This window comes from Balaenoptera physalus (assembly GCF_965194825.1).
Source record: "Balaenoptera physalus genome assembly, chromosome: 16".
NCBI lineage: Eukaryota > Metazoa > Chordata > Mammalia > Artiodactyla > Balaenopteridae > Balaenoptera > Balaenoptera physalus.
This window is the reverse complement of record NC_138898.1, coordinates 28609328-28666977: the sequence shown is the minus strand read 5'-3', so window position 1 is coordinate 28666977 and position 57650 is coordinate 28609328. Positions and strand designations below refer to the sequence as shown.

Sequence of the window (57650 nt, the reverse complement as noted above, 5' to 3'; positions counted from 1 at the left end):
GTTAAGAAAATTCATTGTCAGCAGACCTGCTCTGAAAGAACTGTTAAAGAAAATTCTTCAGACAGAAGGGAAATTATATTACAAGGAAACTTAGAACATCAGGAAGGAAATAAGGACAATAAAAATGGTAAATATTTGGGTAAATTTAATAGACTGTCCTCCTCTTGAATTCTTTAAAATATGTTTGACAGTTGAAAGCAAAAATCATAACACTGTCTGATGAGGTTTCAGTGTAGGTAGATGTAATATATAAGACAATTTTGATTACAATATAAAGCAGGAAGTATAAAGGAACTTATATGGTACAAGGTTTCTACACTCCACTTGAAGTGGTAAAATACTGATTCTAAGTAGACTGTGAAAAGTTAAGTATTTATTTTGTAATCCTTAAAGAAACCATTTAAAAATATCTATAACAAAAGATATAGTAAAAAACAACAGATAAATTAAAATGGAATTCTAAAAAAAAAGTTCAAATATTCCAAAAGAAGGCAAGAAAGGAGGAAACAGAGGAATGAAAAATAGAGGAAACAAACAATAAAATGGTAGATCTAAATCCAAACATGTCAATATTTACATTAAATGTATAAACACATCAATTAAACAGAGATTTTCAGGATGGATAAAAAATGACTTAATTAGATGCTTTCTACAAGAAACTCACTTTAAATATAATGATATAGGTAAGCTAAAAGTAAAAGATGGGGAAAGATATACCATAATACGAATTAAAGGAGAGCTGGGATGGCTTAATATGAGAAAGTGTAGACTTCAAAGCAAAGAAAATTACCAGAGATAAAGAGAATCATTATATAAAAATAAAAGGGTCACTTCACAAGGAAGACATAATAATTGTAAATAATTGTAGAAGAGCTTCAAAATACATGAAGCAAAACTTGCCAGAACTGAAAGAAGAAATAGACTCACAATTATAGTTGCAGACATGAACACTCCTTTCTCTGTAATCAATAGAACTAGTAGACAGAAAATAAGCCATGATATAGAAGAACTGAATAGCACTAACAACCAACTAGGTTCAGTTGACATTTATAGAACATTCCACCTAACAACTGCAGAATATATTCAAGTGCCATCCATCAAGACAGACCTTACACTAGGTCATAAAACAAACCTTAATAAATTTAAAAGAATCAAAATCATTTAAAGTATGTTCTCTGACCATAATGAATTAGAGTAGAAATAATTGCAGAAAGGTAACAGGAAACTCTCCCTTGAAAATTAAACAACATACTTCTAAACAATCCACAGGTCAAAGTGGAAGTCTCAAGGGAAATTAGAAAATATTTTGAACTGAACAAAAATGAAAATACAACATGTCAAAATTTGTGCAATGCAGCTAAAGCAGTGCTTGGAGGGAAATATATAGCATTAACTGTTTAAAGAAGGTCTCAAATCAATTAAACTTCCACCTTAATAAAACTAAAAAATAAGAGCAAAATAAACTCAAAGCAAGCTGCAGGAAGGAAATAATAAATATCACACCAGAAATCAATGGAATTGAAAAAGAAAAGCAAAGGAGAAAATCAATGAAACCAAAAGCTGGTTCTTTGAAAAGACCAATACAATTAATAAATCTCTAATATGATTTAAAAGAGAGAAGATACAAGTTAACAATACATGGAATGAAAGAGGGGTTATTACTATGGACCCTGCAGACATTAAAAGGATAATTAGGGAACACTCTAAACAACTCTACACACATAATCACCAATTTAGATGAGATGGAACAATTCCTTGAAAACCACAAACTACTAAAACTCACCCAAAATGAAATAGATAACTGCATAGCCTTACAACTATTTTAAAAGTTGAATTCATAGTTTAAAACATTCCAAAATATAAATCTCCAGATCAGATGGTTTCATGGGTGAATTCTACCAAACACTTAAAGAAGAAATAGTACCAGCTCTACACAGTCTTTTCACAGAAAAATAAAATAGGAGGAAACACTTTCCAAGTTATTTTTATGAGGTCAGTACTTCCCTGATACCAAGATCAGAAAAAGGCAGTACAAGAAAAGACAAATACAGACCGATATCCCTCATGAACACAGAAGCAAAAATCCTAAACAAAATACTAGAAAATCTATCTGAAAAGATGATCAACATCAGTAGTTATTAGGAAAATGCAAGTCAAAACCACGAGATATTACTTTATACTCACTAGGATAGCTATAATCAAAAAAGGGGCAATAGCAAGTGTTGGTAAAGATATAGAGAAATTGGAACTCTCATATATTGTTGGTGGAAATTTAAACTGGCACAGGTACTTTGGAAAACAGCTTGACAATTCCTTAAAAAGTTAAACATAGAATTATCATATGACCTAGCAATTCCACCCCTACATATACATCCAGGAAAGATGAAAGCATGTATACACAAAAAATTATAAACTATTGTTCACAGCAACATTATTCATTATAGTCAAAAAAATGGAAACAGCTCATATGTCTACCAACAGATGAATGGATAAACAAAATGCATATCCATATAATGGAATATTAATTTGGCCATTAAAAGGAATGAGGTACAGATACATTTTACAACATAAATAAACATTATGCTAAGTGAAAAAAAGCAAGAAACAAAAAGCCATACATTATACGAGTGACAGAAAGTGGATTACTTGTTGCCAGGAGTTGTGGGGAAGGAGGGAGTGAAGAGTCATTGTTTATGAGTATGGGGTTGCTTTTTGAATGATTAAAATGTTCTAAAATGAGATAATGGTATTGGTTGCATAATACTGTGAATATATGAAAAACCATGAATTTAACACTTTATAAAAAGGTTTTTTTAGCACTTTAAAACTTTTATTGTATGTGAATTATATCTCAATAAAGCTGTTAAACTATATTAGCAAATTGAATCCAATGATACATAAAAGAAATACTATACCATGACCAAGTAGAGTTTATTCTGGAAATGTAAAGCTGGTTAAAAATTCAAAACTTGGTTGGTGGGCTTCCCTGGCGGTGCAGTGGTTAAGAATCTGCCTGCCAATGCAGGGGACATGGGTTCGAGTGCCGGCCCAGGAAGATCCCATATGCCATGGAGCAACAAAGCCCACACACCACAACTACTGAGCCTGCGCTCTAGGGCCCACGAGCAACAACTACTGAGCCTGCATGCCACAACTACTGAAGCCCGCGGGCCTAGAGCCTGGGCTCTGCAACACGAGAAACCACGACAATGAGAAGTCTGTGCACTGTAACGAAGAGTAGCCCCCGCTTGCCACAACTGGAGAAAGCCCGCGCACAACAACGAAGACCCAACACAGCCAAAAAAAAAAAAAAACACTTGGTTGGTGTAATATTTAATAGTATAGAGAAAAACCTCAGGATCTAATCAATTCAGAAAAAGCATTTAAAAAAAAAAAAAGGAAAAGCATTTAACAAATTTCAACATCCACTCATATAAAAAAAATAGAAAACCGTACTCCGTCTTGTGAGAGCACCAGAATCACAACTAACTGCTGAACAGTCATTGACAGGAAGACACTGGAAATCACCAAAAAAGATCCCTGCATCCAAGGACAAAGGAGGAGCCACAATGAGATGGTAGGAGGGGCGCAATCACAATAAAATCAATTCCCATAACTGCTGGGTGGGTGACTCAAAAACTGGAGAACACGTATACTACAGAAGTCCACCCACTGGAGTGAAGGTTCTGAGCCCCACGTCAGGCTTCCCAACCTGGGTGTCCAGCAACGGGAGGAAGAATTCCTAGAGGATCAGATTTTGAAGGCTACTGGGATTTGCTTGCAGGACTTTGACAGGACTGGGGGAAACAGAGACTCCACTCTTGGAAGACACACACAAAGTAGTGTGTGCATTGGGACCCAGGGGAAGGAGCAGTAACCCCATAGGAGACTGAACCAGACCTACCTGCTAGTGTCGGAAGGTCTCCTGCAGAGGCAGGGGGTGGCTGTGGCTCACTGTTAGGACAAGGACACTGGCAGCAGAACTTCTGGGAAGTACTCCTTGGCGTGAGCCCTCCCAGAGTCCGCCATTAGCTCCACCAAAGAGCCCAGGTAGGCTTCAGTGTTGGGTTGCCTCAGGCCAAACAACCAACAGGGAGGGAACCCAGCCCTACCCACCAGCAGACAAGCGGATTAAAGTTTTACTGAGCTCCGCCCACCAGAGCAACACCCAGCTCTACCCACAACCAGTCCATCCCATCAGGAAACTTGCACAAGCCTCTTAGATAGCCTCATCCACCAGAGGGCAGACAGCAGAACCAAGAAGAACTACAATACTGCAGACTGTGGAACAAAAACCACATTCACAGAAAGATAGACAAGATGAAAAGGCAGAGGGCTATGTACCAGATGAAGGAAGAAGATAAAACCCCAGAAAAACAACTAAATGAAGTGGAGATAGGCAACCTTCCAGAAAAACAATTCAGAATAATGATAGTGAAGATGATCCAGGACCTCGGAAAAACAATGGAGGCAAAGATCGAGAAGATGCAAGAAATGTTTAAGAAAGACCTAGAAGAACTAAAGAACAAACACCTAGTAGAATTAAAGAACAAACAGACAGAGATGAACAATACAATAACTGTAATGAAAAACAGACTAGAAGGAAGCAACAGCAGAATAACTGAGGCAGAAGAACGGATAAGTGACCTGGAAGACAGAATGGTGGAATTCACTGTCGTGGAAGAGAATAAAGAAAAAAGAATGAAAAGAAATGAAGACAGCCTAAGGGACCTCTGGGACAACATTAAATGCAACAACATTCGCCTTATAGGGGTCCCAGAAGGAGAAGAGAGAGAGAAAGGACCGGAGAAAATATTTGAAGAGATTATAGTCAAAAATATCCCTAACATGGGAAAGGAAATAGCCACCAAAGTCCAGGAAGCTCAGAGAGTCCCAGGCAGGAGAAACCCAAGGAGAAACACGCCAAGACATATAGTAATCAAATTGACAAAAATTAAAGACAAAGAAAACTTATTGAAAGCAGCAAGGGAAAAATGACAAATAACATACAAGGGAACTCCCATAAGGTTAACAGCTGATTTCTCAGCAGAAACGCTACAAGCCAGAAGGGAGTGGCATGATATATTTAAAGTGATGAAAGGGAAGAACCTACAACCAAAATTACTCTACACAGCAAGGATCTCATTCAGATTTGATGGAGAAATCAAAAGCTTTACAGACAAGCAAAAGCTAAGAGAATTCAGCACCACCAAACCAGCTCTACAAAAAATGCTAAAGGAACTTCAAGTGGAAAACACAAGAGAAGAAAAGGACCCACAAAAACAAACCCATAACAATTAAGAAAATGGTAATAGGAACATACATATCGATAATTACCTTAAACGTGAATAGATTAAATGCTCCAAAAAAAAGACACAGGCTCCCTGAATGGATACAAAAACAAGACCCGTATATATGCTGTCTACAAGAGATCCACTTCAGACCTAGGGAAACAAACACACTGAAAGTGAGGGGATGGAAAAAGATATTCCATGCAAATGGAAATCAAAAGAAAGCTGGAGTAGCAATACTCATATAAGATAAAATAGACTTTAAAATAAAGAATGTTACAAGAGACAAGGAAGGACACTACGTATTGATCAAGGGATCAATCCAAGAAGAAGATATAACAATTATAAATATATATGCACCCAACATAGGAGCACCTCAATACATAAGGCAACTGCTAACAGCTGTAAAAGAGGAAATCGACAGTAACACAATAATAGTGGGGGACTTTAACACCTCACTTACATCAATGGACAGATCATCCAAACAGAAAATATATAAGGAAACACAAGCTTTAAATGACACAATAGACCAGATAGATTTAATTGACATTTATAGGACATTCCATCCAAAAACAGCAGATTACACTTTCTTCTCAAGTGCACACGGAACATTCTCCAGGATAGATTACGTCTTGGGTCACAAATCAAGCCTCTGTAAATTTAAGAAAATTGAAATCATATCAAGCATCATTTCTGACTACAGCACTATGAGATTAGAAATCAATTACAGGGAAAAAACCGTAAAAACCACAAACACATGGAGGAAAAACAATACATTACTACATAACCAAGAGATCACTGAAGAAATAAAAAAATACCTAGAGACAAATGACAACAAAAACACAATGATCCGAAACCTATAGGATGCAGCAAAAGCAGTTCTAAGAGGGAAGTTTATAGCAATAGAAGCCTACCTGAAGAAACAAGAAACATCTCAAATAAACAATCTAACCTTACGCCTAAAGGAACAAGAGAAAGAAGAACAAACTAAACCCAAAGTTAGTAGAAGGAAAGAAATCATAAAGATCAGATCAGAAATAAATGAAATAGAAACAAAGAAAACAATAGCAAAGATCAATAAAACTAAAAGCTGTTTCTTTGAGAAGATAAACAAAATTGATCAACCATTAGCCAGACTCATCAAGAAAAAGAGGGAGAGGACTCAAATCAATAAAATTAGAAATGAAAAAGGAGAAGTTACAACAGACACCACAGAAATACAAAGCATCCTAAGAGACTACTACTAGCAACTCTATGCCAATAAATTGGACAACTTGGAAGAAACAGACAAATTCTTAGAAAGGTAAAACCCTCCAAGACTGAACCAGGAAGAAATAGAAAATGTGAACAGGCCAATAACAAGTAATGAAGTTGAAACTGTGATTAAAAATCTTCCAACAAACAAAAGTCCATCACCAAATGACTTCACAGGTGAAATCTATCAAACATTTAGAGAGGAGCTAACACCCATCCTTCTCAAACTCTTCCAAAAAATTGCAGAGGAAGGAACACTCCCAAACTCATTCTATGAGGCCAACATCACCTGATACCAAAACCAGAAAAAGATACTACAAAAAAAGAAAATTACAGACCAATATCACTGATGAATATAGATGCAAGAATCCCCAACAAAATACTAGCACACAGAATCCAACAACAAATTAAAAGGATCATACACCATGACCAAGTGGGATTTATCCCAGAGATGCAAGGATTCTTCAATACACGCAAATCAATCAATGTGATACACCATATTAACAAATTGAAGAATAAAAACCATATGATCATCTCAATAGATGCAGAAAAAGCTTTTGACAAAATTCAACACCGATTTATGATAAAAACTCTCCAGAAAGTGGGCATAGAGGGAACCTACCTCAACATAATAAAGGCCATATATGACAAACCCACAGCAAACATCATTCTCAATGGTGAAAAATTGAAAGCATTTCCTCTAAGATCAGGAACAAAACAAGGATGTCCTCTCTCACCACTATTATTCAACATAGTTTTGGAAGTCTTAGCCACGACAATCAGAGAAGAAAAAGAAATAAAAGGAATACAAATTGGAAAAGAAGAAGTAAAACTGTCATTGTTTGCAGATGACATGATACTATACGTAAAGAATCCTAAAGATGCCACCAGAAAACTACTAGAGCTAATGAATGATTTTGGTAAAGGTGCAGGATACAAAATTAATGCACAGAAATCTCTTGCATTCCTATACACTAATGATGAGAAATCTGAAAGAGAAATTAAGGAAACACTCCCATTTACCACTGCAACAAAAAGAATAAACTACATAGGCATAAACTTACCTAAGGAGACAAAAGACCTGTATGCAGAAAACTATAAGACACTGATGATAGAAATTAAAGATGATACAAACAGATGGAGGGATATACCATGTTGTTGGATTGGAAGAATCAATATTGTGAAAATGACTATACTACCCAAAGCAATCTACAGATTCAATGCAATCCCTACCAAATTACCAATGGCATTTTTTACAGAACTAGAACAAAAAGTCTTAAAATTTGTATGGAGACACAAAAGACCCCGAATAGACAAAGCAGTCTTGAGGGAAAAAAACGGAGCTGGAGGAATCAGACTCCCTGACTTCAGACTATACTGCAAAGCTACAGTAATCAAGACAATATGGTACTGGTACAAAAACAGAAATATAGATCAATGGAACAGGATAGAAAGCCCAGAGATAAACCCACGCACCTATGGTCAACTAATCTATTACAAAGGAGGCAAGAATATACAATGGAGAAAATACAGTCTCTTCAATAAGTGGTGCTGGGACAACTGGACAGCTAAATGTAAAAGAATGAAATTAGAACACTCCCTAACACCATACACAAAAATAAACTCCAAATGGATTAAAGACCTAAATGTAAGACCAGACACTATAAAACTCTTAGAGGAAAACATAGGAAGAACACTCTTTGACATAAATCACAGCAAGATCTTTTTTGATCCACCTCCTAGAGTAATGGAAATAAAAACAAAAATAAACAAATGGGACCTAATGAAACTTAAAAGCTTTTGCAAAGCAAAGGAAACTACAAAGAAGATGAAAAGACAGCCCTCAGAATGGGAGAAAATATTTGCAAACGAATCAATGAACAAAGGATTAATTTCCAACATATATAAACAGCTCGTGCAGCTGAATATTTAAAAAAAAAACCCAATCCAAAAATGGGAAGAAGACCTAAATGGACATTTCTCCAAAGAAGACATACAGATGGCCAAGAAGAACACGAAAAGCTGCTCAACGTCACTAATTATTAGAGAACTGCAAATCAAAACTACAATGAGGTATCACCTCACACCAGTTAGAATGGGCATCATCAGAAAATCTACAAAAAACAAATGCTGGAGAGGGTGTGGAGAAAAGGGAACACTCTTCAACTGTTGGTGGGAATGTAAATTGAAACAGCCACTATGGAGAATAATATGGAGGTTCCTTAAAAAACTAAAAATAGAATTACCATATGACCCAGCAATCCCAATACTGGGCATATACCCAGAGAAAACCATAATTTCAAAAGACACATGCACCCCAATGTTCATTGCAGCACTATTTACAAAACCAGGTCATGGAAGCAACCTAAATGCACATCGACAGACGAATGGATAAAAAGATGTGGTACATGTATACAATGGAATATTACTCCGCCATAAAAAGGAATGTAATTGGGTCATTTGTGGAAACGTGGATGGACCTAGAGACTGTCATACAGAGTGAAGTAAGGCAGAAAGAGAAAAACAAATATCGTATATTAACGCATATATGTGGAACCTAGAAAAATGGTACAGATGAACCAGGTGGCAGGGCAGAAAGAGAGACACAGATATAGAGAACAAACATATGGACACCAATGGGGGAAAGTGGCAGGGCAGGAGGGTAGTGGTGGTGTGATGAATTGGGAGATTGGAGATTACTGACATGTATACAGTAATATGTGTAAAATGAGTAACTAATAAGAACTTGCTGTATAAAAAAATTAATAAAATTCCAAAATTAAAAAAAAAAAACTACAATGAGGTATCACCTCAGACCAGTCAGAATGGCCACCATCAAAAAATCTACAAACAATAAATGCTGGAGACGGTGTGGAGAAAAGGGAACACTCTTGCACTGTTGGTGGGAATGTAAGCTGGTGCAGCCACTATGGAAAACAGTATGGAGGTTCCTCAGAAAACTAAAAATAGAATTACCATATGACCCAGCAATCCCACTACTGGGCATATACCCTGAGAAAACCATAATTCAAAAAGAGTCATGTACCACAATGTTCACTGCAGCTCTATTTACAATAGCCAGGACATGGAAGCAACCTAAGTGTCCATCGACAGATGAATGGATAAAGAAGTTGGGGAATATATATACAATGGAATACTACTCAGCCATAAAAAGAAATGAAATTGAGTTATTTGTAGTGAGGTGGATGGACCTAGAGTCTGTCATACAGAGTGAAGTAAGTCAGAAAGAGAAAAACAAGTACTGTTTGCTAACACATATATATGGAATCTAAAAAAAAAAAATTGTTTATGAAGATCCTAGGGGCAGGACAGGAATAAAGATGCAGACGTAGAGAATGGACTTGAGGACACGGGGAGGAGGAAGGGTAAGCTGGGACGAAGTGAGAGAGTGACATGGACTTATATATACTACCAAATGTAAAATAGATAGCTAGTGGGAAGCAGCAGCATAGCACAGGGAGATCAGCTTGGTGCTTTGTGACCACCTAGAGGGGTGGGATAGGGAGGGTGGGAGGGAGATGCAAGAGGGAGGGTATATGGGTATATATGTATATGTATAGCTGATTCACTTTGTTATAAAGCAGAAACTAACACACCATTGTAAAGCAGTTATATTCCAATAAAGATGTTAAAAAAACAAACAAACAAACCAACAAAAAAATCTACAAACAATAAATGCTGGAGAGCGTGTGAAGAAAAGGGAACCCACATGCACTGTTGGTGGAAATGTAAATTGATACAGCCACTATGGAGAACAGTATGGCGGTTCCTTAAAAAAGTAAAAATAGAAATACCATATGACCCAGCAATCCCTCTTCTGGGCATATACCCAGAGAAAACCATAATTCAAAGACACATGCGTCCCAATGTTCATTGCAGCACTATTTACAATAGGCAGGACATGGAAGCAACCTAAATGTCCATCAACAGAGGAATGGATAAAGAAGATGGAATATTACTCAGCCATAAAAAGGAACGAAATTGGGTCGTTTGTAGAGACATGGATGGATCTAGAGATTGTCATACAGAGTGAAGAAAGTCAGAAAGAGAAAAACAAGTATCGTATATTAACACATATATGTGGAATCTGAAAAAAATGGTATAGACCTTATTTACAAAGCAGAAATAGAGACATGGATGTAGAGAACAAACGTATGGATACCAAGGGGAAAGGAGGAGGTGGGATGAATTGGGAGATTGGGATTGACATATATACACTACTGATACTATGTGTAAAATAGATAGCTAATGAGAACCTACTGTATAGCACAGAGAACTCTACTCAGTGCTCTGTGGTGACCTAAATGAGAAGGAAATCCAAAAAAGAGGGGATATAAGTATACGTATAGCTAATTCACTTTGCTGTACAGTATAAACTAACACAATATTGTAAAGCAACTATACTTCTATTATAAAAACAAAAATAAAAAACATGCACTTACCATATGACCCAGGCCTAGATATTTACCTTAGAGAATTAGGAACTTATATTCACACAAAAACTATACACAGGTATATGTAGCATCTCTATTTATAATTGTCAAAAGCTGGAAACAACTTAAATGTCCTTCAGGGGGTAAATGGATAAATAAATGGTGGTATATCCAGACAACAGAACACTACTCAGCAATACATAGGATTGAACCACTGACGCTTGCTACAATTTGTACTAAGCTCAAAGACACACCCAGTGAAAGAAGCCAGTCTCAAAAAGGTAACATACTATGTAATTCCATTTGTATGACATTCTTAAAAAGATAAAACTATAGTCATGTAGAAGAGTACTTGCCAGGAGTTAGAATGGGGGAAGGGTGTGACTACTAAGGGATAGTACAACGTAGTTTTTGGTATCCTAGTTGTGGTGGTGGTTACAGGAATCTATACATGTAAAATTCATAGAACTGTGCACCAAAATTAAAAAGTCAATTTTTTCTGTGTGTTGATTAAAAATTAAGGGAAATTTTTAAAAAGGCAATTTTGACATTTAAAACTTATAGTTAATACATTCAAAGGGGCCATTTAGAATTTAGTCTGTAGCATAATTCCAGATACAATAGTATTTTAGACAGTCCCACAGGCTTCATTTTACAGCACACTACGGAGCTCACAGACCATTACATGAAAATTTCTTAACTTAAACTTTAACTAAGAAAAAAGAAAAAGAATGGTTTTAATGTCAAAAATGCTCAGTAAACACCACATAAAGAACATTTATTTTAGTGACCTTTTCTTGAATTGTAACTGCAGACAACATGCTGAATAAGTGTCCGTTAATTTCTTTAATGTTAAGAAGCAGTTTTGCTGATACATAAATAATGGTCATAATAATCATTAAATAGTATATAAACAGGTTGAATGATCTATTATTAGACTAAAGCCACTCAGATAATTAAAAACTAAGATGAATTTTATAACTCTTCAATTAAGATATTAGATTAAAAGCCAGGGCACATCAAATCAAGAATGATATGCATTAGAATCAAATAAATTATTGTCTGTGGGGAAATAAGAAAGTGTTAATTATTAATTAATCCCATAAAATTTAAGTAAATAATCCAATTTTTTAAAAATCCTTGAATGTTTCTTGAAGGCATATAGTATTTTAAAAATGTATTCTAAATGCAACATTCAAGTCAGGGAAATGGTAAATGATATGCATTCAAGTCAACTAAGTTAAAATATTACTTAGCTATAATTAAGTATTTCTGTAAGCATATAGGTTTCCAATTCTAGCTATGATTATTCTGAGCTTACAAAGAGGAAATAGGAGATCAGCCTATCTATGAAATGGATCAGACCTTCAGCTGCTTCCAGACAGCTTTGGCATTAAACTGAACAATCTATAAAGAAATTCCAATGGCAACATAAATCTGCATGTTCTGGATTTCCTTCACATTTTATGGAACATTGGTCCCACTGTAGCTATAATATCTGCATAGGGAGCACTCTGGCTCAGCTCAATAGCTCGCTGTTTTTTTAGGACAAGAAAGCTATAAAATTTGGCTGCAGCTTGTTTTCGGTCATTATTTCTGCAGAGCTTCATCAGACTAAAGTACTGCATTCCCATCTTGTTGGATTCCTGGGAAAACAATTATAAAAGAAGAAAGGAAAGGGAAACAAGATGATTAGAAATAAAGCAGGCTGTGGATGCATAATGAACAACAAAATATTGATATTTTTGATAAGTGACTGTGAAATTCTTAAATGGAGAAATGCAAATGACTCATTAGGAAACATAAAAAACATCATAGGTCATTGAGCACAGCTTGGTTTATTGAGAAAATACATGCAAAAGAACTGTAAAGTGTTACACAAATTTCTAATGTGTTATACAAATGTTAGGTCTTTTTAAAAATTGATGTTAATATAAATGGCTCCTGGAGAAAGTGTAAATTAATTTAGACTTGCAGGCAGAAAAAAGTCCACAGGACCTTGGGAATCTTCAAAATCAATGAAAATTATCAGCCTATCAGGCTTGTTTTCTTTAAAGGTACTGCAGGATGGGGGTGACTAAACAACTCTAGTGGTAAATGTAATGGCAGGGGAATATGACTAAATACATCTCCCAGTTTCTTTGCACAGATGAAAAAGATGTTGGATTCACTATAGGACACCTGTGAATCTACTAGAAAAAACTGAGGTACAATAAAGTATTTAATTAGACTATGTACTTGGAATCAGATTTCTAGAACAGGAGTATTGTTTTTTAGTTAGAAATACTGTGGTGAATACTGGTCAGTATCCCTGTGAGTATTGTACTAATTTGATAGCTGTGAAGCATTTTTTTTTTTTTAAATAACATATACAAGGGTTTTTTTGTTTTGGTTTGGTTTGTTATTTTGCCAGTCCATAACATTTAACAAATTAATAAGTTAAATAATTTATCATACTTTATCTCAACCAAAGGAGCAGCCCAGTGTCAGCAACCTTTCAGAGATGGCATGTCAAGCCTTCATTTATCCCCCGCTCTTGAGGAGACAAAATGTGGATCGGGTGGCTTTTTCCCCAGGGAGAGATCAGGGACAGCCTTCTCAATTTCAAGAATCCTTTTGAAAAACACCCTGAGAGGATTATTCTGTTTCCTTCAGAAACTCCTCTAAAATGAAGGTAAAGGAATAAAGGAAGGAGAGAAATACAAAGTGGAAGACTATCAGACTTAGAGAAAGCCGAACCCTACATGCCAGCAGAGAGGAAAGCCAGCAAAAAGCAAGCCAACTTGAGATACAGAAATTTGACCCTGTTTGAGGAAAAGTCTTTTAGAAACTTACTTGGAGAACAAGGATTTTTGAGGAATGCACTAACCATTCTGCCTCTAGACTGAGTTTCTTGCTGGCTGTTCTAATCTATAGATCCCAGACTTGAACTGCAACATCCAATTGGATTTTCAGCCTCCAGCCAGCCCTGCTCACTTCTGACTGGCCAGACCCTACAATCTGAATTGGCTTGAGCCAATTCCTTAATCTACCTTGTTGCTACTGCTTCTCATGACTAATAGGGATTTTGTACAATTCAGTGGTTTTTGTATACTGACCAAAAAAACTATTTAGTTTGTCTAAAGTCTGAAGTCAAGGGGAGATTCTGTCAGCAAGCAAGGACCTCTCAGTTCAGTCCTGAATGGGCTTTTCCTCTAATTGCAACTCAAAGCTTTACATCTGTCTTCCTGTCCCCATAGAGTTTACTTGCGCCACTAAATGTGTAAATGTGTATAGGCAGAATGTTACTACCCCCAGATTCTCTAGTTATTTAATATATTCTACAACGTCTAATATATCACATCCTTAAGGCCATCCATCCGTTTATCTTTACATTTCAAAAATCTGGACATAAGGCCAGCATATACTTCTGCTCAGTATTTAATGGTGAAATTTAAGTACAATAAAACATGAAAACTGTAAAAAAAAAAAAAAAAAAAAAAAGCATTTCCAGCAGTGACAGCCTCCCCACGATTACGTGCCTCTTGCAAAGGATCTCCTTCATCCCTCTCCGAAAGAGAAGAGGAAACATGAGAAGAAGCACCTGGTCCAGAGCCCCAATTCCTACTCCATGGTTATGAAATGCCCAGGATGCTATAAAATCACCACTATCTCTAGCCATGCACAAACAGTAGCTTTGTGTGTTGGTTGCTCCTTGTTCTCGCCAGCCTACAGGAATAAAAGCAAGGCTTACAGAAGGATGCTCCTTCAGACAGAAGCAGCACTAAAAGCATCCTGAATCAAGATGAGAGGGATACCATCCCTATAAACACACTTGAATAAAACAAAAAACAAAACCCCAAAGTGAAACAAAACCTAGGAAAAGCTCAGGAATTGTAGGCAGCAGTACGTCATAAGCTGGAAATGAGGGGTGAAGCTAAAAACATGAGAGTTCCTTAAAAGGTTACTTGGGAACAGTTAGATCCTCAGGTTTACTCCACCACCTCACAGAACCTGAAGACCACTACTCCCATACCTAGCAGGAAGCAGGAAGTTGTCTTTCTGGAGATATCAACCAGTGAGGTTCTAGACTTGGAATAATAGGCACTGTGGATGGTGGAGGAGAAGTGTTACAGACTGGAGGAATATGGGAAATTCTAATGTCTAAACAGTGAGACTGCCAGCCTCTCCCTTACTCCCTTTGGTTCCTGAACCACGGGCATCATGCTTATATCTCCTAGGCAGCAGATCTGAAGATTAAGCTGGGAAAAGTGAACATTCCAAGGAAAAAAATCCTATAGATAATGATGTGTGTGTGTGTGTGTGTGTGTATTGGGGGGGCACCACCCAATTATCTCACTATAAAGACCACAAGTCTACAAGCCCCATCCATGCTTATCTAACCTCCAATCAGCTTTTTGGTGTCTCACTCTTTAAAAAAATAGAGATCTAAGAGACATTTGGATAAAATTTCTAACATTCAAGAGCAGAAAAGAATGCATTCAAGAGAATCACTGAGGAAACAGACAATACAGGCAGCCAAAGAAAACTATAACCTCTGAAAATTAAGAGAAGATACTGCATCCACAAAAAATGATTAGGATGATATTGAGAGAAAGCATCAGTGATTGCTTGGGGATGGGGGATGGGGACAAGTGGGAGAGATGGAACAAGGGATTATCAAGAGACACAAGGAAACTTCTGGAGGTTGTAGATATGGTCACTATCTTGATTTTGGTGATAGTTTCACAGATATATACATACGTCAAAATTTATCTAACTGTATATCTTAAATAGGTATGGTTTATAGTTGTGTTAATCATACCTCAATAAAGCTGTTAAAATAAATAAATAAAAAGATTAGGATGCTATAAAATAAAAGAATAATTAATAACTAAGAAAAAAGTCCTAGAAAACAAACCAAAAAAAGCAATAAAGATGAAGTTGAAGAAATCTTCTAGAGAGCAGAAAAATAAAAAGACAAAATTAACACAGGGGGTAAAAGATTTTTTAAAAAGTAAAGGTGCAATTCAGGATAGCCAACATCTGACCCATAGGTAGTGCAGAAAAAGAGACTAGATTAACAAGCAGGAAATCCAAGACATACAAAACAATTTCCAATGCAAGAACATGAACTCTCAGAATAAAGAATCTATTACATGTTTAGCACAATAAATGAAAAAGACCCATACCAGAGCACATCATCATGAAATTTCAGGCCACTGGGGATAAAGAAAAGATCTAAGAGCTTCCAGAGAGAAAATAAAGGTCACCTATAAAAGACCACCAACCAAGCGGCATCTGACTTTTCAATAACAACACAGATGCCTAGAAATGTTACAAAACCTTCAAGATCTGAGAGGTATTATTTTCAAACTATGTTCAGATACATCCAATAAAGTTAAAGGTAAAATAAAGACATTTTCAGACTTGTATGTAGGGTCTCTAGCTCCTATGAACTTTTTTTTTAAAATTAATTAATTTATTTATTTATTTATTATTTTTATTTATGGCTGTGTTAGGTCTTTGTTGGTGTGTGCGGGCTTTCTCTAGTTGCGGTGAGCGGGGGCTACTCTTCGTTGTGGTGCGTGGGCTTCTCACTGTGGTGGCTTCTCTTGTTGCGGAGCACGGGCTCTAGGCGTGCGGGCTTCAGTAGCTGTGGCACGCAGGCTCAGTAGTTGCAGCACATAGGCTTCCTTGCTCCGCGGCATGTGGGATCTTCCCAGACCAGGGCTCGAACCCATGTCCCCTGCAGTGGCAGGCAGATTCTTACCCACTGTGCCACCAGGGAAGCCCTATTTTTTTTTAAATTTTATTTTATTTATTTATTTTTTATACAGCAGGTTCTTGTTATCTATTTTACACATATTAGTGTATATATGTCAATCCCAATCTCCCAATTCATACCACCACCCGCCCCCCACCCCCCACCCCCCCGCCACTTTCCCCCCTTGGTGTCCATGTTTGTTCTCTACATCTGGTCTCTATTTCTGCCCTGCAAACCGGTTCATCTGTACCATTTTTCTAGGTTCCACATATATGCGTTAATATACGATATTTGTTTTTCTCTTTCTCACTTACTTCCTCTGTATGACAGTCTCTAGGTCCATCCACGCCTGTACAAATGACCCAATTTTGTTCCTTTTTATGGCTGAGTAATATTCCATTGTATACATGTACCACATCTTTTTATCCATTCGTCTGTCGATGTGCATGTAGGTTGCTTCCATGACCTGGTTTTGTAAATAGTGCTGCAATGAACATTGGGGTGCATGTGTCTTTTTGAATTATGGTTTTCTCTGGGTATATGCCCAGTACTGGGATTGCTGGGTCATATGGTAATTCTATTTTTAGTTTTTTAAGGAACCTCCATACTGTTCTCCATAGTGGCTGTATCAATTTACATTCCCACCAACAGTGCAAGAGGGTTCCCTTTTCTCCACACCCTTTCCAGCATTTGTTTGTAGATTTTCTGATGATGCCCATTCTAACCGGTGTGAGGTGATACCTCATTGTAGTTTTGATTTGCAGTTCTCTAATAATTAGTGATGTTGAGCAGCTTTTCATGTGCTTCTTGGTCATCTGTATGTCTTCTTTGGAGAGATGTCTATTTAGGTCTTCTGCCCATTTTTGGATTGGGTTGTTTGTTTTTTTAATATTCAGCTGCATGAGCTGTTTATATATTTTGGAGATTAATCCTTTGTCCATTGATTCGTTTGCAAATATTTTCTCCCATTCTGAGGGTTGTCTTTTCATCTTGTTTATGGTTTCCTTGCTGTGCAAAAGCTTTGAAGTTTCATTAGGTCCCATTTGTTTATTTTTGTTTTTATTTCCATTACTCTAGGAGGTGGATCAAAAAAGATCTTGCTGTGATTTATGTCAAAGAGTGTTCTTCCTACGTTTTCCTCTAAGAGTTTTTTAGTGTCCGGTCTTACATTTAGGTCTTTAATCCATTTGGAGTTTATTTTTGTGTATGGTGTTAGGGAGTGTTCTGGTCTCATTCTTTTACATGTAGCTGTCCAGTTTTCCCAGAAGCACTTATTGAAGAGACTGTCTTTTCTCCACTGTATATCCTTGCCTCCTTTGTCATAGATTAGTTGACCTCCTATGCACTCTTTGTCTCAGAAAATTATGAGAGGATGTTAACCACCAAAAAAATTCAAGATAAAGATCAAAGCACCAAAAATAGGGGAACTAACATAGGAAAGAGACAAAGGAATTCCCATGTTATGGTAAAGGAATGTCCCAAGACAAAAACTGTGGAGCAGACCTAGAGAGCAACTAGTCTAGATTAGAACAAGAGGAGGATGAGCTCTGGGAAGGATATTTTCAAGAAAAAAAAAAAAGGAGCTGATGAATCAATTGATGTATTTGACCATACTAAAAGGGGTTTTATCTTATTGTCAGAGAGTTTTGAAAAAGAATTAAGGATGGGTATATAGATACTAAGCAAATGGGAAAAATGAGGTCATGTTTAACGCCAAAATAAAAAACCCATAAAGTTGACAAGAAATGTAATTATGCTTATGAAGCCTCAATTTAAACTAATTTTTACATAGTGGTGGCAACTGATGGTTGTCCCTTAATATCCATTCTCTTCTTCCTCCATAGTAGTAGAATTATTAGCTGGTCCCATGGTTGCCAGATAAGGACTACATTTCCCAGCTAGATGTGGCAAGGTGATTAAGTGCTAGTCAGTTAAATGTGAAAAGTGATACATACAATTTCTGGGATGTACCCTTAAAGGAAACTTTGCTGCTGATTGGAATGCAGACATGGTGGATAGTTAGCCATTTTGGATCCCAAGAATAAAGAAAATGAGATAAAGGGAACCTGGGCCTCTGACAACTTTGTGAACATAGCTGCCATACCAGATAGTACTCTACCTGACAGAGAAATAAACTTCTATCTTTTTAAGCCACTGACGTTTTGGCTCTCTGTCACAATCAAACCTGCATCATGACTATTCTAATTATAACACTGTAAGCACTGAATACTGTGCTGAAAATAGACTGGGGTGGGGGAGATATAACTAAGCTAAATTTTCATTTTCTTCTGAAAGAAGTCAACAGATAAAATATAAAGCTGAAATATTAGGAAAGAGCAGTAAGAACATGTAATTAGAAGTATAGATTTAAATACTAAAAGAAACAGTTTATATAGTTTCCTCTGGTAAGCAGAATTTAGGAATAAGGAGGGGTGAGACAAAAGACTTGTGTGTTTCCCTTTCAGCCTTAAGCATAGTACTACTGAACTTTCAAAATTATATACATGTATTATTTTGATAAAAATATAAGTTAAATTTTAAAATTATCTGTTTCATTCTTAAACTGTTATAAATTTAGTTTCACATTGAGAATTAGTTGACAGACTGCTAAACACAAGAATGGGACATAGAATAGATGTCTAGGGACATGAAAATGGGTAAGAATTGATTAGAACATGTAGGCACTAAAAACAAACTCACATTTAGCCTCAGGTATACAGCTTAAAAATCATTTCACTCTAGTGTAATTTGGCCTCAACAAAAACACAATGAAAATTGTTTTATTTTTATTAATATTTAGAAGGTTGAACTCAACATTTTACTTATTTTTAAAAGTAAAAATAGGGTTGACAAACCCTACTGTCTTACCCGCAAGCTATTTAACATCTGACGTATTCTTCGATTCCATCTCTCTGCCTCAATATTTTGTTCATTCCCCAATGACTCCTGTTTGAATAATTGATATAATATTTCATTTAACCAAATTTTACTGAATGTTTACTATTTGCCAACCATAGTGTTAGCTGCCGCAAGAAACACAACTGTAACACTGGGTCCTGCCAAATAAGGAGCTTATAGTCTGATAATTGAGAGAATAAGACTAACATACAAGTATAGCTCAGTCTTTACAGGATTATATCTATACTCCCAGGCTATCTTCTGACAAGGGGTTCCAGAGTTTGAGATTCTGCCATCTCTATTGGTGATGCATCCCAGGCATTGTGCACTTACTTTTAAAAGTAAAGATGACCACTTTTGGCTAGGACTGTCCCAGCTCTGGTCAATCTGAACTCAGATGACGGGAGTAAACAAAAAGCTATAGAAGAACTACCTCGTAAAGGCCTTCATATGAATTTATCTGGTGATATAAAAGCTGTAACAATAACTGATGTTTAGTAGGTTGTGTACAATTGGGTTAGGAATCTTATAAATTTCAAGGGTGCCTTGTCCGAAAAAGATCAACCCACGGCCTTTCATGTTATTTGAATAGATTCAATCTTTTTAGTTTTTAGCCACTTTCAGAAACACCTTAATATTTAAAAATTGTAGAGTTGAAATCCCTTCACAGGAACTCATTCTAAGCCCTTACCAACTAACACCTTATAAGCTGAGAACAGAATTGGGCATAGGAAAGGTGCTGATGAGTCTGATAAAAAAGCAAGCCTACAAAGGGTTGGGGGAGGCAAGTGGCAGTGGCACAGATCTGACCTACTTTATAATTTTCCCAACGCTATCTCTGACCATGAAACCTAACAGCTTCTGTGTCACCCTTATCACAGCTCCACTGTTTGTCAAGCTTTTGTGTATACCTCTGGAGCCCAGACACTTCTTAAAATTGCATTCAATTTCATGGACTCCAAGATGATTTCAGAAAGCTTCAGAATATCCTGTATGATATTTTAAATCTTTTGAGGCTAAGGGGACTGCCAAGTCCCCATTCCTGCTAGCTGTACTGGCTTCCTGGTTCTGCCTATACAGCATCCTTTCTTACATTCCAAAGATACTGATCTGAAAATATGGTCAATTTTATTCTGAAGAGTTTTCTAAATTCCTCCAGGTAAAATTTATGTTTATTCCTTTCTGGTTTATTCTGGGGTAAACTAGTTCACCCAATTACTAACGTTTATTTTATTGTTAAATATGCAAATGTATTTTTCGAATGTAAAAAGCAATGGCCCAACCCTTTGTTAAAGATCCATGAGACTGCAGCTTCACCTATATTGCACAACTAAACCAATCAGGAAAAGGCTCAGAAAAAAATAGTCTGTGCATTTTGCTGAAGCCTATCCACTTGATCTATCTGGACACCCTACAGCTGAGTCCATTGTATGGAAAGCCCCGTGGATTATTAAAACAGCTGAACTTGTGCTGTGTTGTGGTTTTCTTGACCATGTATGAAAATAACCTGTGTCTAGAAGCAAAGAGAAAGGCGAAAGTGACTCAACTCTCTTCTGGCTCAGCTGTTTGGATGTTTCAGGTAAAAATTTCATGTATTTATTCTGTCCTAGATTATCCAGAGAAGTCAGTCATATGAAAAAAAAATTTAATAGTCTTGGAACTCATTGTAAAGATAATTTATTTTAAAACAAACTAACATTAGGCATTAGTAGGTGTTTTGATATTATTTAACTAAGAAACTTTTGTTAAAATTCATTACAATCTTAAAAATGCCTTCAGCACTATGGGACAAGGACTAGAGAAATAAGACAGTAATCTATATGGAGTCAGGTGAGTCACATGTTAGCTCTGGCTTTGCTACTGACTTGTGGTCCTCCGTGCAGACCATTCCCTTTTTCTGATCTCTAGAAGTCTTGAGTCAGACCTTGGTCTTATCAGCCAAGGTCTTGGTATAGACCGTGAGTCATTGTTTTGGGAAATAATGCCCATACATTTTTCTTTAAATAAAATGAAATTTCAAATGCCCTAGGACATAGCCATAATATAACTCTGCTTCTTTAGAGATGTTATAAGAATAACTTAAAACAGTGATTCTCAACATTTTAAACCCATGACTACCTTTGATAAGCAAAAAAATCCCATACATTTCTTTAAAATTATTTAAAGTTTCAAAATAAATTAAAGAATAAAAGATCAAAGCAATTCTGAATATGTTTTATCAAGCTACTCATACACATCTTTGTTAAGATCACAAATTTAAATTGTAATTTTAGAGAGTAACATGACAGCTAAAAACAATTTTTAGGTAAATAAGGTGTTAACTATTTAGGAACAAAGTTTTAAATAACATTCTCAAGACTATACATCTATTTACCAATTCAATTGGACAATTTTCAATTTCTTGTGCTAAGATGGCATTCATTAAAGATGATTCCTCAGCAGCTGAAGACACCATTTCAGCAATATCCTGCTAAATCAAATTAGGGAAATATAGGTAAGTTATCACAGTAGTAGTAGTCATCACAGGAACAATCTCATTTTGTTAAATGCTTTAATCACATGGATGCTCATTTCTAAAACTAATTTAAAATACTACCTGCATTCTCAAAATATTATTTCTGAAATATCCCAAATAGGCAATACCTGACTTAAATACTCCTGTTTTCTTTATGCCTCCCACAATGAAGAACTTGCATGTTCTGCCCTCCTTGCTACCTATCTTTTCCCTTCCTATTTCCCTCAACACTACAGATGTCATATCAAAAGTCTCTGCTGCTGCACGGCTGAGACCACTTTCTTTGAAGCAGTTTGTCTTTGCCCCAGTCCCCTACCTCTATTCTCATGCCAGAACCAGGTGGCAGAGGAAGAAGACCTGTAAGCAGAGGGAACGAGAATGGGGGAAGGGATATTAATATCCCTTCCTAGGGCCATGACAGGATTCTTGCCACTGCTGCTGGAGCTGCCACTAGCAAGAGGGAAGAAAAACTGTGTCCTCTGGAAGGGGACCGAAGACATAAAGGAAGATGGAAAAAGAGAAATTCTCCATTCACCAACACCCTCCTTTCTCATTGCTATGGAAGCTGTTGGCCCCTTTTTCATCTTCAGCCTGTCTCCAAGCTTCATTCCCCAGCTGTTATCTGTGATTGTGATTAAGTTAGAAGCTTCCCACAACATAGCTTATTTGATTTTTCATTTTAGCTTTTAAAAATTTTCATGAGTATGAGGTTGCATTTTATTCTTTAATATACATGTTTGTGGAGCCCTATCATGTTTTTTCCCTTTTAATTTCTATGAATATTCTACATTTTAGATACTCTCAATTGTGCAGTTATTTTACAAAAAATTGTTTGAATTTTTGAAAGATTTGAAAATGATTATCAGAATCAATATTTTTCTGTCCATTTAAATTGACTGTGCTTCCATTCCTGACTATTTCGTATCTGTTCACCATTTTTGGAAGCAGAATAAGAATGGAATTGAAGGTTAAAGCATAAGTATAGGGTAAAGGAGTAAAAGGTTCAAAAGAAGTAGTGCAACAATCTTTCCTTCACTCCAAGCACCAAAATTTTGTCACTATGTTAAAAAATAATAAACTAAACAAGCTTGCCTAATCATAATTTCAGTAGGTGCATTCTAAGAAATGTCTGAATCCAAATAAGGAAGAGAGTAGTACTGGCAACCCAGTATCTCAATATCCAGTATATGATCAAATTAAAACACATTCTGTTTTAATGTATTATGAAATTGTCTTTCCTTCCAAGGGCATTCAGTTTCACTGTGGATTGACTCTCAATTCCCTGAGTGGTTATCAAAATACAGTGATGATGGAACAAACCAGAAAAGCACTGGTTTATTTTTATCTGGTGTGGTATAATATTTACACTTGTACAGTCAATAAAGTGACATTGGGAGAATATTTTACAGCACACTGTTTCCAACTATATTTTTTAAATAACTATGTTTTTCAATAAAAATTATGTCTTTAAGTAAAAATTTTAAAAAAATTTTTTGGTCATAGATCTTTAGTCTTTCAGATTCAAGGCTAAGATAATTGGTGGGTCTAACACATATTATTCTTAGAGTTGGGAAGGGTGAACTTATGATCAGAAGCAAAACATAGGTGTATTTTCTAGAGTCCTAAAGGATTCCACAACATATTGAATGTGAGACCTCAGCATATAACCAGATTCAGGTATAATCATTTATTCAGTGTACCATGCAAAATACTATTTCAGTATGAAACTACTTATCTTGTGATTTACTATCCTAAACTTCTAGAAAATACTGTTCTGCAGATGGAAATTATGTTTTACCCTGTCGTACTGCTACATACTAAAGAAGTTACAGAATAACATAAGATGAAATATAAACTATAAATATAAGACGATATACCAGAGTCTCAATGTTCCTTCACTGTATGTGTCAGGAAGATAATAATATTTTTATTACTCTCTTTGGTTAACTTACATCAGAGTTAATATTTTTATTGGTATCCTCACGATAGCTACACTTAGATCCATCAGTCGCTTCCTTCCAAGTTTTGGATTGACTTAACTCTTGCAGGGAATTTGGCTCTTCCATCATGGAGGTCTCTGAATTATTAAGGAAGTAAAAAAGATTTCATTAAAATATCTTTCAAACTTAAAATTGGGATATGGTTGTTACAAAAGAAAACTTCTGACAGACAACTTAGAATCCAAGAATTTAAGGGTGCACAAACTTTCTTATAGCACCCCAAGTCTCACATATTTATCTTCCATTTTCCCTCATCTGCCTCTTTATCACCTCTACTTCCCATGTTCCACCACCTATCTCCTCCACACTCGTTCCCACACATTGAACTCACAAGACAACATGGATATACCAAGCCCATCTTAATATATTGTTCAGCAGATTTTAATGCCTTCAGTAAGCAGAGGTTCACTCACCACATAAGTTGGCTTTATTATTCCTTTATAATAGTCACAATAATAATTCATTATTAATATTATTAAAATTTCATGTATCCTCTAGGTGGATAGATATATCTATATCTCAGGTTAACTGTATTGTTTAAATGCTATTCTTATCACTAAGTGATTTTTCATGTTAGTTGTCTTAAAGTGAAACATTATCCTACGAGATATAAAAATTTTCTTTGTTGAAGGCTTGTGAGTACTGCCTTTGGGTGTGGGGGAGGTGGGAAAGAGTGAGATTAAGAATAGTTCACATAGTATATATACTTCATCTTTTTAAGGTAGTTTGTTGGACAAAAATTAATCCACATAGAAGAATGCAATGCTGATCTAATAATTTCTTTTAAGTTCAAGTACTCTTCTAAGAGCATTTATACTTGGGAATATGGAATTGGATCCCATCTTAATTTTGAAATGTAAAATCAAATTTTTGTTTCTACAACATTCCCCTAAACACCAACAGAATTAGGATGTCTCACCTACTATGTTTTTGCTTCCCATTTCTTCCCTTACTGACTCCTTCTGCATCAATTTTCTTCCAAGTTTAAAGCCAGAGGACACAAAGCATTTTGTAAACAACTGTAAAAATATACATTTTTGTTTCTCACTTTTGTACAAGTAAAGCAATTCAACAAAATACAAGCGTATATGCTAAAAAGTTAAAACTATTATTCATGCACACACATCCAGCAAATTAATTCAAAAGGGGGTATTTTTTCACAAGTTTAAATTCCATTGTATCTATGAATATAAATATGTATTTATTTATCACCAAACATTGCACCCATGTAAAAGAATGGAAACTATTACCATTTTCAGTTCAGCATGAGTCAGATCCTGGGCAGCAGTTGACAGAAGTGTGTCTGCCCCTCCCCTCTGCTTCCACATCATCAACCTTTGGGTAGGAGGTGCAAGTTCCAAAACCATGAGTGTGTCCGTAAAGGAAGTAAGCTGTCTATGCATAATTTTGCTACTGATCTCCTTGACTGGATCTATGAGCAATTTCCTCTTTTTGCCTTTTCTTTTCTCGGCAATGTCTAAATATAATAAATACATACAAATGTGATAGGTTGTACAACTTTGTATAATGATATTCTAGGCACTGCATATCTAAGAAATGTCTACCACAATACAACCTACAGAGTTGACTTGGGAAGAAAATCCCCTTCTCTCTACTGAAAATTATGTTTTATATGGTTTTTGCACAGCTAGTGTGTCTCAGCAGCCAAGGGTTAACACATTTTGTAAAGTGCTTAGGAGGCAGGCACCCTGTTGATCTACTAAGTGGACAACTGAGAAATGTGGAGCAGAGTATATTGAGAGGGAAGTCACTCAGTTCTGAAGTTCCTTAAAATATCTACCTAACAGGATAACTTTTAAAAACATTTATTTGTATTTGTACAGTGTATTTTTCCCTCCCCCATTGAAATTCATATACAAATTCCAAGTAGGTAGTTAGGGCCATGGGATTTTGCTCCTTTAACTAATTTGGCCAGGTAGAAAGTAGAAGTCAAGCTTTTCCTTAGTAAAGATGCAAAAGGGGAGTGGGGGGGCAGTTACATTTTCTGGAATGGGTGGAGATCTGAGATCAGATGGAGCCAAAGGAACTTGCTTGCTGATGTGCCTCAGTAAAATCTTGGGAATATAACAAGATTCCAAAGGGGCTGGCTGTGTGATGACTCCAGAGGTTATGTAGGCTGGGACACTGGGTATCACAAGGTGGTGTGGCTGATGACCAGAGGTTCCCTTCCACCTGCTGTACCCCTCCCCCAAACTTTGATACTATACATGGCTCAGGGCAGATAGGGGAGGTTTGCAGATTGAATTTCTTGCCAACCAAGTGGGATAGAGGCTCAGAGTTGAATTTCGTAAAGAAAAAGTTGAATGCTTTATTCTTTGCATGCCTGAGTTTATAAACTGAAATATCAATTATACTACTTAAAACTAGGATATTCTTAAAAGATCTAGTTATATATTAGATTCATATTCAGTGCCTCTATTCCGATCCTTTTACTCTGTCTTATTGTATATTGCATGCTTATTTATCTCCTGATCAGACTGTAAGCTTCTTAAAAGCAGGAACTATGTCTTCATTTCTGTGCCCAGAATAATGGCTTGATAACTATTGGAACTGAACTCTGTTTTACATTTTCCAATTTCCCAAGCTGGATAGATGGTTTGACCAGGACTGAATATAATGAAAGGACCATCCCAAATTTCCTTCACACTTTTCCTTTATTGTACTATAAATGTTATTACTAGATTGACTACCTCCTATAATATTTTAAGAATTATTAAAATATCTCAGGGTAAATAAGGTAGTAGTGCATCAAAACTAAAAATAAAAACATGAATGACTCTGACCTGAAGTATCAATTGGGTCAAGGGTAAATCCTTCCTCTTCATTTGATAATGTGGTTTCATCCATTTTTTCATTTTCAGGTGGACATACACACTCTGGATTATCTGGTTCTACTAATCAACGTTGCCATAAAAGGATTTATTAAGAAAAATAATGGTTATGTTGCAAACTAGAGGACTGTATGAGAATTAAAGTGAAAGACAAACTAACTGTAGATTTATATTGCTAACTGGAGCCACATCTGAATTCTTAGAATCATGTATTTAATAGAGTTGAAGAGATTCAGAGATTATACAGTCTGGGGCCCGCAGTGTTCAGGTGAGTCAAGTAGTATCACCCTCTTTTGCACCTGTCACGTCTAAGGCTGGGCTACAGTCACATCAGAAGTGAAAACAGAGGTAGGAACCACAATAAATGATTGACATAAATTTGACAATATGTCTGCTAAAAAATTTATGTTCTGGGGCTTCCCTGGTGGCGCAGTGGTTGAGAATCTGCCTGCCAATGCAGGGGACACGGGTTCGAGCCCTGGTCTGGGAAGATCCCACATGCCACGGAGCAGCTGGGCCCGTGAGCCACAATTACTGAGCCTGCGCGTCTGGAGCCTGTGCTCCGCAACAAGAGAGGCCGCGATGGTGAGAGGCCCGCGCACCGCGATGAAGAGTGGTCCCCACTTGCCGCAACTAGAGAAAGCCCTCGCACAGAAACGAAGACTCAACACAGTCATAAATAAATAAATAAAAGAACGTGAATTTCTTTAAAAAAAAAAAAAATTTATGTTCTGTTCATGATTAGCTGACCCATAAAGAACCACACATAACTAAATTTTTATTGCCTCTTTTTACATTTAAAATTTCTACTACTGTGTTAGAAAGCAAACGTAACATCAAAAAGAGTGAAAAATCAAAATGGGGCTAATCATTCTTTTAATTCTTAAGAAAAATCAGACTACAAGACTTCAAATCATCTGAGGTACTTTCACATCAATTTCAAGTAGAAAATATCCCCAAATTTGTAATTTATATCAAATTATATATAGATTGTCAAGCTATATTAATATTAATGTGATATTAATAATTAATAACTATGTTAATGTCAAACATTAATGATGTTTTACTATGTAACATATATTATTTTAATGATTCAAAAGCAGGGTATTTTGGCAGAGTATTTAAATGTGCTCTCATAACAAATAAACCTAATCCCGATTAAATACCCATCATTGTACTTTTCCCAGAATTTAGTTTTCTATTCTATATTATCTAAAGTCAGACTAAGAGTTTGAGGGACAACACTCTTTATTATCTTTCACTATACTATACTGCTACTTAAACCCATAAGTTTTAAGGCTTAATTTGAATATTAGTATCTGTTCACATTCTACACAAAAGAAACAACATACCCACTATAGTATCGGGAGGCTCAGGAAGCACGGAAATTTCTCTATTTAAATGCATGTCTTCTAACAGGATATTCTGATCTTGCAATAGATTGTCTTGAAAACACAATAAACACTTTGGTTATACAGAGTTGAATCTGTCATTTGTTCACTAAACACTTGACAGTATTGCATGCAAGGAGTTGTGATGGGATAAAAAAATGAGTGAACCCTACTTAACTAGATTTAACTGGTTATATAGACTACCATATTTCATGCAGTATGACATAGAATTTTATATATTTAATTTCCTTTCCTTTATTAAAAGTCTATTTTTAAACGTTTATTTCAGGAAATATTTACTAAACTACCAAGATAGTAGCCTTGTTACAAAGCCATGTTTAGATTTCAAATTAAGAAGTAAAAGTTTTCAAACTCCTTTGGTAGAGATCTAAGGTAGAGCCACTATTTTTCGTAGTTTTCAAATTTCAAAAAGTTTGCCATAACCAGCCTTTTACTGTAAACTAGAGAATTAAAAAAAAAAGATTTGATATATAATGGTCAGTATCTTTAAAATTAAGTGGATTTCGATTTCCCAGTTTTCTCTATCCTATTTCTATGATGACTTTATAATAATATCATAATATAAATATAAAATAATAATATAAAATGCTGGACAGACCCTTTAGAATAGCTGTCCCACAATTTCTGCTAAAGAAAACAATGTTTTCTAGTATACAATCTAGTATATTTTGTGAGGAATATATTTACCTCACTTCTTCCACTCTAAAGACTAGAAATTTGTAAAAATAAAAACAAGAACCTATATGATCAATGTATTTAAACAGATAGCTATTTACTTGGAACTAGCCTAAAATTTTAAATATACCATAGATTCTGAAAACTTGTGTAAAACAATGTGTTGACCTATATGACACAGAAGCATATCTGAAATTTTAGTTTGATGGAATAAAACTTCCAGTATGTTATGTAATTTGACTGAAACAAATATCCAATTTCTATATGACCAGATAGCATACCAATCATTTCTCCTGCAGCCCCTTCATCTCCAAATCCATCTCCACTGTCATAGAACAGAAATATTTCTCCATTGAGGCTTCCAAAACTTTGTTCAACTAAAGGACCGCTGGCATTTAGCAATATGTTGTCATCAAAGAAGCTATGTCTTCTGAGAATTTCAGGTTCCTCCTCTAAATAAATACATATAATTAATATTGAGTTAGTCATAGAAACACAGAATTTTAGGGTTAGAAGCTAGAATTTAGATATCATTTTGAATAGCTCCTTTCATTTTACAGATGAGAAAAATGAGAGCTAAAAATTTATTTGAATTATTCAAAGAAGACATACAGATGGCCAGTAGGCATATGAAAAGATGCTTAACGTCACTAATTATTAGATAAATGCAAATCAAAATTACAATGAGGTACCACCTCACACTGGTCAGAATGGCCATCATTAACAAGTCTACGAATAATAAATGCTGGAGAGAGTGTGGAGAAAAGGGAACCCTCTTGCACTGTTGGTGGGAATGTAAGCTGGTGCAGCCACTATGGAAAACAGTATGGAGGTTCCTCAGAAAACTAAAAATAGAATTACCATATGATCCAGCAATCCCACTCCTGGGCATATAACTGGACAAAACTATAATTCAAAAAGATACATGCACCCCTATGTTCATAGCAGCACTATTCACAATAGCCAAAACATGGAAACAACCTAAATGGCCATCAACAGATGAATAAAGAAGATGTAGTATATATATATATACAATGGAATACTACTCAGCCATAAAAAAGAACAAAATAATGCCATTTGCAGCAACATGGATAGACCTAGAGATTATCATACTATGTGAAGTAAGTCAGAGAGAAAACAACAAATACTATATGATATCACTTATATGTGGAACCTAAATTATGGCACAAATGAACCTATCTACAAAGCAGAAACAGACTCAGAGACATAGAGATCAGACTTGTGGTTGTCAAGGGGGAGCGGAGGAGGGAGACGGATGGACTGGAAATTTGGGGTTGGGAGATAAACAACAAGGTCCTACTGGATAGCACAGGAAACTATATCCAATCTCCTGGGATAAACCATAATGGAAAAGAATATTAAAAAAAGAATGTATATATGTGTAAAACTGAGTCACTTTGCTGTACAGTAGAGATCAGCACAACATGGTAAATTAACTATACTTAAATTAAAAAAAGAAAAAAGAAAAAAATTATTTGAATTATTCAAGTCATTCTGCTAATCAGTGGAGACTGGATTTCTAGTCTAACGCTTTTTCCAATACAATAAGCAAAAATTGCAAAAAAATGTCAGGATAGAGTTTTTAGTGGTGGTACAGTTTAATACTTCCCAGAAGGTTATTATTGACAGTGGAATGATTTCTTCTACCTTAGGTGGGTCATATGCCACTTGATCGAGTATTATTTCATATTATTTCATGGACAGTTGCTTGAGTTGTTTGTCCATAAGGAGGGATTGGAAAATAAGGAGTATGTCTGCCTTCTAAGTAATGGAAAGGTAGGTAAAATATTAAAGAATGGGCTTATTACATTTGTTCAATAAATATTTATTGAATGACTAGGTATTAGGCAATATGCTAGGGGTTGGATACAGCAATAAAAAAGATAAAACCTGGTTAGCTAACATAAACTGAGTGGTTACTATGTGCATTGTATTATGTAGTAGAGGATACTATTATAATCCTCATCGTACAGACAAGGAAACATCCACAGAAAGGTTTCGTAACTTGCACACAGTCACACCCTAATAAATGATAGAGTCGGGATCTGAAGGCAGCAAAGATAGTCTTAGTAACGGTGTTAGAATTCTGGCAAAATGGAGACTAATGAGAGAAGACTCCTAAGACACTGACAGCAGCAGATAAAATGAACTCCCTGCTTCAAACTGACCTGCTTCCAGACTGGCTGTCAGTACATGCATATTCTTTCCCTTCCTTGGGTTTGAATCTTTGGGTCCAGAAGTCTGAAACCCCAGAGGTCAGAGTCTAGAAGTCTGAAATCCCAGAGGTCAGAGGTTGGTCCTCTCCTTCCTCTAGCAACCCACGTCACTGCTAGTCAGTAAAGAAACTCATGAAGTATCGCTCACTGGAAATTTTTCTACAGGCCTACATCTTCTAGAAAGAAAGAGCTAAAAAAGGCAACCTTCATTGTATTGGACTAAAGATATGCTCAGTAGAAAAGATTAACTTCTTCAAAAGAACTAAAAATATTGTTCACATCTTCCAGGTACACCTTGATAGCTTCCAAAAGAAAAATCAGTCTTGGTCAATAAGATAATAACATTTATGAACAGACAGTATATGCTGATCACTGAACATCATGAGAATCTGAGAGTACACCAAAAAATTAAAGAAATAATCTTTGCTTTCACTCTTATACTATAATCCAGAATAGGATGGATTAACATTAAATATTTCTTAGAGGACATTAGGTTTGAACTAGTTTTTGAAGGAGAGAAAATACCTTATTGGTAGAGAGTACTAAAGGAGAGAATAAGGGAAATAACTGTGATGTTGCTAGTAATATCCCGATTTTACATATAAGGCAGTAAGGCTCAGAGAAGCTAGGTGATCTGCCCAATATCACACAGCAAATCAACAGAGGAAGCCCAGATTCAAACCCAGGTCTGTCAGTCTACTCAGGACATGTTCTCCCCACCTTCTTGAATTGTAGTAGACAGAATTGAGAACAACTAAATTGTATTGGTTGACTGGTAAGACATTTGCTTGACTAGAGCAAAAAGTCTATATTAAGGTAAAACAAAGTTAATAAAGATGGTGATAAATTGGTAGAGGGCCTTGAGGAGAGGCAGGAGTATCTATCAGGAAGTTATAGGGACCCAAGGCACTTAAGAAGAGAAATGTGATGTGGAAAAAAAATGGAATTTAAGGATAATTCCTCTTGCAGAGCTGTATAAAATGTGGGGCCTGGAAGAAACTGTGTAGGAGGGTATACAGCACTTCAGCACTTGAGTACTGGTGAACTAAATATATATATATATTTAGTACTGGTGGCTAGGGAAACAGAAAGAATACCTAAGAGACATTTCCAATTTTTTTTTTTAATTAGCACTGGTATGAAGCTTATAGAAAGCATAGTTAAGAGTGATCCTAAAGTTTCAGGGCTGAAGAAGAGCAGTAGCATTTACAGGGAAATGTGTAAAGAGTATCTTGGGCAGTAGGAAATATGATTAACTTTTTACCAATGTGTTACATTTCAAGGTTTGGGGTAACAGCCAGTAAGGGATGCGTGCTACTCAAAGTAGGGTCTGTGGACGGTGTTGGTCCACAACAGAGTAAATACACAAATTAGAGGTAAATGTTTACAAAGTTTTAATATAACGTTGCAGAGTAATTTTATACATGTTGGATCTAATAACAAAAACTTGAGGCTTACATGTTGATTTTTAAGTAAGTCTTTAAATTTTTCTAGTAATTAATTGTTATTATATTCTACAAAAGTATCATTCCATGACAGATAGGAAATTGACAAAAATTATAAAACTGGTCCTTCACCACAGATCATTTGAGAAACACAGCTATAGATCATAGAGTTATGGAAGGAGAGTCAGGATGAGAAGTGGAGGTTACGAGGTAGCTCAAGCATTACTGATGCTTGATCACCCTCCTCCACCTAAGACAAATTTAGGCCAGCCTTCTCCTATGCTCACTGCTTTGGGCACTATAAGAAAGTCAAAGATGAATGTGACACAGATCTTACCCTCATGGAGTTTTCAGAACAATACAGACCAATACAATAAATATCATGATACAAATCAGAGAGTGGTAAACGCCATAAAAAAGAACAAATACTATATAGTTAAATTACACCATATAGCTTTAATTCTAAAATACATTCAACACTTTGTTTCCCAATCAATGTGTATTTAGTGTGTATTTTCTCCTCACTCCCAAGCTATTTTAAAATCTGTTATTGATATCATATTTAGAGGAAATATATTTTGAAGGCTCTGTATGCAGCACATGTGTAAAACCTTGTGTATATGTTAACTACAGCAACTGTTTATTTATATGTCTCTCTCCCAGCCTGAAGCTCCTTGAGAGCAGGAAGTACTTCTTTAAACTTTGTATTGCCCACGCCTGTGATAGCACCTGACATATAGTAGATATTCAATAAACGGTTGTACACTGAGAAGGGAAGCATAGGCTAAGCCTGAGTCTTGGCATTGACACCTATAGTAGAAAAAGGCAGGAATACACTTATTGGGGGGTTACATTTATACATCAAAAAATTCATTCTAAAGATATTTCTACTGGCATAGAAATAGCTTTGGCATTGTTTTAATACAAAAATGCAAATATAATTGATTATGACTTGTAATTTTAATTTCTCAAATATTCTCACCAAAGCTCCCAGCGTGGAAAAGTAGATCATTGTCATAATCTTCTCTAAGTGTGATTTCTTCTGGTTTGCTTTGGTTCTGAGTAAAGTGTTCTGAAACATCAATAGCACTATGGAGAAATATAAGATTGAGGAAAACATGTGAACAGAACACAATGATTTTGCAGTATACTGCAAAACAAACAAACACCCTTAAACAGAAAACATGTTTTATTATAAAAACAAAGGAGAATTTTATTTTCTCAATAGTATTCCTTACAAACACTAGTTCATCATACATATGATATAATGAACTATGATCTCCAGATTGTCAAATCCAATGGGCAATTCTCAGCCCTTATCTTACTTACCATGCCCAACAGCATTTGAAATTGATGTTCACTCCCTTCCTCATGGAACACATTCTCCTCTTGGCCTCTGCAATACTACTGTCTCTTGATTTTCTTCCTACCTCACTGGCTGCTCCTTTTCCATCTCCTTTATTAGTTCTTCCTCATCTCCCAGATTATTAACTATTAGGAATGACCCAACATTCAGTCCTCAGACCTCTCTCTCTCTCAAATCTACACTCATTCCCTCAGGGATTTCTTATGACTCATGGTTGAAGTTCCATCTACATACTCACAACTCTCAAATTTATATCTCCCATCAAACATCTTTCCTGAGTTTCAGACCCAGATATTCAACTACCTACCTACTCCCCTTGGATGTGTAACAGGCATCTCAAAACCTATATCCAAAACCTAATTTACTTCTTTTACCTTGCCCTCTTTAAACTTGCCATGCTCTGGTTATCCTAATCTCATTAAACTGGTAAATTCATTCTCATGCCAAAAATGATATAGTCAACCTTCACTTCTCTCTTTCTCTTCAAACTATATCCAATCCTTAGCAAATTCTGTCAGCTCTGCCTTCAAAATATATCCATAATTTGACTGCTACCACCTTGATAAAATGAAGACTGAGAACTGATCACAGAGATCTCTTGTCTGGACTTCTTACTGCAATAATCTTCTCACAGGGTCTCTGCTTCCTTCCTTTCCCCCTTATAGTATGTAGCCAGAGGAAGCATGTTGAAGTCAAGTCAGATCTAGTCACTTTCCTATTCAAAACCCTCCTGTGCTCCCTATCTGAGTAAAAGAAAAGTCCTCATTATAGCCTATGACACCCTCCATAATCTGCACCCCAGCTACTTCTCTGACCTCATCTCCTACCACTGGGCCCTTCATTTACTCCACTCCAGTCTCACCTGCATCCTTGCTGTTCTTTGAATAGGTCCAACATGCTCTGCCTTAGAGCCTTTCCATTTGCTTTACATGGAACATTCTTCCCCACATTACTGAATGATTTGTTCCTTCATTTCCTTTAGATTTCTGTTTGGACCTGATTAGAAAAGCCTTTCCTGATCTCTCTATTATTTTATTTTCTATTTCTCTTCATAATGCTGATCATCTCCTAGCATACTATATATTTACTTGTTTGTTTATTACCTGTCTCCCCCAACTGAAATATAAGATTCATGCGGCCAGGAGCTATCTCCTCAGTGCCTAGAACAGTGCTTGGCATATGGCAGGCACCCAACAAATATTGAATGAATGAATATACTGTCAATATTGCAAACTATATTCAGCAAATATAATGATGCATTTTTAGTTTTGTACTTCGAAATTTCACACTAAATTTAAGTCTTTGTCAACTGCATGTGTACTTCAGTTGTTAACTATGTTCCATCTGCATTCATGAAATCTGAAAATGTAAAACAACAAAATATCAGGAAAATCAAATTGAAGGAAAATAAAATAATTTACTTCACATTTTGGGGATCAAAATCATGAAATTCTTCTGGCAATGTGATCGCATTGTAAGCTGCTTCGAGATTCTCTTTTGGAAGGTCAACCAGTCCTGAAAAGGATAAAATACCGCATTCAATAAGCCATGATGCTATATAAAATAAACTTCCAACTAAATCTCTACTTTCTCTCACTGGACTAACTGCTTAGTCTCCTAACTGGTTTCCCTGTATCCACTCCTGCTCCTCTTCAGTCTCTTCTCTACAAAACAGCCAGAGTGATATTTTAAACATGAAATTAGATCAGATCACCCCCATACGTAAAATGACTCAGGGACTTCCCTAGTGCCCTTAAATAAAATCCAAATTTCTAATCAGGGCCCTGTATCCCTACAAAACCTGCAGGCATCATCTAACAACACCTTCCCGTACTCACTCTACTCCAACTGTACTGGTCTCTTTGCTCTCTGAATGAGTCAAGCACTTTACCACCTCAAGACCTTTGCTCTTGCAGCTCCCTCTGCCCAGAATGCTATTCCCTCATGGACTTCTTACATGGCTGGATACTTCTCATTCTTCAAGTCTGAGCTTAAATTCTATCCTCTCAGAAAGGCTTTTCCCAATTAGCCTAACTAAAATACACTTCTCTCTTATTTTCTGTAGTAGTACTCTTTTTATATTCCTTCATAGCACAATCTATAATTATTATAATAATTTTTTTAGAAAACCTTTTTCATTATCTGATTTTCTCACCAGGCTCAAAGGGACCTTATTTGTCTTGTTTGTCCTTGTATCCCAGAGCCTAACATAGTGTTTCACACAAAGTATGAGATCAATAAATATTTATGGAATATATAAGTGAAATAATGAACAAATTTATTTCATTGAACCATATTTGATATAATTATAAATCTACTAAGAGATTCTACAGATATTTTAAATAAAGAAAATAAACCCTTGTCAATCCTGATTCACCCATATTAACTGAGGGAACAGTATGTGCAAGGCACTGAGACAAGTACTATAAGAGATTCAGAAAATAAGTATGACAAAGATGTTGCCTTCAAGGAGCTTTCAGACTAGTGTGAGAGGCAAGGTCTGTACCTAGATAAACATAATACAAGGTGGAAAATGACTAAAGTCTTAAAACTAAAATTAAAATTAAATAAAAATTTGAAAGTTTTCTATTTATGACACATGTAAATCTCTAGCACTTTGGAATGCCTAGAGATTTTCTATAATATTTCATAAATAGCATGCTATGGTAATTAGAGTCTTGAGAATTGTGAAAACAATGACAATTATTGATATCTAGGTTTTGTCAATCACACTATTTCTAATTTATCTCATAAAGGCAAAAACAGATATGGCAAACCAAGTGACCCATTAAAACTGAATAACAGTGTTTCTTACACAAGTGTGGTAGCATTAAGTATATTTCTTGTGTAAATATACAGGAACATTCCAAGTTTTTGAAAGCGTAACCTCTTCCTGCAAACACAGGAAAAGAGCAAGGAAAATAATATAATTTGTTCTTAACCATGGAAACTTAGATTCAGTCAGAAGGAAGTTTACATTCACCATACTCACGCTGGAATTACAGAGTGTTGCCAATTAAAAGAGCCCACCCAAAATAAAAATGCAAAAGGGAACAAAGACGAGTGAGACAAATCAATATTGCATGTATACCTGGGCGAAATGTCATCTTCATTTTAAGCAATGCTTCACTGCAATCTGCCAAAAGATATTTTGCCTTCCTATTATAGATTCGAACAACTCCCAAAAGAAGGTGTCCTGAAGTTCGAAGTGCAATTTTCACCTTTCAAAAAATTTTTTAAAGTATTAGAATATTAAAAATTAGATTCATAAACTCTGTTCTTTGAAAATTATAAAATAATAAGAATTTCTTCTCTTTAGAAAGCAGACATTTTGTATTCTTATTTAAGGTGAATCACTTAACTTTTACCTCACCTTGTAAAATGATTAACTTTTTTATTCAGTGAAGATAATCTAATGTGGCATTTAAGTGAAGTATGCTATTATTGGTTTTATGGGAAGTATATAACCTTTGCAGTCGGGCAGACTTGGGGTCAAGCCTTGGCTCAGTTGCTGAGGCTGAGTCATTTAACCTTCCTGAACTTCAATTTATTAATAATGGCTACAAATTTTTATATACTTATTTTGTGCCAGGCATTGTCCTAAGAGCTTTTCATACACTAATTTATTTAATTTTGACAACAACCTCTATTTACAGAAGAAAAAACTGAGACTCAGACATGATAAGCAGCATGCCCAAAGTAACAAAACTATTAAGTGATAGAGGAGGAATTAAATTTAAATTTGACCAGCTCAGAAGTTCATGCTCTTAATTACCACACTTCACTGAGGCTAAAAGAAGCCTATCTCATAGGGTTATTGTGAAGATTAAGTAAACTAATGAACATACATAAAGTCTAGCCCAGTGCCTGACACATGGTAAATTTTCAATTATAATTCATCCTTCTCTCAAGAAGAAAACTACTTAACCTATAAAAATATTAAAATGATATTTTAATGCAAATTCTAATAGCTTGTTATAGTGTTTTATAATGAACATAGTACCTTGCTTATGAAGTGATTTCATATATATTTTGATTTATACTCAATCCTCCTTTCTTTCTTCTCTCCCTATTCATTCACCCATTATTTTTCTAAGAAATACTCATTTGGTACCTACTATGTATACAGTATTTTCTTAGGGAATAAGAAACAATCACAAAATATGTATAAATCATGGCCTTTATCCTTCAGGATCCAATCAATTTATGATAAACATATAAAAGAGTTAATTACCAACAGAAATCAATATACGTTTATGTCCAGACAATAAATGCTATAGGAAATAAAAAAGAGAAGACCATTTAAGAGTAAAGCTTCCTTGGAAATATATTTCATGATATAATGTATTTTAATTCCTTTCCTCTCCATAAGTCATAGCAAATACATACTATAATTTTAATGAATAACATACCTTAGGTGAAAGAATTTTTTCAATGGTTATTTCTAGATTACATTCAAATACATGGGCCTTTGTGAGTTTCTTCTCCCAGTGAGCTGCAAGCCAGATTTTGGCCAATGGCCCTCGCTTACTCATAAGCACATGTGTGTAGAACATGGTGCCTGTATTCCTTAGTAGTATTTAATGAACTAGAGAGAACATTAAAAGACATTTAAATTTTGATACAAAAATCTTTCAGTGCTATTTTACAGCAAGCAAAACCATTTTTCATTAGTTTTATAAAATAGATTATCTTCTAATTCAATGCATTATTCAATTCAAATTATTTTCTTACAAAAAGAAACTTTTATTTAAAATACAAAACTATATTGGGCTTCCCTGGTGGCGCAGTGGTTAAGAATCCGCCTGCCAATGCAGGGAACACGGGTTCAAGCCCTGGTCTGGGAAGATGCCGCGGAGCAACTAAGTCCGTGCGCCACAACTACTGAGCCTGCGCTCTAGAGCCTGTGAGCCACAACTGCTGAGCCCATGTGCCACAACTACTGAAGTCCACGCGCCTAGAGCCCGTGCTCCGCAACGAGAAGCCACCGCAATGAGAAGCCCACGCACCGCAACGAAACGAAGAGTAGCCCTCGCTCGCTGCAACTAGAGAAAGCCCGCACGCAGCAACGAAGACCCAACACAGCCAAAAAATAAATTAATTTAAAAAAAAAAAGAAAAGAAACTATAGGAAAAGAATCAGAGGAAGGGAAGAAAAAAAAAGAATCAAATTTAATGTTTCGAAATAAGAATGGTAAAAGAAAACCTTCGCTTAAAGACAAAATAATTATGCACATTTCCACAAATTGTACTATTCTCAATAACATCATAAGGCTCCAGTATTAGGCAAAGGGATGTCATAACGCTTTGGCTGACTTCTAGAGAAGAATCAAGTCATTATTTACATATAAGTAATCTTAAACTGCCACTAGAGAAGCATTTTTTAACTTCTTTCCTACTTAAAGTTCTGATAAAAGAGAAAACTGAACCAAAGCGAATACAAAAACAAAATCAGCCACGGAATTAAAAACTTAGATGAACTTTGATCAATGCCCATTTCCACCCCAAGAATCAAATCATTGGGCCCAAAATAAAGGTTATGCAATCTACCGAACCACATTCCTCAATGGGACAGCTAGAGATTTTAATGTGTATGGCCTATGCCTGCCTTGGCTCCACTTTCTTCCTTTCTCCTCTGTGTGTTGGGTATTTTGGAATAAATTCCAATTTGTCTTTTTCAATTGCTCCCAGGTGTATGATTACTAGTAAACTTTAAGAAAAAAACAGCCCTGCCATTTAGTATTCCTGAGACGTTGATTTTCCTGAGCACTCTGATTTTCCTGAGACGTTGATTTTCTTACCTCACCCCACAAAAAAATCCCCCACAGAAGCCCCATTGTCCTGTGAGTTATTTCTAGGTTGAATTGACTTCATGCAAAGTAAAGCTAAGGCTAGTACATGGAACTGGGAGCCAGGGAGGAGGCTTAATTCGTGGAGAAGGGTCCCAGTGAGAAGAGTGAGGGCGGTGGGCGAAGGGGAGCAGAGGGCGGGAGGAAGGGGCAGAAAGCGGACCCTGGAGGTGGGGGGCGTCGAGGGGGAGAGAGCCACAGAGGGCGCTCCTTCCAGGGAGAGAGAATGGGGGAGGGGCGAGGAATGGAAGGTGCTGGGGTCGGGGAGCGGGGCAGGGATGTGAGGAGAAGACGGCGAGAGCCAAGGGCTCGGACGCCTAGGGCTCCCTCCACACACGACTCCTCAGACTTGAAGGCCGGGTACTCAGAGAGGGACACCGAGGCTGAGGAGTGACCCCAAGCGCTCGTTTCCTCCCCTCAGGCGGGGTCCCTCAGGGCTCGTGCCGGTGAAGAGCCCGGCGGGGCACGTGTGGGGATGAGGGTGGCCGCGGCCCCCGTGATCCAGCCCGCCTCCAGCCCCCGGGTCCCGCCCGTCGCCCTACTTCCAGCGCCGGGTCTGAAGCGAGGCGCGCCCGAACAGGGGCTGGAGGAAGAGTCGCCAGATCCGCGCGTTGGATCTCAGGCGCTCCGCTCCCTGAACTGCTGGGCTTCTGAGAGTGAGCGGCCGGGTGACGGGCAGGGCGGGGCGGGGCGGGGCGGGGCAGTGGACCGGGGCGGGGCGAGGGGAGGGGCATATGGGGATGGCACGGGGCTATAGGCGGGGCAGTGGGCAGGGAACAGGGCAGGCCTAGGGCGGGGCGGCAGGGTGGGCGGGGCTAAGGGCGGGGCAGGGGCCAGGGACGCGGACGGGGGCGGGGATGGGGGACACTGAGAGCAGTTTCCCGCGTGGTGCTTGCTCGAGGAGCTTACCTGTTCAGCGACACGGTCACTAGTCACTGCAAAACAATTATGAGGGGTGGTAATGTCTGACCCCTCTGCTTGGCCTCTGAACATCACCAGGATGATGTCTCATCTTTTGCACTTAGAGCGAGGAGGTCCCTGGAGAAGTTATTAAATCTCTTTAACCTTAGTTTTTCTCATCTGTAAAATGGAAATGATGATAATAAAAGTACCTGTGCCATAGGGTATTGTAAGAGATGAGTGAGATGAAGCATGTAAAGAGCCTAGCAATAATAAATGCTCAATAAATATTACCTATCATTATTGTTGTTGTTAAAAAGATCATTCACGTTGACCAGCACTTCAGGGACAGCAAACATTTTCCTGCCTGGAATATCACAGCTTTCAATAGCTAAAGCCAACTGCTACAACATAAGAAAAATCATACAAGAGCATATGGATCAAAGGCTGGTTTCCTCCCTTGAACTTCATAGTGAATACTGATAAATCTTGGAATAACAATGGCATCCAATATATAGGTTATTGATAAGGTCCCAGGCTCCTTGCTGATGGGTTGTCTTATTTACTCTTCAAACAACCTCACAAGGTAGTTAGTAATTTCCCTCCTTTTGAGATGAGGAAATGGCCTGGAGGGAGAAGCCACCTGTCCAGGGTCACATAGTTGGGGATGATAGAGACAGAATTCAGCTCGGGTTTAGCTCCCCTTTTCCCACCTCAGGGCACGGTGTCACAGTGACCACTCAGGCAGACATCTGGGAGATGCCCTTGATGCCAACCTCACGTCTACCTTAATATCACTCCATAAGCAAGCCCATCACTCCACCTTCAAATAGGACTTTATCCGCTTCTCACTGCCTCTACCCTCTCCACACTGGTCTAAGCTGCTTCCCTCCTGGAAAAGCTCCAACAGCTTTCTCAGCAATCTCCCTCATGTCACTTGCCTTCCTTGAGCCCATTGTCCACACTGAAGCCAGAAGGGTCTCCCCCTTTAAAGCCCTTTAAGTCCTCCTGTTGCTCTTAGAATAAAAACAAACTCCCTCCTAACAATTACAGGGTCCTGCATAGTCTCCCCCTTACTTATTATTCTAGCTTCATGTCCTATGGGTGGATTTATCCTGACCACAATGAATCTTCAGTTTCAGGGCCCTTGCTTGCATGGGCCCCTCCAAGGCCCTGGGAGAAACATAGCAGTGTGTTCACCTGGGTGTGTGTTTTTGTAAACATTGCAGAAGTAAGATATTTAACTGTAATCCTTTAAGATGGATGTCTTTCAGCTCTCCCTTTATCATACTGTATTGTGGCAATGGAGTACCTGAAGGATGCAGCTAAGGCACAGTTGAGTTAGGTGTACATTAATTTAGGTTCAGAGGTGTTATGGATTGAATGTTTGTGTCCCCCCAAATTCGTATGTTGAAATCCTAATCCCCAATGTGATGGTATTGGGAGATGCGGCCTTTGGGAGGTAATTAGGTCATGAAGGCTCCACCCTGATGGGTTAATAATATGGGATTAGTGCCCTTATAAAGGAGACCTTTCAACCCTTCTGCCTTGTGAAGACACAGCGAGAAGATAGCTGTCTGTGAACTAGAAAGCAGGTTCTCACCGGACACCAAATCTGCTGGCAACTTGATCTTGGACTTCCCAGCCTCCAGAACTGTGAGAAACAAATGTTTGTTGTTTAGCCACCCAGTCTATGGTAGTTTGCTATAGCAGCCTGAACAGACTAGGACAAGAAGGATCAATTTGTACGGTTCACAGCCCCTTTCATCTTTAGTTGTGTCATTGCCGTCCGTCTCAGTGTAGGAATGGCTTCCAGGAATACCCCTATTGTCCACTGTGCTGACTCACCCTGCACCGTGACAGGAAGGTGCAGGGCCACATGTTGTATGAGTGCCCAGCATCAGTGCAAAATGGGTGGAAAACAAGATTTGGAACATACGGTGCCAGAGCTAGTCTACAGAAAATTCTTCTGATCATCAGATGTATTAAACTATATGCAGAGGATTTGGTTCCCCACAAAGCCTGGTTAAAAGCAGAAGTATATTTGGCAGTGCAGCCTATACAATTATAAATGCACTGCACGTTTTTTCTTCCTTTCTAATAGGAATTGCACAAACTAGAAGATATCAAAGTCCTATGTTTGTAGGGATATGGCGAACTGTAAACAGCGAGTATGTATGTCCATGAGGGAATTTGAGTGTTGTATGAGCTCATTGTGTTGGGTCATGCCTTACTTAGCATTTCTGCCCTAGCAATGTCTTACAGATGAAATGGCCTGTAGATGGTAACAAAAGTAGTATAGTAGGCCCTCCATATCCACAGGTTCTGCATCCGTGGTTTCAACCAACATCAGCAAAAATATTTGAAAAAAAATTCCAGAAATTTCCAAAAAGCGAAACTTAAATTTGCCACACAGTGGCAACTATTTACATAGCATTTACACTGTATTAGGTATTATAAGTAATCTAGAGATGATTTAAAGTATGGGGGCGGGGGTGTGAGTAGGTTATATGCAAATACTATGTCATTTTACATAAGGTACTTGAGCATCCGTGGATTTTGGTATCTGTGGGAGAATAATTGCCCCGCAGATACCAAAGGGCAATGGTAATTCATTAAGAGGAATAGATACATTTCAAATCAAAGAATACACTTGTAGATTGTTGTGATAATCTAATTAATTAAAAGGAGTGAATTATATAAATACATTTGGGGAAAGATTCAAATATCTCACTTATTTGACATGAAATACTGATATGGATGAAGACAATGAAGAATTCATATTATGCCACCACATGGTGATGCTGACAATAAAACTAGTTAATGTGCTGTCAACCCAAAAAGTATTTAAGCTTAGTCACTATATAAAGAGACTTATAGCTCATGTATGAAAGAAATTTAGAGGTTTTCTCAGATCTGACAATAATCCTAAGAATTTACATGGCATTAAGCTTTACAACTTAAAGAAAATCGTTTAAACTATCCACCAAAAAAGTTAATCAATCTTGTAAACACTAAATTATCATCTTCATATTTTTATAAAAAGACAACAAAATCATTGTCTTATGAGTATATGGTCAAAGAATATACAGCAAAAAATGTAGAGAAAAAATTATTATAGAACCATATCATGGCGGCTAATTAATAAAATATTATGCTACGTTTCCAGATTTTATGATTTTATGATTGTCAGCTTTTAACATTTTATAATTTGTTGTTATTTCTTCTGTCATTCTAGAAACAATTCCCCTTTCTAACCTAGTTCTGTATTTATGACTTTATTCTTTTTCTTTAAGAAAAGAATACTCTACGTTTTATAAGCTTCAGGCCCCATAAAACCTGGCCCTGTCCCTGCCCAACCCTGTGCTCTTGCTCCCTGTGCTCTAGCCATATTGGATCCCCTCTATGCCCATTGCTTAGAAAATTGCCTGGCACACAGTGGTACCAGAAAACTATTTGTAGATGAATGAATGAATGAATGACTCAGAAGTCAGAATGCTAGAATGTTAACTCCAGGGAAACATGAATTTTGTCTGTTTTATTTGTTCTTACATTCCCACATCCAGAACAGTGCCTTGCATACAGCAGGTGCACAATAAGTATTTTTCTAAATGAATCCAGACCTGTTTTATTGCAGATAATGCTTCTTTTCATTGCCTCCAGTTATTCCATTTACAAAGCACTTTCCCAAGATCTCTCCATAACTCTGAGAGATGTCATTTTCATTTTAGAGTTAAAGTTCAGAAAAGGATAAGTGACTTGCCCCAGGTCATTCAGTCAGTGGCAGAGCTGAACTTCAAACCTAGATCTCCAGAGCCAGAAAGCCTCAATGTCCACAGCACTCCCAATAACCTGTCCCACAGTAGGAAAGCAGTGAAGAAGCCACTCCCACAACGCAGAGCAGGCCGGTTCCCAGAAGAGTTACTCTGCCTGGACACCAGGTGGCGCCATCCACCGAGTAATTACCCTAGTCTTTGATAACAACTTGGTAAGGTCAAAAAAGTTTATCAGAAACCAAAGTTTGAACCCCCAATTTCATTTGCTTTCAACTGCCCTGCTTTTCCTTCATTGCCCACTTGCTTTTTGGGTCTCAGTTTCCTTTCTGTCAAATGGGAATATTAACAGGTACTTCCTAACCAAGCGATATGTTATGGTGCCCATGCACAGCCCATATTCAACAAACATGCATCCTACTTCTTCCAACAGGGCTCACGGTAATCTCCAGCTGTACAAAATTCTTCTTAGCCCTGCACATTGCCAGAGAATGATTTCCAGCAGGAATGAGAAGGAAATTCCTTTTTGTTGATCACCTACTGTGGTAGGTGGAAAAATGACCTCTGCATCCTAATCCCTGGAGCTTGTGAATGTTACTTTATGTGGCAAAGGGGGGATGGGGGGTCCTCCTTTGCAGATGTGATTAAATTAAGGATCTTGAGATGGGGAGATTATCCTGGATTATCAGGTGGACCCTAAATACCATCGCATGAATCCTCAGTAAGAGGAAGACAAAGGGAGATTTTACACAGACAGAGCAGAAGGCATAGGTGTGGCTTCAAATCAAAGAATACCAGCAGCCACCAGAAGCTAGACAAGGTCAAGAACAGATTATCCCCTAGAGCTTCCAAAGGGAGTGCAGCCTGGCCCACACCTTGATTTTGGTCCAGTGAAACAGGAGCAGAACTGCAACCATGGGGCAGAGGCAGGGCAGAAATCCCACCTATGAACTGGGTTCAAGATATGCTGGAGGCAGGGAAGGGGGCATACTACTGGGGACACCCAGACTCTAGGTCTGCTCACCAACCATGGTGATTCCAGAGGGTGTTGTCTAGAGATGTCTTTGAGTTCCTTTCACACATACAGAGACTGTCTTGCCCCAGACTCTGACAGAAGGAGTGGAGGGGTTGGTAACGGGGCATGTGAGCCCAGCATCTCTGCATCCTCTTTCCCATGGCACCCCTCCCTCCACTGCTGCTGATCAGAAGAGCACCATCATGCTGTGGGTCAGAGCTCTGCTTAGGCAGAAGGTAGATCTGAGACTTACTCAGTGTATTATTTTGGGCCACCTAGTTCCACTAAAACTCAGTTCCTTCATCCGTAAAATGAAGATGTAATATCACCCTTGCAGAGCTGTTGAGTGGGTTCAGAGCAACAATATCTTTACAATGTTTCATATGGTGCTGGTAGTTAGGGTAGATAATTGATAATGAAAATGAATAGTTTACATGGCACACACACAGCCCTTATTAGATGGCAGGCACTGTTGTAAACGTTTTGCATGTATTTTTTTTTTTAATGGGACTAGAAAAGAGTTTTATTTGAGCCAAACTGAGGACTATAGGCAAGGAGACAGTCTCTCAGATAGCTCTGAGGCACTGTTCCAAAGAAGCACCGTTTGCAACACAGCTTTGTATCTTGTCAGAGCAAAGAACATCAAACATTGCAGAGTACATTCCTTCAAAATTTCAAAGGAGACAGATGAGCACGTACACAGCAAATCAGCCCGGCCTTGACGCCTGCGAAGAGAGTATTATCATCAAAGGAGTATTAGCATTGATGTTCCAGGAAGGGAGGTATTTATCTTTATCTTCAAAACAGACATTCTTTACTTCTGGACAATGCACCCTTTTCTTTAAAGATTAGAGCAGAGGTACAGTGTATGACTTTTTTTTTTTTTTTTTTTTGGTGTAAGTAATATATATATATTTTTTTACTCACATCACTCTGTTATTGGTCAAATCAGTCATACAATCAACCGGGTCATTCCATAATTGGATGACTTGAATAATATATACACATATATATTTTTTTATACAGCAGGTTCTTATTAGTCATCAATTTTATACACATCAGTGTATACATGTCAATCCCAATCTCCCAATTCATCACACCACCACCACCACCCCTCTGCGGCTTTCCCTGCTTGGTGTCCATACATTTGTTCTCTATATCTGTGTCTCAATTTCTGCTCTGCAAACTGGTTCATCTGTACCATTTTTCTACGTTCCACATATATGCGTTAATATACGATATTTCTTTTTCTCTTTCTCACTTACTTCACTTTGTATGACAGTCTGTAGATCCATCCACGTCTCAACAAATGACCCAATTTCGTTCCTTTTTATGGCTGAGTAATATTCCATTGTATATATGTACCACGACTTCTTTATTCATTCGTCTGTCAATGGACATTTAGGTTGCTTCCATGACCTGGCTATTGTAAATAATGCTGCAATAAACATTGGGGTGCATGTGTCTTTTTGAATTATGGTTTTCTCTGGGTATATGTCCAGTAGTGAGATTGCTGGGTCACATGGTAGTTCTATTTTTAGTTCTTTAAGGAAACTCCATACTGTTCTCCATAGTGGCTGTATCAATTTACATTCCCACCAACAGTGCAAGAGGGTTCCCTTTTCTCCACACCCTCTCCAGCATTTGTTGTTTGTAGATTTTATGATAATGCCCATTCTAACTGGTGTGAGGTGATACCTCATTATAGTTTTGATTTGCATTTCTCTAATAATTAGTGATGTTGAGCAGCTTTTCATGTGCTTCTTGGTCATCTGTATGTCTTCTTTGGAGAAATATCTATTTAGGTCTTCTGCCCATTTTTGGATTGGGTTGTTTGTTTTTTTAATATTGAGCTGCATGAGCTGTTTATATATTTTGGAGATTAATCCTTTGTCCGTTGATTCGTTTGCAAATATTTTCTCCCATTCTGAGGGTTGTCTTTTCATCTTATTTATGATTTCCTTTCCTGTGTAAAAGCTTTTAAGTTTCATTAGGTCCCATTTGTTTATTTTTGTTTTTATTTCCATTACTCTAGGAGGTAGGTCAAAAAAGATCTTGCTGTGATTTATGTCAAAGAATGTTCTACCTATGTTTTCCTCTAAGAGTTTTATACTGCCCAGTCTTACATTTAGGTCTCTAATCAATTTTGAGTTTATTTTTGTGTATGGTGTTAGCGAGTGTTCTAATTTCATTCTCTTACATGTAGCTGTCCAGTTTTCCCAGAAGCACTTATTGAAGAGACTGTCTTTTCTCCATTGTATATCCTTGCCTCCTTTGTCATAGATTAGTTGACCATAGGTGCGTGGGTTTATCTCTGGGCTTTCTATCTTGTTCCATTGATCTATGTTTCTGTTTTTGTGCCAGTACCATATTGTCTTGATTACTGTAGCTTTATAGTATAGTCTGAAGTCAGGGAGTCTGATTCCTCCAGCTACGTTTTTTTTCCCTCAAGACTGCTTTGGCTATTCGGGGTCTTTTGTGTCTCCATACAAATTTTAAGATATTTTGTTCTAGTTCTGTAAAAAATGCCTTTGGTAATTTGATAGGGATTGCACTGAATCTGTAGATTGCTTTGGGTAGTATAGGCATTTTCACAATATTGATTCTTCCAATCTAAGAACATGGTATATCTCTCCATCTGTTTGTATCATCTTTAATTTCTTTCATCAGTGTCTTATAGTTTTCTGCATACAGGTCTTTTGTCTCCCTAGGTAGGTGTATTCCTAGGTATTTTATTTTTTTGTTGCAGTGGTAAATGGGAGTGTTTCCTTAATTTCTCTTTCAGATTTTTCATCATTAGTGTATGGGAATGCAAGAGATTTCTGTGCCTTAATTTTGTATCCTGCAACTTTACCAAATCATTGATTAGCTCTAGTAGTTTTCTGGTGGCATCTTTAGGATTCTCTATCTATAGTATCATGTCGTCTGCAAACAGTGACAGTTTTACTTCTTCTTTTCCAATTTGTATTCCTTTTATTTCTTTTTCTTCTCTGATTGCTGTGGCTAGGACTTCCAAAACTATGTTGAATAATAGTGTCGAGAGAGGACATCCTTGTCTTGTTCCTGATCTTAGAGGAAATGCTTTCAGTTTTTCACCATTGAGAATGATGTTTGCTGTGGGTTTGTCATATATGGCCTTTATTATGTTGAGGTAGCTTCCCTCTATGCCCACCTTCTGGAGAGTTTTTATCATAAATGGGTGTTGAATTTTGTCAAAAGCTTTTTCTGCATCTATTGAGATGATCATATGGTTTTTCTTCTTCAATCTGTTAATATGGTGTATCACATTGATTGATTTGTGTATATTGAAGAATCCTTGCATCCCTGGGATAAATCCCACTTGATCATGGTGTATGATCCTTTTAATGTGTCGTTGGATTCAGTGTGCTAGTATTTTGTTGAGGATTTTTGCATCTATATTCATCAGTGATATTGGTCTGTAATTTTCTTTTTTTGTACTACCTTTGTCTGGTTTTGGTATCAGGGTGATGGTGTCCTCATAGAATGAGTTTGGGAGTGTTCCTTCCTCCACAATTTTTTGGAAGGTTTGAGAAGGATGGTGTTAGCTCTTCTCTAAATGTTTGATAGAATTCACCTGTGAAGCCATCTGGTCCTGGACTTTTGTTTGTTGGAAGATTTTAAATCACAGATTCAATTTCATTACTTGTGATTTGTCTGTTCATATTTTCTATTTCTTCCTGGTTCAGTCTTCGGAGGTTATAACTTTCTAAGAATTTGTCCATTTTTTCCAGGTTATCCATTTTATTGGCATACATTCACTTGTAGTAATCTCTTAGGACGCTTTGTATTTCTGTGGTGTCTGTTGTAACTTCTCCTTTTTCATTTCTAATTTTATTGATTTGAGTCCTCTCCCTCTTTGTCTTGATGAGTCTGGCTAATGGTTTATCAATTTTGTTTATCTTCTCAAAGAAACAGCTTTTAGTTTTATTGATCTTTGCTATCGTTTTCTTTGTTTCTATTTCATTTATTTTTGCTCTGATCTTTATGATTTCTTTCCTTCTGCTAACTTTGGGTTTTGTTTGTTCTTCTTTCTCTAGTTCCTTTAGGTGTAAGGTTAGATTGTTCATTTGAGATTTTTCTTGTTTCTTGAGGTAGGCTTGTATAGCTATAAACTTCCCTCTTAGAACTGCTTTTGCTGCATCCCGTAAGTTTTCGATTGTCGTGTTTTCATTGTCATTTGTCTCTAGGTATTTTTTGATTTCCTCTTTGTTTTCTTCAGTGATCTCTTGGTTATTTAGTAACGTACTGTTTAGCCTCCATGTGTTTGTGTTTTTTACATTTTTTTCCCTGTAATTCATTTCTAATCTCATAGCGTTGTGGTCAGAAAAGATGCTTGATATGATTTCAATTTTCTTAAGTTTACTGAGGCTTGATTTGTGACCCAAGATGTGATCTACCCTGGATAATGTTCCATGTGCACTTGAGAAGAAAGTGTAATCTGCTGTTTTTGGATGGAATGGCCTATAAATATCAATTAAATCTATCTGGTCTATTGTGTCTTTCAAAGCTTCTGTTTCCTTACTTATTTTCATTTTGGATGATCTGTCCATTGATGTAAGAGAGGTGTTAAAGTCCCCCACTATTACTGTGTTACTGTTGATTTCCTCTTTTACAGCTGTTAGCAGTTGCCTTATGTATTGAGGTGCTCCTATGTTGGGTGCATATATATTTATAATTGTTATACCTTCTTCTTGGATTGATCCCCTGTTCATTACATAGTGTCCTTCCTTGTCTCTTGTAACAGTCTTTATTTTAAAGTCTATTTTATCTGATATGAGTATTGCTACTCCAGCTTTCTTTCGATTTCCATTTGCATGGAATATCTTTTTCCATCCCCTCACTTTCAGTCTGAATGTGTCCCTAGGTCTGAAGTGGGTCTCTTGTAGACAGCATATATATGGGTCTTGTTTTTTTGTATCCATTCAGCAAGCCTGTGTCTTTTGGTTGGAGCATTTAATCCATTCACGTTTAGGGTAATTATCGATATGTGTGCTCCTACGACCATTTTCTTAATTGTTATGGGTTTGTTTTTGTGGGTCCTTTTCTCCTCTTGTGTTTCTCACTTAGAGAAGTTCCTTTAGCATTTGTTGTAGAGCTGGTTTGGTGGTGCTGAATTCTCTTAGCTTTTGCTTCTCTGTAAAGCTTTTGATTTCTCCATTGAATCTGAATGAGATCCTTGCCGGGTAGAGTAATCTCGGTTGTAGGTTCTTCCCTTTCATCACTTTAAGTATATCATGCCACTCCCTTCTGGCTTGTAGAGTTTCTGCTGAGAAATCAGCTGTTAACCTTATGGGAGTTCCCTTGTATGTTATTTGTCGTTTTTCCCTTGCTGCTTTCAATAAGTTTTCTTTGCCTTTAAGTTTTGTCAATTTGATTACTATATGTCTCAGCATGTTTCTCCTTGGGTTTATCCTGCCTGGGACTCTCTGAGTTTCCTGGACTTGGGTGGCTATTTCCTTTCCCATGTTAGGGAAGTTTTTGACTATAATCTCTTAAAATATTTTCTCTGGTCCTTTCTCTCTCTCTTCTCCTTCTGGGACCCCTATAATGTGAATGTTGTTGCGTTTAATATTGTCCCAGAAGTCTCTTAGGCTGTCTTCATTTCTTTTCATTCTTTTTTCTTTATTTTGTTCTGCAGCAGTGAATTCCACCATTCTGTCTTCCAGGTCACTTATCCGTTCTTCTGCCTCAGTTATTCTGCTATTGATTCCTTGTAGTTTAGTTTTCATTTCAGTTATTTTAGTGTTCATCTCTGTTTGTTTGTTCTTTAATTCTTCTAGGTCTTTGTTAAACATTTCTTGCATCTTCTCGATCTTTGCCTCCATTGTTTTTCCGAGGTCCTGGATCATCTTCACTATCATTATTCTGAATTATTTTTCTGGAAGGTTGCCTATCTCCACTTCATTTAGTTGTTTTTCTGGGGTTTTATCTTCTTCCTTCATCTGGTACATAGCCCTCTGCCTTTTCATCTTGTCTATCTTTCTGTGAATGTGGTTTTTGTTCCACAGGCTGCAGGATTGTAGTTCTTCTTGCTTCTGCTGTCTGCCCTCTGGTGGATGAGGCTATCTAAGAGGCTTATGCAAGTTTCCTGATGGGATGGACTGGTGGTGGGTAGAGCTGATTGTTGCTCTGGTGGGCGGAGCTCAGTAAAACTTTAATCCACTTGACTGCTGATGGGTGGGGCTGGGTTCCCTCTCTGTTGGTTGTTTGGCCTGAGGTAACCCAACACTGTAGCCTACCTGGGCTCTTTGGTGGGGCTAATGCCGGACTCTGGGAGGGCTCACACCAAGGAGTACTTCACAGAACTTCTGCTGCCAGTGTCCTTGTCCCCATGGTGTGCCACAGCCACCCCCCGCCTCTGCAGGAGACCCTCCAACACTAGGAGGTAGGTCTGGTTCAGTCTCCCCTGGGGTCACTGCTCCTTCCCCTGGGTCCCAATGTGCACACCACTTTGTGTGTGCCCTCCAAAAGTGGAGTCTCTGTTTCCCCCAGTTCTGTCAAAGTCCTGCAATCAAATCCCAGTAGCCTTCAAAGTCTGATTCTCTAGGAATTGCTCCTCCAGTTGCCAGACCCCCAGGTTGGGAAGCGTGAAGTAGGGCTCAGAACCTTCTCTCCAGTGGGTGAACTTCTGTGGTATAAGTGTTCTCCAGTCTGTGAGTCACCCACCCAGCAGTTATGGGAGTTGATTTTACTGTGATTGAGCCCCTCCTACCGTCTCACTGTGGCTTCTCCTTTGTCCTTGGATGTGGGGTATCTTTTTTGGTGAGTTCCAGTGTCCGCCTGTTGATGACTGTCCAGCAGCTAGCTGTGATCCTGGTGTTCTCGCAAGAGGGAGTGAGAGCATGTCCTTCTACTCTGCCATCTTGGTTCCAATCACATTTTGCATGTATTAACTCATTGTTCCTCACATCATCCTCAGGAGGTAGGTATATTATTATTCCCATTCTATAGATGGTGAAACTGAGGCACAGAGAGTTTAATGACTTGCCCAAGCCCACACAATGAGTAAATGGTAGAGCTGGGATTTGAACACTGGCAGTGAGTCTCCAAGCTGTACCTACAGCCACTACACTATCCTGAGCTTTAAAATAGTAGCTGTTATTATAAATTATAATAGCTAAGATTGATGTGCCGGGACCATGTTGACTCACTGCATTTGCTCAATAGCTGTATGAGGTAATTTCTGTTGTATTCCTGCTTTATGGAGGAGCAAACAGAGGGAAGAAAAGTTATGCTATTTGCTTAACATCACAGAGCTAATAAGTAGCAAACCTGGGATTCAAACCCAGGCAGCCTGGGGTCAAGGCCCTCACTCTTAATCATTGCACTGTATTACCTGTGTATTGACGATGATGATGAAGGAGAAGAAGTAGAAGAAGAGGAGGGGGAGGAGAAAACACACCTACCTTATACCAACCACCTATGATGTCAAAGGCTGAGCTGATCCATCAGATTCTCTCTCTCTAGACTTTTGTTTTTTTTGAATTTTGTTTTATTTATTTTTTTATACAGCAGGTTCTTATTAGTCATCAATTTAATACACATCAGTGTATACATGTCAATCCCAATCGCCCAATTCATCACATCACCACCACCACCACCCCGCCACTTACCCCCCTTGGTGTCCGTACATTTGTTCTCTACATCTGTGTCTCAATTTCTGCCCTGCAAACCCGTTCATCTGTACCATTTTTCTAGGTTCCACATATATGTGTTAATATACAATATTTCTTTTTCTCTTTCTCACTTACTTCATTCTGTATGACAGTCTCTAGATTCATCCACGTCTCTACAAATGACACAATTTCATTCCTTTTTATGGCTGAGTAATATTCCATGGTATATATGTACCACATCTTCTTTATCCATTTGTCTGTCGATGGGCATTTAGGTTGCTTCCATGACCTGGCTATTGTAAATAGTGCTGCAATGAACATTGGGGTGCATGTGTCTTTTTGAATTGTGGTTTCCTCTGGGTATATGCCCAGTAGTGGGATTGCTGGATCATATGGTAATTCTATTTTTACTTTTTAAGGAACCTCCATACTGTTCTCCATAGTGGCTGTATCAATTTACATTCCCACCAACAGTGCAAAAGTGTTCCCTTTTCTCCACACCCTCTCCAGCATTTGTTATTTGTAGACCTCTCTCTAGACTTTGACAGAGAGAAATAGCAGGAGGGTGCAGTCTTTAGCAGTGGGAGCGGACAACGAAAATATGCAGAAAGAAGACAAAAAGTAAAGCCCAGACATAGTTAAAGGAAACTGAAGCTAGGAGCTAGGACAGACAGCAGAACAGCCCCCGGCCCCAGTTCTCAGCCTTCCCTTGGGGGAGTGGGGGCTGTGGAAACTCAATCCCCCAACCCCACCTCAGAGGCTCTGGTTCAGCAGGCCTGGGTGGGCTTGGGTGTCCGCACTCCTAGTGTGCACCCGAGGAGCTTCTGGGGCAGTGGTGGAGACTGATGAGGACCCACTCTGACACGCTGAGGAAGCTGGTCTGTTGAGAGAGAATGGAGCATGTGTCTGACATGGGGGTGCTTGCCAGACTCTCCGTCCACTCCTCACATTTCCCAGCCCCCACGCTGGGACAGACCACGTGACTAACTCTAGCCAATGGGCTGTGGGCAGAAGGGACACATGTCACTGCCTGGCTAAAGTGTGGAAGAGACAGTGTATGACTCTCCTTATGTATCTTCCCTGCTGGGTGGCTGGCTGGGTCCCCGAGCAGGAGCCTCCTCTCCCCCCACTCCATAATAGGGCCATAGGACATGTAGTGTGAGCCAGGAATGGACCTTGGTCGTGTTGAGGCCTTGAGATCTCAAAGTTCGTTTGTCACAACAGCAGAGCTGAGCCCGCCTCTCAGAAACACACTGAAACACAGTAATGCTGGAGTGATGGAGTGAACTCTTGTAGATCCAGACCTACACTTCACATCCTGGAGTTCCTGCTCTTGGATTTTGATGAGATTCTGTCTTATCACTCTGCCTGAGGTTAGAAAGTGTTGGTGCCTATTCCTTGAAGCTGGTGTGCCACACTGGAAACCTATCCAGTCTTACATGATGTGGTGGCTTTAAAACATGTCTGCAAGTTCTTTGATGCTCCTCCCATCAAGAGGTGGTCTAATTCTCTTCCCCTTGAATGTGAGCTGGCCTTGGTGCCTGGTTTCTGCTGCATAAGATGCAATGGATGTGACACTGTGTGACCTCCAAGACTGAGTCATAAAGGCTATACAGCTTCCTCTTGGCTCTCTTCAGATGCTTGTTCTTGGCACCAGCCACTATGCTATGAGGTAGCCCAGGCCACAGGGAGGGGTCATGGGTAGGTGTTTCAGCTGACAGCATCAGCTAAGGTCCCAGGTAACAGCCAGCATCCACTGCCAGACATGTGAATAAGCCTTTGAGATGAATCAAGCTGGACACCATCTGACTGCAACCACTTGAGAGACCAAAAGCAAGAACCACCCAGCTGAACCCAGTCAATCCCCAGAACAGTGGGAAGTGTGATTTACTGCAATGATGAATGTTTGTTGCAATAATAAAGTGACTGTTGTTTTAAGTTTGGGAGCATTTTGTTACATACCAGCCAGAACACTTGGGCTCTGTAAGACATCAAGCCTGGCCCAGGGCTGGACGCTGGCCCCAGGTAAAAGTGAGCCTCTGATCCTTTCTGGTTAGTCAGAGGATGAGTCCTGAACTGCCGACCCTGACAATAGGTATCACATCTTGAACTGTTCTTCTTCTGCTCCTAATTTTTTAGCTTCTGACCCGATCAGTCCTTTCCCCACATGTGTCCCCTTCTCTCCTCACCCTTGGTTGGGAAGCTTGGGTGTACAGTCCTGTTTTTGCTGCCTCAGCAGAGAAAACCTCAGATTTTCCTTTGTGACCATGATGCAAGGCTCCCTCTGGTGCTCACTTGCTCTCTTGGATGAACATGATCTATAACCCAGCCCTCTAGGAACCCACACTGAGGACATCATTGCCACTCCAACCCCCTTGTCCCCCAGCATCTGGGCTCAGATTGAGTTTGTTCTGACCTGGGATCAGGAACTGAACATTGGTTCCAGAGGTGGAGTCTGGAGAACAACACATACCCGAGCAGAGGGTCAGGTTTATCTTCGCAGATTGGTAGAGGGGCGATTGGCAGATGCTTTTGGTCTGGGGGCCCAGCTGTGGGAAGCTGGGTGAGGCAGAGGGTGCTGGTTGTTGGCATTGGGCATGGAAAACCAATGTCATTGTTACTTTGCATGGCCAGGCAGATATCTCTCCTAATGATGGTTGCTAACAAGCTTGTCTACTTGTAATAGTCATAGTTTCACAAATCAATATATTTGTGATTACTCAGCAATAATAACAAGCTGTCATTTATTAGCCTTTACAATGCCCAGTGCCGTGTAAAGTGAGTTATATGCATTCTCCTATACAATACAAATAATAATCCTATGAGGTAGATGTTATTATCCCTTCTTTTACAGATGAGGCTCAGAGAGGTTGAGTAACTCATCTTAGATCAAATAGTAAGTACGTGGTGGAGGTGGAATTAAAACTCATGTTAATCACCACATTTGTAGGAACATGCAAGTTAAGATCACAGTGTAATACCATTTTGCACTCATTATATTGGCAAAAATTAAGAAGATTGATAATACCAAGTGTTGGTGAGAATGTTGAGCAACAGGAGCTCTTGGACACGGCTTGTGGGAGTTTAAGTGAATACCCCACTTTGGAAAACACGTTTCTTGTAAACTTGAGTATTCACACACATACTTCCAGTTCAACTCTTTGCTCTACAGGTATCCATTGTTTTTCGAAAGTTCACTTTATGCCACTTTGCTTTCATGAAAGAGCTACATTAGTACCTGTTTTCATGAACTGAAAGAAAGCCAAAGATGATTTTCACTTTTACAAAAACAGGTGCAAAGTGAAAATGGTGTTCAGTGTTTGATCTGGGATGAGCCGTTCCAGAGGCAGCAAGCACCCTGGGGGGGAGTGGCATCACCAAGCTACTTCCCCAGGAACCACACTCAGCATTTCCGCACCAAGCCACCATAGCTTTGACCTGGCTTTGACCTGTGTCTATGAGCATCTGTGCTTCATCTCAATTTATTTTGGGTCTCTGTTAGCAAGATGTGTCCTAAGGTAATTGCTTCTTCACTTTACACAATTTTGGCTTGTGAAAGGTTACACAGGAATGCTCTACTTTCAGATAGTGGGGGAAAACCTGTATATCCTAGGGGCACTGGGCTTGTGCACCGGAGCACATGAACAAAAGTGATCACAGCAGCATTGGTAATTATAGCCAAAAACTGAATTATTTTAACAGAGAGAATTTAATATAAAGAATTGCTAACTAGGTATAAAGTTGTTAACTGGGTGACCGAAAGTTTACAAAAAGAGCTCTTAGAATGAAGGTAGCACTTGCAGGAAGCACCTACCACTCCCAGGGCTGAGGGAAGAAAGAGAGGAAATTATTAAAGCTTTCAGCCTTGCAGAGCTCCACTTCAGGTATCTGAGAAGGGAGCTCTGCTCAGCTGGGCTCGAGTCTCAGAGAGCAGAGAGGAGCCAGGGAGGACAGGAACTGAGACTTCAGGGGAGGAGATGCTGGCCATCTGGAGCTGGTGTCTCTGAGGTTGGGGGAAGGGCCCCACAGGGCTGGCACCTACAGCCTTGAGAAGGGGGTTCTGGCTGGTGCCACAGGGAGGAATTGCTGCTTTGAGGTGAAGGAGCATTGCCGGGTGGTGCTCATGAGAGCAGGAAGGCCACAGGAAGCTACAAAGAACAAAGATGAAGAAGCAAGTCTTCTGTCTCTCCTCCAGCCCTGTGGTGTCCCTCTAGCCCCACCCTGCTTATTGGCAAAGTCTAACCCGGAGCAGCTAGTAATGCAGAAATGGGGTTTGTGGGGCTCCAGCCCCAGCATCACAGAGCAGGTAATTTTAAAATTTAAAGTATTTAT

At 38.1% G+C, this 57650-nt stretch overlaps 1 protein-coding gene and 1 pseudogene across 11 annotated transcripts; one reads left to right on the top strand and one right to left on the bottom strand.

The window, feature by feature from the left end:
* Positions 1-9517: 9517 nt before the first annotated feature.
* On the bottom strand, positions 9518-40646 carry RAD21L1 (RAD21 cohesin complex component like 1). Of its 10 annotated transcripts, none has more exons than XM_082428510.1 (14): positions 40536-40646; positions 38558-38733; positions 37237-37366; positions 35567-35660; positions 33762-33868; positions 29379-29549; positions 28363-28455; positions 26963-27073; positions 25409-25635; positions 25078-25177; positions 24111-24235; positions 22018-22113; positions 19614-19691; positions 9518-12645 (listed from the first exon to the last, which is right to left on the bottom strand). In XM_082428510.1, the coding sequence occupies exons 2-14, from the start codon at positions 38699-38701 to the stop codon at positions 12457-12459; spliced, it is 1665 nt and encodes a 554-aa protein (XP_082284636.1). In that variant the 5' UTR covers positions 38702-38733; positions 40536-40646; the 3' UTR covers positions 9518-12456. The 10 variants fall into 10 exon arrangements, with proteins under 10 accessions (XP_082284636.1, XP_082284639.1, XP_082284640.1 ...); XM_082428513.1 differs by having other exon boundaries at positions 22018-22110; XM_082428514.1 differs by having other exon boundaries at positions 26963-27070.
* On the top strand, positions 12556-16882 carry LOC309644672 (small ribosomal subunit protein eS27-like pseudogene; annotated as a pseudogene). Its single transcript has one exon. The product of its transcript is annotated as a small ribosomal subunit protein eS27-like pseudogene (transcript).
* Positions 40647-57650: the final 17004 nt, after the last annotated feature.

Bases quoted from the DNA above. Each gene is read 5' to 3' on its own strand.
- RAD21L1 (XM_082428510.1), bottom strand. From the start codon at position 38,701: ATGTTCTACACACATGTGCTTATGAGTAAGCGAGGGCCATTGGCCAAA. The intron at 37,367-38,557 runs GTATGTTATTCA...ATTTTTTGAAAG, and splicing joins AAAAAATTCTTTCACCTAAG to GTGAAAATTGCACTTCGAAC. The intron at 33,869-35,566 runs GTAAATTATTTT...ATTTCTCCATAG, and splicing joins TTTGATCCCCAAAATGTGAA to TGCTATTGATGTTTCAGAAC.